We start from the raw sequence: 72,089 nt of genomic DNA, 5'->3' as shown, positions 1-72,089 counted from the left end.
ACCCAAAGCTTTCCTGCTAACGCTATGTCATGCAGTATAGCGTGCTTGTTCACTTAAATGCAGTTTAACTTTGCTTTAACGGTGTTGAAACCGCCCGGTGATCACTTCGTTACAGCCGCAGCTTCGTTATGGTCCGTGTTGAACGAGCTTTCAAAATGTTGACCCAGCTTTCAAAGAAAATTGTCACTCCTTCGTTACATAAATTATTTCATTATAAACTGTTTCGTTACAATGAAATTCGAGTGTAATACCTTGAGGCATACACCCCGGGAATGATTACTCTTGGTGGTCGTTTCGAGTCGGGGCTACAGCCGGATACAAAACGAAGCTGCATATGACCCTCAAAGGAGGCCGTTCGACCAATGGCGTCGCATATTATCCTAACCAGCGATAATTCCTCATTCAACTGCCATTCCCGGCAATTTCACTCTAGCAGGTCAAATGGAATCGGTCAAGTGGAAGAATCGAGCGATGATATCGGCTGGAGGGGAACCATTGAGGAAAAGTTTCTGTTTCGTACTTGAGTTGTATCCGCCTAGAGCAGGAAATTTCTTTGGGTGCTTTAAATGACACGAAAAATATCCTTTCTATTCAAACTCGGGGCGGTGGTTTGCCCACTTACGCTTTCGGCGACTGAACACTGCGCTACGGGATCGAATATTTTCCGCTGCGGCTACTTTTTCATGGGCTGCAATAGAAAAATTCAAGTAAGCTGTGAATGACAGTGCGCGTTAAATATTCAAAGAGGTCGAAGCAATCTGGGGCCCTCCACTAGAAGCGCCACTTATAGTGCCCGCATAAGTCCCTTGCGGTATCGTTCATTAAGCACGCATGAGGAATGTGTATGAACGGAAGGCGAGGAAACATCCATAACATCGCCATTTGCATGCCAGAACAGATCAGTTCCGATGCTAAGACTAGGGATATCTTGCCATTACCCAATATTTGCCAAAATTCACATTAACTTCTCACTGATGTGGGCGTGGTATATTGCACAGCTGGACGGAAATGCGAAAGGTGCACGTAGACTGCGGCCCACGTGGTACCGGACACATTCAGGTTAATTTAAGGGGGGGGGGGGGAGGATGGGAATTAAAAACAGTGAAAATAAAGTAGGCTGCAGAAATCTTAGAATGAAAGATATGTTAATAAATGTTTCCTCAAAGAATTAACAGATGTAGTTACAAAGAAGCATAAAATTTCAATACAATCAATACAATTAATTTCTGCCCATGCTCTCATTTTTAGGCATTTGATCATATTTAGTGAAGCAGCGCAACGGCAAAGGGCAAAAGGGAAGAAAGAGACGAACACAGCGCTGTGTTCGTCCATTTGTTCCCTTTGGCCCTGTGCCGTTGCGCTGCTTCACTAAATATGTCAGAACAACTCGCCCACCAGTTCATGTCGATCATATTCCCTGGAATAGCTCTTCACTCACTGCTGAATCTGGTAGTGCTGAAAAGAAAATTATTTTACTGAGTTGCATGCGTCTGTGTGTGCGTGTGAGTGTTTGTGAGTGCGCGCTTGTGTATGTGCGTGTGTGTGTGAGTGCGTGCGTGCGTGAGTGCTTGCATGTGCGTGTATGTGGGTTTGTGTTTATGAGAAACATTCTTAAATATTTAAACCATTTTTGCCGCCGTTCTCAACCGGTTCACCAGCCAGCTTTCGATGGCTGGCAGAGCGGCGGCAACAGCGAATGGGCTCCTGGAATGGGGACAAAAAAAAACATGACTTGCAACTCGAACTGTAGGCTTTAAAAAAAACTTCATTTTCGGCATTTTTTCATTGGTTTTACTAAGACAATTCCCAAAGTTGAAAAAAAATAAGAAATACACCTGAGAACCTGTAATTAGCCTGCACTGAAATGCAGCAGCCGCTGCAGGGATGCGTACCCTACGCTCTGCAGCCGACCTCCATAGGCACTACTTCATCGGGGCGGAGTGCACAAGGAACAGGGTTCTTGCATTCTGCCCTGCATCAAACTTCCTGCTGTGCGGCTCGGGTCCTATCCTTGGCCATAAAATCACCAGGCAAACGACATGGTAATGAGCTACCGCAGTAGGACTCCCATGAGTAGCTTATTCCAAAGTTTAAATTTTAAGTATGCTTTTGAGCGCATTTTGTCTGTTGGTGTATAGAGTGGGGACAAGTAAATATTGTGCTAAGGAAAAGGAGACACTGGGTACAACAGAACTTCTAAGACATGCAAAAAGTTCAACTTCCGCGTATTCAGTGCTCGACGACCTGACTGGGAGCGCTAACGGTATAATATTACTTTTTCAGACTTCAGTGCCCTTCCAAACTACCGTGCTGGAGTGCCTGAAGAAGCTGGGCAACGTTTGGAGCGTCGTTTCTCCTGTAAGGCTTTTCAATTTCATGTTCGTAGAAGCACGGCTGAACTGGTGGTCTTTATGTTCACTGTCTAACGAACGTCCGCCCTAAAGATATTACGCCATAGCTTTAATTGGCTTACGCCCATATATGCGGAATTCGTCCTTCTCGGCTTTACATTCATAGATCCCTCGGAGGGCTCATACCACTCCTAGCGCAGTGGAGCGGCTTTAAGCGATGACAGGGGCTCCTATCGGTAGGAGTTATGCGGCCCAGGTTGCTCTTGCCGAGCGACCAGTCATTAATTTGACGCCCATCTGTTCTAATGGGCAGTTTGCTTACTAATCGATGGTAAGGTCGATCCCAGTGCCGACAAGGCCGACACCGGGTTTTCTGTGTAACAGGACCTTTAACGCAGTCACGTTAACGTGCCTCTGTATAACGAAATGCTCATATAATGCAATGCTAATATACTTACACATGAAATTCCCATTTGAGACATAAATCACAGTTCATTTAGAATATTCGTGTTACTCCCGACACCTACACGCGCCTGGCAAATTTTCAAAGCTGAGAGCAACAGAACAGGGGGCAGGCTCGGGCAAAACCTGATGCACTGAACGGTGCGCGAGTGCAATGCATGCGACAGTGGCGGTAAAAGACATGCAGGTTTTTCTTGAGTAAAAGAAGAAGCACGCGCGGTTGCTGTGGTCACTGGCTATAAATTCAGCATGCACTACACTAAATGAGGATCGACGAGAGATTCACATTACGGCTCCAACCTCATGCCCGTGACGGATGAGGCGCAGTTCCGTCTCCTCACGACCTGATCCAATATACCCATGTGAGCCTGGAGCTACATGGGATCCTTCCATTTACACTGATGACTCCGCGTTTCCGCAGCGAAGCAAGCGGACGCTGACCTAGGCACCAGGACGATCCTGAACCCAACAGAACTCTGCCGGCTTGTGGAGTTTTGCCTAAGCAGCCCAGCTCTTTCCTTCAAAGGAGAATTTTATACGCAGACCAGCGGCACTACCACGGGCGCCGCGATCTCGGTGATTGCAGCCAGCATGACGATGGAGGCCATCGAAGAGGAGGCACTCATGTCGTTTTAAGAAAAACCAAAAGTTTTCATTCGTTACATTGACGACGGCTTCTGTATTCTGAAAACATCGGAGGTCGAAAATTTCCAGGCACACATCAACCCAGTCGAACCTTCTATTCAGTTCACAATGGAACGAGAAGCGAACAGCACATTGCCATTCCTGGACGTGTTCATTAGAAGAAAAGGGGCAGATCTAAAATTCGGTGTCTATAGAAAGCCAACCGATACCGCCCGCTACCTCAATATTAATTCGAACCACCCTACTAGCCACACGAAATCCATCCTCTCCTCTCTTCTGGGAAGATCAAAGGCAATCTGCTCCTCCGAAACAAAGAAAAAAACAGAAGAGGCCACCGTTGTCGTCGTTCTACAGAAGAATGGCTACACACGTGGCTTCATCCAACGCGTTGGTCACCGTCAGGCTTGGACGACAGGGGGAAAAGCCAACATTGAAGCAACGAAACGCGCACGCGTGGTGCTTCCATACGTAGGGAAACCAGCGAGGCACTTGCACGCATTCTGGGAAATATGAAATCTACGTTGCTCACAACCCTGTTCCGACAATAAGCCGCTCCTTACCACGACCGAATGACCGCATCCCCAGAGAAAAATAACCGGGCGTCGTTTACAAAATCCGGTGATCCATGTGCCCAGCTTCATACATGGGCGAAACAAAAACCCTCCACCAAAAAATAAGGCAACACAAAAATGACATGCCGCTAATGATTTCGGAATGGAAACCTCTAGCCGAACACTGCGAGTGCGCTGACCACCCAATAGCCTTCCAGAAGGCGAGCGTCTTGGCCGTGGAGCCAAACCTGTTCAAGAGGCAATATGCGAAGTCATGGCACATCCGGCACACAAAGTCGGCGATGAATATGACTCCAGGAACGCTCTCCTCTGTGTACGTTAGCGGACTGCGCCACGTGCTAACAAAAGGAGATCAAAGGCAGCAGCCCCGCTCCTGCTGGCACAGTTTAGTCGCCCCTGAAGAAGGGACCGAGTTGGTCCCGAAACGTTGGGCAAAATTGAAACATTGGGGTGCGTCAGTTTTCTCTCAACTATCTCAAGCACCCAACCAGACGGACTTGCGTCGAAGATGTTTTCGTTGAAATTCACAGCATGCTTCAAGATAAAAGAACGGATTTTAGCTCCATCGTCCAGCCATCGAAACCGCTGCATGACAGACACTCGGTCTGCAGGCCAGACAGAGAATATATCATAACTTTTCAATTCTTTATGAATTCTCGACTTTTCCTGTCAGAACGCAATATCTAGTGTCCCTTTTTGTCGGCTTATTCTATTGCGAAGTGTCTCGCAAAATTATTTTGCTCTAGCAAGTGCCATACTGCTGCTTTTGAAATGTCTCCAGCCGTTTTAATTTTTATTCTTGCATTCAGGGCACTTTTTGCTTGCCTTCTCTGAATCTGTACGTGTATTTTCCCAAACCTCCTAGACATACATCGTGACTTTTCTTTTCCTTCACGAAGGGATTACTAGAGCGGCACAACGTCAGCGTAAACGAGAGCATGGATGCAATTCAGGTAAGATGTGCTTCTTTTCTAAGGTCCAGGACAGCCTTTTTTGGGTGGCCAAAACCGAGGCAGGAAAACTTGTACTGGCCTAACTTTCACAGCCTTCGTTTTTAAGGGGAGTTTCAGCAAGGATCTGTAAGGACAACTCCCTCCAATCGCTATTCTGAGTAAACATTGATTGTATGGTTCCTTCTGGCTATGCTGACGTTTGTCCGTCTGCAAAAGAGTCACTAATGGGCGAGGAAACTAAGTTAAAAATCATACCGTCATTTAATTCAATCTGGTGACGTCGTTGCCGAAAACTCCTGTTTTCCACATTTTCGAAGTCAATGGCGGTGTAGCGTAGCCTTTCTTATCTGCGGGTAGAAGGTTTGGTTTCGACGCAGCTGTTTTAGTTGACTTGCGTAATTGGTCAGGGATGGCGACTCTTATTTTTATGTTTTTTCTCATTAGCTCGCTTATAAAAGTTCCTTTAGCAGCAAGAGTCATCTCTTCGCGATTAAAACGCTATACCCTATCGATACAAGCCCGCCTTTGTATGTGCGCGTTCAACCAATGACGGTTGAATAAACAAGGCGGCAGCCTATAACTCCGCACTTCAGTCGGATGAAGCTCAAGAACCAAGAGGAAAATGCCCCTCAAAGATTGTATTTAACCGATGGCGCTGAGCTATTATCATGACGTCTCGTCCGACCTCATTGCACCTAAGAGTAGGCCTCTTGTGAGCCCTCTCTAAGTGCGTCCGCACTAGGAATTAGTTCCTAAATGCTGTTATTTCCAGCAATAAGAAATGATATCAGGGGGCACTTTGATTGTCTAAAGTGCGTAAAGGCGGAGGCGTTTTCCGCACCACTTGGACAGACTCTGTGGCACTGGTGACATCACCACTGGATGACCTCAAACATAAGTAACGACTAATTGGTAAGCAATGACAAATTACTAAATGGCTAATTACTGATTAATACTAATTAACTAGTAATTAATGACGCTTAAGCTACGCCTTTAAAAGTGGAACGCGACAGCGTGTTGTAGCACTGCCATGGTGTCCACAGTGCAACGCGACAGCGTGTTGTAGCACTGCCATGGTGTCCACAGACTTCCAGAGAGGCATGGGAGACTGCCCTCCTCAACTGCTCCTCGCTTGAGTCCCAAAGGGCTCTGGTGAAACGGGCGAGAGACGGGGCCTCGTCGTGCGGTGTCCCGGACTAGGGACGCCGACCATGTAGCGGGGCCACTCTGTGGCTCCCAAACTCTTTTTTACAATATAAAAGTTTTCACCACCACCACCACAGAACTCCACCATCCATTCGGTGCGATGTCTTGCCTTTTGAACGCAACGCTTTTTGAGGAAAAGAAATGGCCTCAGTAATTTACTGTCATCTCGTTGAACACATGAACCGCACCGTACAAGAAAGGAGGAAGTGGGAGTGACAGAAGGAAGAGAAAGAGGGCCCTTAATGAAGAAAATGAAAATTGTATTTGAGGAAAGGAAATTACACAGTAACTGACTCACATTTCTCGGTGGCCACACGTCAAAAGCATGACACCTCTGCTGAGAAGCTTCTGCTGACAGCCTTCTGTCGACACCGATGAGGCATTAGAGGCTTTTGCCTTAAAATCTGAAGTCATCATGTGTGCGAACTGGAGTTCAACAGGTTAAATGACTTTTTGTCCATAGCACAAGTTCGTTGACGCAGCAAACGCAATGAACCGATGAACGAATGTTTTGACGTTTCCACAAAGTAACAAAGAGCAAATAGGAGAACGCTTTGCGCTCTCTGACGCTTTGCCAGAATAGAAAATGCATTTTATTTCTGATCGCACCGACCTTCTGGCTTCTGGTCATGATCCAAACAAAACGGAATACATGTCGCTGTGAGCAGTTGATTTTTGATTTTTTTATTCCATTTTTATGAACAATTTGTCACTTGTTTAAGCTGCTTTACTCAGCGGTGGCTTTTTTTGTGCCTGCATTTGCTATTTTCTTGACTTCTTTTATTTTCTACCATCGAGCTTCTGTACACTTCATGTGAGCATTGCGTTCTTGGCTGCCAGAAACCTACTGCAACTGTTGAATAAACAAATGAATAAAAGAAACAGTAATATTAACTGTCAGGAATGTATTACGCGCAGTGATTGTCATCTCATAATGGTCGGAAAACCGAAACGGATGAGAGACTGCGCCTAACAGCGCCTTTTTAGTTATTCGACATGGAAATCGCAAAAGAAGGTCTTTGAGGACAGGAAATGACGCAGTATCTGTCTCACATTTCGGTAGATATCCGAACCGCGCATTAACAGAAGGGATAAGCATTGATTGAAAGAAGAAAAGGAGAAAGAGATGATGTAGTGGAGGTCTCCGAAATCATTTCGACAACCTGCGGATTTTTAATGTGCATGACACCGCACAGCAAACGGGCGCCTTTTGTGTTTCGCCCCCATCTAAACGCAGCTGCCGTGGTCGAGTTCGAACTCGGGTACTCCGCCTCTATAGATGAGCGCCTTAACCACAATGCCACCGCTGCAAGTTCTACACAATATCGACGAAATTTCTCACTACTGCTGCATGCTTGGTCCAGCCACTCGCATAAAGGTTTAATCCCCGACATCGCTCAGTTGCAGCTTCGACAATCTCGTCGCCTTTGACCGGCGTCATTTTCGCTGTCTCTAGTAACCACACGCTGTGCTGGTTTAACAATTTAGCGTGCAACACTTTATTGGAGGCTACTGAGGCAACCAGCATAGTCCGTATGAACAGACGTAAAGACCGCACTATTTTTTTATATCTTGACGGGCTGCGGCCTTTGTACGAAAGCGGCTTAGTTGCACTCATTTTTTGCCAATATAGAGCAGCCCATAATATGCTTACCCCATTTGCGTGACGACCAGGACGATAGTCAGAATGGGCATCTGCACCCCTAATGGAGATTTGGGTTTTATGAAGTGATGACCGGTTGGAGCCACACAGAGTAAAGTAGGCTGGTAATCTCTTAACTGGGAGACTAATCGCCACCGCAAGTTATTGCGAATGGGAATTAGGGTGAACATATGTGCGCACAGCAATGCTATTTTCCATTTGACCGCAATGACGGTTTGGCTCTTGGTTAGAAACATTGCATATTTCAAACGGCACATATTTAATGAAGGCGGTGCTAGGCCCCACCGTAACAAGTTACCGCACAAGTAAAGCTTGTTATGCTAAGTTTCTTCTAGAATTTCTGTATTTTTCCTCACAGCACAAAGTAAAGAAAAGGGCGAACTAGTAATCTTATATTAAACCAGCCGTCTCTGCGATTACCTCTAGCATGTCTAATGTATTTCCTGTCATTAAATCTCAAAAAAAGACTCGTTCAAGCTGCCTTTGTAGGTGTTTCTTGTACTTTTGGAACGAGGAAGGCCCCAGGGTATCACTGATGAGCCTGAGCTGGATAACTCGTCTGCTGCACCTGCGTCACATGTGGGCCACCTGTGACCGATCTTAAACTTGTGAAAGTGCTTCACCTTTTCTACAGCGTTCTTGCACAATATATCTCATGAATGTTGTATGGAGTGGTATTGCTCTCAGCATCGCATTGGTCGGCCGAGCTCTGTAATGATCAAAGTAATGCGGGAATAAGTTCATCAAAAACTGTCATTGGGGCTTTGTAAACCAAACATGCTTCAAAGACAAAAATACAGCTTATGATCTAGAAAGTTCATTCATAGCAAGCAACTAACACAAAATGAGTATTATAATAATACACATGCAAACGGTGCAGAGATGCTATCATCGCAAACATATGTGCCCGGTTCTGTTTAGCTCAATGTTTTGTAGACTGCGCAGCTATTCTTACGAGGCGTGAAAGAAATCTTCGACATTCTTGTTCCTTACATGCTTTAACTTGTTAATTAACCTTTGCAAGAAGGTGTATTCCGGATGTATTAAAAATAGTGAAGGTATGTCTAGCCTACAAAAGAGGAAGTAATAATGAGCCAGTAAATTATCGGCCAATATTCGTCCTGGGGGTCATGAATACATTTATGAAGATATATCTATTTACGTGGAAATATTAATTGATCAAAATAACATTATTACGGTCACACAGCATTCCTTCAGGGCTACTCAATCGAGACCTTCAGCAGTAATGGAATTACCCAAAGACACCTAGACGTATTCACATGGCAAGGCAAAGATTTATCCATAGTTTTATTGCTAAACTTTAAAAAAGTATTTATTAGCTTAATACATTCAATTCTTTTCTAGTTAATAACGTAGCCGCAAGCAATAAACCTGCCTAAACGAGTTTTCTTCCCTGCGGAAGTGAAAGGGCACGTGGGTGGATTTCGTGACCACACTGAGTGAACACGGGAGGAGACGGGGAGCCACAGGGCGCTGAGGTGAAGTTTCGACAGGGTAATTTGTATTCGTCTGGGAAGACAACTCCTCTTGTCGCAACATTGGCTTAGCACCTTCGCCACCCCCACTTCTTCCACCCTTGCTCTCTTTGTGTCAGCTGCCCCGCTAATAGATATAGCAACAGTAATTCCCCAGGGGCCTCTATCAGGTCCTATTTTGTTTTCCCTTTTAGTTAATGACCTTCTCTTGTTCTTGCATTCCTTGAAAGGGACAATGTACGCTGACGACACAGCACTTATTTTCAGAGTGAATAACATGCAACAGATAAATCACAGCGTAAAAGTGCGTACGAGTGTCATCTTCCTTCGGTAGTAATAGTCAAGCAATAAATTTCTCTAGAACTAAATATATGTTGTACCGTTCGCCTAATACTGAATTTTTGAGATATACTTCAACGAATTTGAATTAGAGCAGGATTATTCGATGAGGTGCTTAGGAGCGCGGTGTAAGAATATATCGAGGTGCTGACACTTAGTCCGAAAGCTGAACGATACCTTTTTCACCGCTCCTCGTGCTTCTTTTGAAGGCGGACAGATGGTGCCACGCGATGTAGGCTTCCCCAGACGCCGGCCTGTGGCGGCCGGACTGCAGGTGTTGCGGAAGCGTTCGGTACCACGGCGTGTATATGTTGGAACATTTTGTAAGTGCAGCAAGGCGCAGAAGGATTTAAAGTGCTGACGAAATTAAGTTATTTCGGGTTACCTCGTGTCCTGCTTGCTGAGAATGCATGAATGGGCGGAACAGCAGCGAGTGCAGAATGTCACCTTGTCCGCACTGATCTCCGGACAGTTCGGACAGCGCGGTGTGTCACGCCATGCGACGCTGCAGACAGTTACGTGGATGAGGAGCGTGCAGTTCGCACTTTGCGAAGGCACTCTGCTTGTTCCGTGTTGTGTGACGGCTGAGACTGAGGTAGTGCGATTTTCGGTGGCGTTCCTGTATTGTTCAGATATATGCTCTTTGTGCTTGTGCTGCGGCGTCTTCCGCTGACGTTGGATTTGGTTTGGCCACCGGATTAAGAGCTCCCGGATGTTAAATTGCTCGGAAAGAGCAACCGGGGCCTAACAAACTCCACTAGTGGCAGCACATAGCATCCCAGGACGGTGGCTTACCGCTTAACCACTGCGACGCTGCGCCAATAGTGGTACGAAGACTCCCAGCGACCTATAAATGCAAAGTTGTGAACGCCCAGTTCCGAATATATGGCCATTAACCCGTTAACGCCATCGGGTCCTACCCTTTAAAGCCGAGCTTCGGTGTCCCCTCCAATTCTTGTGCAGTAGCACTAAGGCCTCCACTCAGCGATTTCGCTGATCTTCGTCTGAAGCCTGCTTCACCTTGAAAACGGAGTTTCGAACTCGAACCGAAGCCGTACCGAAAACTATAGAGCTAGGGCACCTAATCGGCATTTCGGCTAACGACGCTAAATCAGCCGTCACTTTTTCTATCTTTTACGGCTGTGCTGCTTCTTACTTGAGAGGCTAATAGCATACCGTAAGTATATAATGGTTTAGGTTTATTTAATTACTTAAAATCCGTGTCTAGTTACCTATGCAGCGCACGAATATTTGGCGCCGCACGGGGCAGAAATTGAAACCGAGTGACCAGAAAAAGCCATGACGAACTATGGCCGTCGTGAATCCCTAGCGCCGAAAGACTTATTCAGGACAGTGATTAAACTTCAGTGGACACACGCGTGAGCTGATGTGTGAAGCCCGTTTGATTCATATCCCCTATAAATACTTCTGCGCAATAATATACAGGCACCACAGTTTCACATCTTGATAACACATTATCAACAGCAACCTAAAAGAGATTTTATAGGCTATCCTGTGATGTATTATTTCCATTCTTAACTGTGACAGTAGCCATAGTACGCGTCGGTTCCTCCTGGTTATTAATATTTAAGATTAAAGATGGCGGTTTAAATAATGTGTAAAATTGTGTGACAGTTCCTGTTTTTTTTTGTTTTCAGAAGTGTCTAGGTAACCGGCTGCCAAAGGACATTCGCTACGTATTGAAGACTATCAGGTACCTGAAAGACTTCATATCTGGGTGAAGATCGACTACGATTGGTCGGCTGTATGTCATGAGTTTCAATAAAAAGTGAAACGTGCCCTCTTATAAGGAAACCTTCCTTTCCACGCTTTCAGCACCGTACAAAATTCTTGTGGCAACTACATAGTTAAGGTAAAACATCTGTTAGAACAATTATATTCCGTTAAGGGCAAATGAGCACTATATCGCTGCTGACCGAATCTCAAGAGAGGGCAAGCGTAGCAAAGGGCGCCAGAAACTTAGGTGGGCGGAAGAGCTTAAAAATTCAGAGGGGCACTTTGCTGACCTAAAGTGCGGTGAGGCGAAAGCCTTAAGCGCGGTGTTGCTGCTTGAGTCACTGATGTGTGGTTGAGATGTTAGGCTTCGCCTCTAAGATTGGAACGCGACAGTGTGTTGCAACGCTGCCAGGGTGTCCACAGAACGCCATCGCCCGTTGTGCTCTACACCTTGCTCCTCGGTAAATTCGTTTTTCAGGAAAAGAAATGTCTCTGCCTCGGATATCTTGGCGGAATCGTGAACCTCGCCTTAACGGGAAGGGAGGATGAAGGGAGTGAAAGAAGGGAGGAGGGGAGGCATTCGGTTTGCTGCCTTCGGGCTGCTGCCGTGTATCTGTTTTTTCAGCCAGCGTCCGTTCTGACGGACGCGGTTGTTCCGACGCGCGTCTTTACTCTCTCTTTTACTCTTTCCACTCATCTTTCAACTCTGTTCTATCTGCACGTGGCAGCGGTGGTGGCTCGGCTTGAACCAGTTGGCAGGCCGGTGATCTTTTCCTTTTCATCCTTCTCTCAGTCGGAACCAACCAACCAGTGAAGGAAGGCACCGTATTCACGAGACGCACCTTTGTTGATGCTAAACCATCGAGCGGGCATGGTGGACTGGTTAGCGTGCACGTCTCGCACTCCGGAGACCCTGGTTCGACTCCGCAACTCGATGAATTTCCTACTCGGTTTTATTTATTTAACTTGTCTAACTAGAAAGGTTAATTAGGCTAATTGCATAACTCTTAACGCGACAGCGTTAAGGGCCCCGTGTCGCAGAAAAGCCGGCGTTGGCGGCGTTGGCCGTTAGCAAAAAATCCCAGAAGCATTACAAAATAAAACAGAGCAGGAAATTGGTCGAGTTTGGGAATCGATCCAGGGCCTCAGATTTGCAAGACGAGCATTCTAACCACTCCGCCATGCCAGCGCGATGATTTGGAATGAGCAAAGACGCGTCTAGTGAATAGGGTGTCTTCGTTCACTACAATCATCCCCCCTACCTTAGGCGCGGTTCAGGTGTCCACCAAGATATGCGAGGCAGATATATTTCCTTTCCACAAAAACCAATGTACCGACGAGCGAGGCATAGAGCCGAACGGGCGATGGCGTTCTGCGGACTTCCCGGTAGCGTTGCAAGATGCGGCCGCGTTCCTCTCTTAATGGCGAAGCTGTACAGTTTTCCTAATTTTATTAATCAATTAGTCATTAATTATCATGCAATCATCATAGAATGCCTTAAAACGCGTTCCGATATCATTCCAATGCCATCAATTAAGTATCGATTAAGTAATGATTGGCATATCCCCATATAAGGCACGTAACCGAAACGCGGACACATCGGCCGACACGGCTGCTAACGAGAGTATGAGGCATTAAAGGCTTTCGCCTTCAACAGTTCTCGGGGATACGGTGGCTCCAGCTGGCAAAGGACCGAGTTAATCGGAGAGACATGGGAGAGGCCTTTGCCCAGCAGTGGGCGTAGCCAGGCTGATGATGATGACGATGATGACAAGTCCGGACGTATGCACCAGGAAGCTGAATGCTTATCTTGTCACCCTCTAATCCACCTGGCTTAAATGAATGCGACATGGCATCTTCTCTCTTCGCCATTTTTGACTTACTCAACATCGCTACCGAAAAGCAACGCGACGCTTGGTTACGCACGATCATACACTCGCTGCTGCCTGCACCGATTCCTCAATGTGGCTTTTTGTGCTTGAAGATCGCATTCTGTACTGGCTCAAGTGACCACCCTGACGGGCGTGACCTGCTGATTTTCGTGCATCAGCGCCTGCGCTCAGCTGCCTTGTCCGAACTTCAGGACCTGTCAGCCGCCGTACATCTCGGTGTGTCTCGGACATACGACGGCGTCCGCTGCCGTTTCTTTTGGCCAGAATTATACCATGCCGTCCTTCGCTATATTGCCGCCTGCGACACATGTCAACGCCGCGAAAAACCAGCTGCCTGCAGGTCACCTCGAGCCTGTTTACATACCTCCCATTTCTTTCAGTCGCACCGGTCTCGACCTCCAAGGCCCTTTTCTGCTGAATTGATCTGTCAGCAAGTGGATTGCTGTCTTCGCCGACTGTACCACAAGATACGCCACCACGCGTCCGTTGCCGACTAGTTGCGCTGCAGATGTTGCGGAATTTCTTTTGCACATCGTCCTTCGCTATGCTGCACCACGACAACTCCTAACCCGCCGCGGCCGCTATGTCGTAGATGACTGCCTTCGGTTTTCTTCTGCTCAGCACACACTATCAACAGTCTACCATCCTCCAACTAATGTCCCTAACGGACACCTGAAATAACACACACAGATATGCTGTCTATATACGGCTCTCCCGATCATCGCGATTGGGACGGTGTTTTGCCTTATATCACATTCGCTTCTAATTCGTCTCGCAATGACAGATCAGGCTCTTGTCCTTTCTGTCTTTTGTACGGCCGGCATCCTCACTTGCCTTTGTGCTCATTGTTACCGCCCACCATCGCTACTCCCACAGAATACGCACAGGATGCCATTACACACGCCGCGATGGCACGCGAAGTTGCTCACGCCCGTCTTTTCGCATCTCAATTGAAGCAGAAAGTTAGTACCACCGACATCGGGCCGTCCAATTCTCGATCTCCTGTGTTATGGCCCTCACCGCGCAGAACTGTCTGAGAGGCTGCTGCACCTGTACACCGGCACTTATCGAATCCTCCGCCAGGGGACCGGCGTTCCGTACGAAATTAGTCCTGATGATAATGATGATATTGACCGATGTCGGCGGCCCCCTACTCCCCGCCTCTAACACGCAGGCCTAGGGGCGTGGGCCGGGACCTCCGCTACTCAAAAATGTCGACGACACATTGGTTCTTCGCGGCTTCAGACGCCAGGCGGACAACTCATAGCTGGTCGGCGGGGCACTCGCTCTGCCTCAAAGCCTCCCAGGTTTCTCTACTTCCAATATTTTCCCCAGCGCCCGGGGATCCGGGGCATGCCAAATTATATGATCGAGGGTCACTCTCGTTCCGCAGGTCTTGATAATATCGCCTTTCCAATAGTCTACCTGAGCGTTAAATAATCAGACGGGGTTTGTAAAATATTCGGCCTGTTATCGTCGCCAAGCGACCGCCTCTTTCCTTTTTAAGCTTGAATCCGGTGGTGGCATCAGACCTCTTCCTAACTTACAGTTCCTGCGGATTTTTGCATGTTTGCAAACGTTCGTCCATCCCCTGGCAGTCGGGCGGCTCTACAGTTACCCGGAAGTAGAGATCTAGGGGTAAGGGGCGGGCCATGTCGTTACTAGGGGCGGTTGTGCGTTCGGGCACCCAAATTAAGCTAATTTTGTGATCAATTTGGGCTGCGTACAGGATGCGAGCTGATTATGGCGACATCTTGCTCTTTCCGATGTTCTACATTGCAGTTTTGCTATCGGTAAGAATCAATCTAGCCTTGGTTCCGGCGCAAGCGAGAGGTATTGCGACCTCCTCAGCCGTATCTACGTTTCTACTCCTAATGGAGGCAACAGCGACTGGTACACATCGGCCGTCGGGCCCAAAATATGTCGCAGCGGCCCCACTCATCGCTACACTTAGCGACGAGCGGAAAATCAAATTTGAAATTAGTCCTGCCTCTTCAGTGACTTCATCCGCCCGCCTGTGATTTATGTCGTTCATGCGGCTGAGCTTAAAATAAACCACGCCCCTGACACGTCTTCTCCTTGGGACAAGGACAAGGAGAAGATGGACAAGGACGATTGGGACAAGTTGGGACAAGGACAAGAAGGAACGTAAAAAAACAGTACGGGCGCCTGTCCTGTTGCTTTACGTTTCTTCATGTCCTCGTCCCATTTGCTGTCTTCTGTTTTGAACTTGGCTAGGATACAAATCACCCAAGACAAAGTACTTCTATAGCGACTAGCTATGGTGCTGGTGTGTGGTGGACGAGGAGGGCGAAGTGTATCTGGGGGCTGGCCTTAATATATGACTCCTTTTTTGTAAAAATATACCGCTTTTGTAAATACATATTTCTAACCGTTACAATTTGTATGATTGTTATACAGCAAGAAGCAAACAATCTACCACATGTGTGTTATCGCGGGAGGCGCCTTCAGGATCACCAGTTCCCGTTGTTTTGACCTCGTGTGGAGCCTCCCATCCACCATATCCCGATGTTCTGCTTCGCTCTGAAGCTCGCCCTGAACCGCTACGAGAAATATCTTATCAAATTAATAAGGCAAAAACCTGTTTAATGAATAAAGGTGTCCGCTGCCAGGACATGGCCAGCGGATTATGGCTCCCCTCGAGTTTTGTTCATATTTTTTGTGCGGTCAACAGCAGCCATCCATCTTTTTACTCTGTTCGGTTTGACGCAGTGTAAAGGGTTCCGTTTGGGAATCATACTCCCTGTGGTCTGTTCGTGCCGTTGCAACACGAGAGAAGGACATCAGCAGCGACTACTCATCTAAATAGTGGCCTCTGACGGTCGCGTATTACAAGAATAAAGAATAACGGCTTGTGAAACAATCTCTGGAAATTAGCCAAACATGTCGCTAACACATTCATTAATCAATACCTGGTCCCATTATTAGTGGCGAAATTCTTTTTGAGACAACGTGACAGGACCCTGGGCGCATAGACCAATGCAGTAAAAAGATTAGCGGGAGTCTTCAAACGTTTGATGGATATTATGAGGCAACGTAATCGTTTTTTCTTCGCCAACCGTGACGCAGATCGCAGGAGGCAATAGTGCAGCGAGGTACAAATTAAGAAAACGAAAAATGGTTTTACGTGTGCTACAAGCCAGGATGCGTGACAGTAAGGAGTTCACGAATTTCTTCAGGACCGCCAAACTGAGCCGTTTTGCAACTTAGGCCCATGAAATGGGTATTATGGTGACAGCCAGGTTCATCGACGAGTTAAAGTAGTCGTAAGGAGGCAGTCGGCTTAGCAGATTGGAGGCCTTGCATAGACGTGTTTCAAGAGAGGTCGCGGCTTATTTCGAAACAGCTTATTTAGGAACTATTTACCACTGCAGATGCATTTCGACCTGGCGCGGTCCAAGTGCTACTTGTATCTGCAATGTGGTCGGCCGCGACTTCATGGCAGCAGTCCGACGCGATTCTATGCAGGGCCACCTTTGACGAGAATTCGCCGCTTCGCTCTTCAGTTTCGGAGGAAAGCACCGAAGAGACTGCAAGGCTAGCGCCTTAAGTTCATGTGCGCACGTGTGCACATTTGTACCTCACGGTGGAAACAGTTGGCAGCGCTTCAAAATATACGCGCGTCACGTTTCTATAAACGTATTTGTTTAAACAATGGATAACCTGACTTTCTGTGCCTACTGCAAGGACCAGGAAGTAGAGACAGTTAGAGGAGAGTAAATAGATCCTTAAAAAAATACCAATGAAGAATGGATTCTATTTAAATATTTCCACTTCTAGCAGTATGAGAGAGAGAGAGAGAATATTGAAGATCTTGGAACGACTGGTCTACTTTAACGCTGAACAAAGCGGCATGGCAGATCGATGGATAAACGGACGGATGGATGCATACTTGTTAGGAGCGTCCGCTTTGAGCCCAGGTGGGGCAGGCGCCGTAGGACATATATTTTTTCTTTACATCTATCCAATCAATCTGTCGAATTCAGTGGTATAATGGTACTACGTAAACTCGGCCTCTCTGAGATATAAACATTCTATTTGCTATAATTTCGAAGCATATTTTACACACGACTACGGGTGCTTACGTAACGGCACTACTTTCAAGCCATTAATTTTCTAGTCGCGTTTTAGGTTTATGGGGTTTAACGTCCCAAAGCGACTAAGGCTATGAGAGACGCCGCGTTCTAGTCGCGTTTTAGTAGCGCCTACCACTTATTCATTCACAATAGGGTTGTTATGCCTAAATCCTAGGGCCTCAGGAGTGCTCCTGCCTCTGCATCAGAAACATCAGAAAGAATACTGCCGTATTGTAGTAAAATACAGTAGTAAACAAAAGATATATTTTCTATTTTTTCGTATGAATTTGAGGTATCACAGATATAATCTGCCTATTTGCGGTTTCAATGATGCCATTTTCTCCTGAAAGTAGTGGTTCGGCCGTAACTGTTGACCTTCAGTTCATTTTTCACTTTTTTCTTTTCGCAGGCGCTTCTCCATGCGCTCATGTTACGGGTGTTTTAAATTATTCTTATCTTGCTGTCACTTTCAGGCGCCAAATTCAGCGTTTGCATTTATCACTGCATATATTTACAAAAGAGGGCAGAGGTGAGGTTAACATAGCGCCACCGAGAGTGCTCGACTTTCAGTTCGCCGCGACCAGAGCTATGAGATGATAACCTTAAGATTTCACTGGATTTCAGGTATGGGCAGTGAATATAGACGGCCATTCACAGTTAGCGCTGCTTAACCACGGACATTTCCATGCGACGTACCTTCAAATCAGGGCTACCAATATTTGACACACTTTTACTTCCAACAGTACTTCCTTTTTGAGCTTACTGGCTGAGTTTTGGTCGGCTGAGAGAGCCTGAATAATATTTTTTATACGCACACTGCCGCTGCATTAGCTTCACCTTTAGAGAGTTTAATAGAGTTGATCTGTAGAGAATTACGAAGCTACAAAAGAAGACAACCGAACATAATTTTGACGGTAATGACCGCGGGGCCAGTGAAAGCAAACTACTGTCTGAAATGTTAGCTCGATATATTCAAGGCCATAAAGTGAAAAGTCCAATAGGTATCTTCTATATTTCATATCTGCTACGATCACTAAAACTCCTGCTAATGCAGCGGCGTGCAATACAGCAATTCAGCCCCTGAGGAGGTAATTGCCAAGCTGACAACTTGACAACTATTACTAACTCATCAAGGTAGTGATTAAGCTGGGTGATTCAATTAATCAGAGATTTTCCACAACTTTCTTAACGCCATTCATTTTCGTCCCCGCTCCAACAAAGATATTATACTATAGGTATTATAGGTACTATAGTGGCTTCCTGTTATTACGGAAGTACTCGAAAACTTCAGAGTTCAGATATCATTTTAATACTAGCTTAACTTCACGCGTTTCATAATATTCCAGTGGACCACTGGCAGCACCACGGGGCGCTGGCTTCGTGAAGTAATGAACCTCAACTCCTGGATATGTTTTGATACGGCTGTCGCATTGCAGAAAATGTTCACTATCTCAGGCCCGGTGTTCGTTTCGGAATTAACGAAACACCTTGCGTTCAGCGCATGATAGCCTTATGCCTTGTGTGCGCCATAAAACTCAGCAAAACACAAACAGGTAACGCATCGACGGTCAAGAGTTTCATTGCTTCGATTATCTACGACACCTACCTCACTCACTGACGAATAATTAAAGCTTGTAACTTTTTTGATGTTATTATAGATATAAGTTAGCGTTATGTAATGAGCTTCATGTTAAAGACCGCTTGGCGCTAACCGTACTATTCTTGAACGTTCAGGAAATAATTTGCCTGGAAATAATTACCTTGTAAATGAAACAACTGCAATAATAGTTTTGGAATTCAGTAAAAGTAAACAAGATGTTCGATCGGTTGGCTTTTGTTTTTCTAGATCCATGGCATGACGCAAAGGCAGCGGCTTTTGCTACAAACTCCTTATTGGCTGCAAAAATGAAGCTCCCCTTCCGAACATACGACTGTTAAACATAAAGGTGAAACTACGTTCTTGAGCATCGCATCTTGGGATTCGTAAATCATTGTTGCGGAGCTCTTAAATATTGTGTTTATGTAATGAGGCTTCGGTTGAAAGGGGGTCACAAAGCAAAACCAGTATGACAAATGCATCACCATCAGCCTGACTACGCCTACTGCAGGGCAAAGGCTTCTCCTATGCCTCGCGACTTAGCCATCTCCTTTGCTAGCTGCGACCACCGTATCCCTGTAAACTTCTTAATATCAGCCGCCCCCTGCTACGCTTGCCTGCTCTTGGTATCCACTCCGTTACCCTTAAGGACTACCAGTTATCTTGCCTTCGCATTACATGCCCTGCCCAAGCCCATCTCTTCCTCTCGATTTCTACTATGATATCATTAAGTCGCGTTCTCTCCTCCACTCTGCTTGGCTCTGGTGTCTTAAACTTACTCCTATCACTTTTCTTTCAATGCTTGCTGCGCTGTCCTTAACTTAAGCTGAACCCTTTTTGTTAGCCTCCACGTTTCTGCCTCGCAGATGCATACCGGTAAGATACAGGTGTTGTATATATGTCTCTGGATTTATATTGGTGCACTGACATTTATGATCTGAGAGAACAAGCCATATGCGCTCCACCCCATTCCTATTCTTCTAGTTATTTCCCTCTAAAGATCCCGATCAGGGGCCACTACCGGACGTATTCCCTTACCACTTCCAGCACCTCGCTACGAATTGCGAACTCCTGTTCCCATGCGAAACTGTTGGGCATTCTTCGGTTTTTTGCATGTTGATTTTAAGACCTACAATTCTTCTTTATCTGTCTGTCTAACACATTGATCGCCTTCTGCACCTAATCTCATGATTGACTCAGCAAGGCAATGTCATCAGCGAATCGCAAATTACTTAATTATTATCTGTCATCTCTTATCACCTACTGTTCCCAATCCAGGCGTCGAAACCCCTCCTGCAAACAGGCGGTGAATAGCATTGGCAAGATCGTGTCTCCCTTCCTGATGCCGTTCTTCAATGCAGTTCAATTGCTGTCTTTATGAAAGACTATGGTAGCTGCTCAGTCGTTGCAGATGTATTCCACTATTTTCCCCTAAGACTCTTCTACACCCTGATTCCGCAATGACTGCATATGCATGCCGAAGTTGCCCTTGTGTCAAATGCTTTATCCTATTCATTGAACAATATACACAGAGGTTGGTTATATTCTGAGCACGTCTCTATCACCTGACTGATGGTGGAATATTGTTTATTGTACAGTACCCTTTACGAAAGCCTGCATGAACATTTGGTTGATTTAAGTCTAAGGACGTCCTGAATGTATTTGCGATTACCTCAGTAAATACCTTGCAGGCACAAATGCACGGAAGTGAAAAAAGCGGGCAGAAATTTATGCAGCTCAAAACAAGCTTGGTGCTTAGCGTTTGAAATATATTGGCCTCAAAATCTCTCCATTCATAACAAAAAGTAATGCGACACAGAAGAAAGTGAACAAGGTGTGAGGGAAGGGGGGGCTCAACCCACGCAGCGCAGGTAACCGGCCTAATATAGGAAACCTAATATAGGTGAAAACCTGATGTATGCGATAAGAGACAAAGAGGGCAATGTCATTAGCAATATGGAAAAGATAGTCAATGTAGCCGAAAAGTTTCACGCAAATTACACAGTAGCGAATGTAATGAGAACGTTACTGAGACAGGCAGTCGAGCACAGCAGTGGGACATCCCGCCAGTAACGAAGGAGGAAGTAATGGAAGCCTTAGGAGCAATGCAAAGGGGGAAGGAAAGCAGCTGCTGAGGATCAGATAACAGCGGATTTGTTGAAGGACGAAGGAGAGGTTCTGCTCTAAAAACTTGCCACCCTGTATACGCAATGCCTTGTGACGTCGAACGTACCAAGAGCTGGGAAGAACACTAACATTATCTTAATTCATGAGAAAGGAGACGCGTCAACGGCTTGAATAATGACAGGTCGATTAGCTTACTGTCAGTTGCCTACAAGGTATTTACTAAGGTAATCGCTAATAGAGTCAGGACAACCCTAAACTACACCGCCTGTTTACAGGATGCGTTCCTGGGCCTGGATGGGGAACAATTGGGGATCAGAGTTAAAAGAGAATACCTAAGTAATTTGCGATTCGCTGATGACATTGCCTTGCTAAGTCACTCAGGAGATGGGATGCAAAGGATGGTCAGTGAGTTAGGCAGGCAGAGCACAACGGTAGGTCTTAAAATTAACATGGAGAAAACCAAAGTAATGCTGAACATTTGCCACGACCGGCGCCAACCTGGGCTACGTGCACGCAGTGTCCGACCGGTAGCGATACTCGCGCATGCTACCTGTGCGAGAGGGAAATAACCAGAGGATCATGAGAGGGAAATAACCAGAGGAATAAGAATGGGGTGGAGCGTATATGGCAGGTTCTTTCAGACCATGAACGGAAGTTTGCCATTATCCCTAAAGAGAAAAGCCTAAAACAGCTGTATCTTAACGGTAGTCACCTATGGGGCAGAAACGTGGAGGCTAACAAAAAGGGTTCAGATTAAGGTAAGGACAACGCAGCGAGCCATGAAAAGAAAAATGGTAGTTGTAACGTTAAGAGATTGGAAGAGGGCGGAGTGGATCAGGGAACAAACATGGGTTAATGACATCCTAGTCGAAATCAAGAGGAAGAAATGGGCTTGCGCAGGGCATGTTATGCGAAGGCAAGATAACCGCTGGTCCTTAAGGGTAACGGAGTGGATTCCAAGAGAAGGTAAGCGTAGCATGAGGCGGCAGAAAGTTATGTGGGCGGATGAGGTTAAGAAGTTTGCGGGGATACGGTGTCCGCAACTGGCAAAGGACAGGGTTAATTGCAGAGACATGGTAGAGGTATATGCCCTGCCGTGGGCATAGTCAGGCTGATGATGATGAAGATGATGACTGACAAGGAGCGGTGTCGCAAAGGACCAACGTAAAGCCATCTATTTGAAATATATGGCCTATTTCCTGAGCTGCTTTTGAGTGCGCTAGCCAACGTTTACACAAAAGGACCTGCACACAAAAGCAAGTACAGATGTCTAAACATTATATAGCAGATTGAGGCTAGCCGATTATGTTGTCAAGAATTAAGTCTTCCCGCCCTCTCTATACCGAACCGGTAATTGAAGCTTCATGAGTCTTAAATATGTGCATGCAGACTTCGTGGCGCGGAGCAAATTTTTTTCTAGTAATTCTTTAAAAGAAGGCTAATTAGTGTAGTTGTTTGAGATTAACAAAGTAGCTTGCGAAAACGTATCTCGCGCGCAGCGTTGGCTAAGTTATGGAGGACATATTTTTTTTGTCGTGGTTCGCAGCACAGGTAGCTATTTTTGCGGAAATACTAAATACTGGGCAATAATAATCAGGCGCCAGAGTTTCATAACCTGAAAAAGAAAGATGTGCTATCGAACACATAATTAACACCATCCTAAAAGAGGTGATGGAAGGAGTGGTAGATATTCTATAGCCCATCGTGCCATGTATAAGTTCCCATCTTACTTGAGACAGTAGCCATGGTACGCGCAGGTTTCTGCTGGTTATTGCTATTTAGGACTAAAGCTCAATAAAATGTCGATTTAATTAATGTGTCAAAAAATGTGTGGGCTTTCTTTGTTTACAGCGGTGAGTAGGTAACTGAGTGCCCATGGATATTCGCTAAGTATTGAAGATTATCCGGTACCTGAATGACTTCATATCTGGGTGAAGATCGACTACGACTGGGCGGCTGTATGTCATGCATCGCAATAAAATATGAGACGTGCCGTCTCATAAGGAAACCTTCATTTTCCACTTTTTCAACCCCGTACAGAATTCTTGGGACAAGCGCAGAGTTAAGGTAAAGCATCTCTACGACCAATTATATTCTCTTAGGGGCAAATGAGCAATACATCGCTGCAGACTAAACCGCAAAAATAAGCGCCATATTAATTCCGAGTTACTTGTACACCCGTCCTTCAGCATTACCCCAAAATTTTTTGAGCACGGAAGCCTCATTACCACTAAAGCTCCAAAGCCTGTTCCGAGGTGCCACACAGAGTTAGCCTGGTGAGTTCAAACTGATCAAACTGAAGCAACGCTAGCTTTCCGTATGATATCAAATGTAGCTCTTTGAAATTTTAAACCGACTTGTGTAGGCGTTCCTGGGACCGAATTACGGGTCGCCCTCAATCCAAAACAGTCTCAAAAACAGTCTCATTTGCCCCGTTCCTATTGGACGGCACTGAATAGGGGCCAAACTAATCTTTTGCGTCACTGGGTGACGTCATAAAAGTTCCAGAATTGTTGACGTTGCTCGCCTAATTATGCGAGCAACGCATAATTATGGGAGCAAAAATGGCGACTGTTTACATCGCCATATACGCGGGTGCACAAGGAACGGTGTAAGATGGTGCATGAAGTCCGTTTTGACGTGCGGGACGAGTTGTTTCAAAGTTTTAACGTAAGAAGGCCTAAAGACTGCACAATGGCTGTGCGACGAACTCGCCGTTGAACTGGGAGGTGTCCGGGTGAGTGCGCTGTCAGTGGAGGAGCGAGTGCTGTGCGCGCTGCGCTTCTTCGCTGCCAGTGGGTTTCAGTGCACCGTAGGAAATGAAGCAAACATCGGCGTAGTCCAACCGACTGTGAGCAAGTGTTTGCAGAGCGTTGCGGAGAGCACTGTCAAAGTTAAGTCGCAAAAGGTGCGCGCTTTCCGGCGAGGCCCTCCAAGACAAGGTAGCGGCAAAGGAGGGCTCCCTTCGCTTAAACTTTCGCCACCGCAGTATCCCCGGCGGCGTCTTCCGAGCATCATCCGAACAGAACAGCAGCAACCCCAACAAGAACATCACATGCTTAGCCCGAAGCGGGCCGCATCAGTTAGTTACGAGGCAGAAGAGTGATTGCTGTCACAGTGACCGGGCGTGCCGGCTCTCATTTTCCAGCACTGGGATTGCAAGCTCCGAGAAGCAGCACCGGTCTGGTCCCGTATGTCTGCAGTTGCTGCGGTGTGATGATTCATGGTCGCCTGGTATTTTCTAAAGAAAAATAAAGAGAACTACGCATCGCCCTTAGAGCACATTTGCCATCAATAGCAAATACCGACCGAGACCACAGGCTAGGCGGCTTCACAGTAGCGAGTCGCGGAGGTCGCGCGACCGGTTTAATTCAATTTTTTACGCTCCCTCCCCGCTTTACGAGCACGGTGGAAGAAACAGTATATTCTTCCACCGTGTTTACGAGTGCTTCGGAAACCGTAACTGACCGAAATCGGTCACGCGACGTTTGCAACTCGCCAGTACGAACTCGCCTTAAAGTTGCCTACGTCGATTTTGGAGCCGAGCGCTCCTTGCAAATTGATCTCGGCATACCCGTAACAATCACTGCCTACAAACAGGTTTTTCCGCGCACTTAAAGGTGCAGTGAAGAGGAATCTGAACTCGTCTTTTTGCCTCGGGAACTCGATCTACACGTTCCGAGCATCCTTAGAAACTTCGATTTATTACCCTGTGTGGCCCATTTCCCTAATTAAATCGAATTAACATCCGGCTCCCGCTTTTTTTTTAATTCTCCCCGTACGCTGGGCGGAGTCGACGAACGCGTGGAGTACCTTTCACCCAGTCCCGTGGCGGCTTGCCGCTCTGCCATCGGCGGAGTAATACGTAGTAATCCGTGGAAGCAAATAGTCCGCGCGTATTTTTATTGCTGCGGGCTTATTCTGCGGCTATATTATCTGCGAATGAAACTATTTATTCGCGGAAACCTAAAAAACAAACAAAGCGAAAGCAAAGCTTCCACGGAGCTGGCTGAGAGGCACTCCACGCGTTGGCCGACTCCGCCCACCGTCCGGGGAGAATTAAAAAAAAAGGCGGGAGCCGGACGTTAATCCGATTTAATAAGGGAAATATGCCACACAGGGCAATAAGTCGAATTTTCTAAGAATGCTGGGAACGCGTAGATCGAGTTCCTGCGGCAAAAAGACGAGTTCAGAGTCCTCTTCAGTGCACCTTTAAGACGTCCGCACAGTACCTTGATTCTAAGCAATATGTAAAAAGAAGCAGGATGGCTGTCGAATCAGCTGATTTTTTTCTGGCTGCCATGTTCACGATGAATAAATATGTGGGTGGATGGATAAGGCTGAATCCTTTGAATCGGGCTGCAGCTCACGCCACCTGGACGACACATTTTCAGCGTCAGCGTACCCTCGCGGCAGCAAAAGTGACTGAATAGCAAACTTAACGGCAAAACTGAAGACGCTTCTCGTTTAGTTGATGTTGTTGACTTTGAAGCATAGTTTTTTAGCAAAATAAAATATTGTTGATTTTATTCACGGCGTGTTTACAGCAAAACGTTATCCTACTGTCCCTTATCGTGCAAATAAATGCTTCCGGGGCGGAGCCCTGATACTAGCCACCGCAACCTTGCTGCTAATTGACTCCGCGGTAAGCGTCTCACAGTGTAGTCATTTTGACGTAAGTCCATCAAAATTGAGAGCGATATAGAGAGCGACTCGTAATCTGGCCCCAGCAATAGAGACGATCAATTACATACAGAAAATACAAAAGTAAGCACCTTGTTCTTAAGTAGGGAGAGAAAGGAATTTTAATGAGGAAAAGGTGGAGAGGTCGGCCGGTGGTAACATAGCCCTGGCCTGCTACTCCGCACCGGGGAAAGGGAAGGGGAGGAAAAGGAAAGTGCAAATGAAGGTTGATGATGCCATAATACAATCAGTTCCACGGGTGATGTCGACACACACACGCACGCACCCACGCGCGCGCACGCACCTTCACACACACACACACACACACACACACACACACACACACACACACACACACACACACACACACACACACACGCACGCACGCACGCACAAAACACACGCACACACAACACTGGCTGGCACTCGCATCGCGGTGAGTAGACGCACAGAAAACTGGTGTCTGCAACACAAACACCCACACATGTCATTAACCATGTAGGTAGTGCACAGGCGGTCAAAGACGGGTATCCAGGCCTGTTTCACACAAAAAGTTGAGCAAGGCCTTTTTCATACGCCACCAATCAGAACGTCTCGTCCTGGCGCCCAGAACAGTTTCCTCAGAGAGGGGGCGAGAGTCCAGTTGCTTCACGGTCGCCTCCAATGTTCTTTCAGCAGTATAGTTCAGGCACTCGCAAAGAAGGTGTCCAATAGTCTCTGGAGTGTGGCACTGTACGCAATTTGAATTACTTTTGATGCCCATCTTGTGAAGATAGTGTTTGGTGTAGGCAACGCCAAACCGTAACCGGTGGAGTAAAGTCCCATGACGTCGCACCACCATAGACGGCAGATGAAATCGTGAGCCAGCGTCAAGCTTAGAGACGCACTTCTGTTGATGGTTAGAATCATTCCAGTGCGACTGCATTGCGGCTTGCATTAAATGCGCCAACAAGGCTCCAGTGTCTGATCTTAAGTAATTAGTAAAAACATCTTCACGCCATATCTCATGTGACCGTCACTTCATTATCCTGGCCTAAATGGGATTCTTTCTTGGTCCACTTTTTCAAGGGACTTTCAAAAGCAGCGCAATAAAGACACACATACGCCGAAAGGGAAATGAAATGTCCGAGCGTTGCACAATTAGTATGGTGGTGAATCCGAAGGCGAATCTGATGGCAGGTATACGCTGCAGACCAGTACTGTTCATCTAATGCTCTCATTACTGACGGCACTGTATATTCCACCAATGCACTCAATAAGGGCTTTTTACACATCACTGAAGGACTTGCAAACTGCATCTCTCTTTTAGAATGCAATGGTCTTCTTTGTGAGTGACATGTAGCTCCTTTTTTTTGTTTCTACATGGATGCGATCACGTTCAGAATTAGTCCTTGCACGCCGTGGTGCACCCGTCGCTTTGCGACAAAGCCTTAATGCTCATGTAGCATCAGTGATGTCCTCACTGTCACCTGTTAAAGCAATTCTGACTAAGGTAGGCATATGTCACGGGAGACATGGCCCTAACGCATACTCTGGCCCGCACATTCGCGCTGAGACACACGACTGGAATAGCCTTTGCCAAAGAAGATTATACATGGCGTCTCAGGGAATCCCATCGCTAATTTAAAAATAAAATAAGCTTTTTGAGGGAGGAAGCACGCTTCTGCGGTCTAGCAATACCAATGCTGGTGGACATCAGAAAACAAGCGAATAAATAATTTAAGTAGAAAGATGGTCAATTTCTTCTGAGAGGTAACTTTTTACCTATACAGTTAAAAACTTCGTTGCAGTCCAAGATTTTCTGTGAGCCGTTAGTAATATCCATAGTAGTTTTTAGAATTTCGAAAACATAATTGTCCTAGGCGCTGTTGCACAACATACCTGTGACCATCTCGGGAGAAACGATTCGCGCTTTCGAAAAGCGCACGTCGTTGGTGAGCGCTTAACAGCTCTTCCAGCAGACGTCGTTTGAATGTCGCACGTTCCACGTGACGGTCTCCTTCCCGCCCGCGCTGGGGATCTGACCGCTGCTCCAGCCCACAAGAGAGAGAGGAGGTCTCGATACACAAATGCAGGATGCATAAAAAGATGTCGTTGGGACAACCAAGTGTCGCTATTTATTCGGTTCAACGTTCGCGTCATGTTCCGCTTCCTTGCGGTCGCGCGGTGCGCAGAAGGGATATGATTATTTCCTCGAGCGTAGAGGACACCAAGCTCGGGTTTGGTCACGCAAAGATAGTGCCGCGGTTCTCCCTAGCGGCAAGCCGTATGACTAGTGGCACTTCGCCGTTGCAGCCTGTTTGGCCGCAGCAACAGCGCTCTTCCAGTCCGGCCGTGGAGCAGTAGGGGCCGTCGTCCTAATAGCTTCGTGTGGTCGTTCAACAGGCGTGCTGGTCCGTAATGAAGATGCAGCACATAGTGGAAAGAAGACGAACAACGCTAAAAGGTGCCCTGAGTGTATTTGAATGCTGTGAGTGTATTTACAGCCCTCGTTAAATTTTACAGTGCAGGCGAGTATCCTCCTGGGTCACGCAGTGTGGCCCGTTATGCATCCCCGGTGTTCAAATATTTGGAATGTGAGAGGAACATTCATCCTCACATATGGCAAAGCTATAGGACTTCCATGGATGCTGCAAGAGTCCTGTTAGACTCCATAAAAGGAAACCCGTTTGGGCTCTTGGTTGTACCTTAATGGAGAAGGTGCGCTTCTAAAGTCAACGCAAACAATCATAGAAAAATCGCCTTTCAGCTACATCGGGTTCTAGTCCCACACATTTCTTTGCTCCCTGTGTTGCACTCTCCGCGCATGCATGCTGGCACCCTTTAATCACTAATTTATTTGTGCTGCGATGTCGCTCTTAATATATCATCGCATGACCAGCGCGTGCTGCGTATGTCAGTATCCGGAGCGCAGATACTGACAATCCCTTAAAATTAGCGCGTTCTGACGAGGATTAGTATGCTAGCGTAGGTTGGCAGCTCATTGTATTCGCTGCACTCGGTTTCACGTGCGTTTCAGCTGGTTTAAACACTCGGTCGTGATATCATTGCTTATTTTGCTCCACTGCGAAATGTTGAAGCCTGTACAGTCGAGCAGGCAATAGATGTATTTTCTTCGTAGCGTATAAAGGCTGTTAGTGGCCTAGCAGACGGCGCATGCATTCCACTGTGCCCATAGCGCGTCTCAACGCACTGCACTCTCATAGAAAGCATCGTACCACTTTTATTATTTTGGTTGCATTTCGTACGAAAACCTGCCACCAAGCCGGGCAGAGTCGACGTCGCGTTGCATTGCAATGATGCCGCACAACCAGCGATGTTGCAGTACGAATAAATTAGTAGATTGAACGCTATAACACAGCGACTGCCGTTAAGCAAGAGAACAGTGGGAGAAAGTTGGAACCGGAAGTAGCGGTAGCATGTGACTTTCCCATGATCTTTTGTGCCGGGTTTGGAAACGCACCTCACCCATTACAACTATCCTCGTCTTTATAGCGCTACATTTCAACGCTGCACGAGGTGGCATCGTGATGGTGGCAGCAGCGGTCCCACCGAAGCAGAATGGGAGCTTGAAATCCACTAAAATCCTTAAAGGCCTTTAGCGGACCAGGTTTCCTGGCAGCGAAGACTACGTTTCTGCTTAGTGCTAACTTGCTTCCCCGAGTGTGCAGGTAACATTTGTGAATCAAAGGTAAAGCGTGCTTCATATTATATGGTTCATAGGAAAAGCACGAGCAAAAAGTTTTCTTCAGTGACGCATCTCATGAAACACACCACAGGGACGCTGCTGTTTTTACCTGTGTCACTAAAGAGAAAATCTCTGCTCTCATGCTGTTCACGTTCGCCATGTGCCAGGAACAACCAACCCGCGAAGTTTTAACATGCTTATTTACACAACCTACAACTGCGGTAGAGTGAACCGTTTCGTTTCTCAGTTCTGAGAGTACGTCAGAAAGTGACAGAACTACATCGGGGCACACGCCGTATACGACGTAATAGCAATCCCGCCACATATATTTCGCGACGAATCGTACGTTAATGTGCGACATATTGTCTCGCTCCTGCCTTTTTATGGACTACAGCAATTGGATTTACTCATAATGATTACTTGGATGCTTTTACTTTAATAAACGTTTTTTAACCTAAGGCAAGACCTCACACCTAACACAATTTTTTCTGGCGGGTGATTGTGGGTGGAGGCAGGTCGAGGGTTCTCGGTAGGTTTGCGGGCTGCCCCTATCCAGGAAAGGTGGGGTGAGAGGTTTGTTGGTGCTTCTGGAGGGCAGCTCGGTTTCCCACTGTGATTTTAATTAGATTTCTCCGTCCCTTTGTCATTCCACAGCTGCGTAGGATTCTAGACGGTGGAGGTCTTGTGGAGGCTGGAGGTAGGTGGGTGATTGGTCAGTGGATGACACTTCTGGAGGGTTGGCGGCGAATAACGATTCTAGATGGTGAAGGTGGACGGTAGATCAACAATGATGGTGGGGCGTTTGTGGGCAGCGTCCTACCTAGGTGACTGCGGTGAAGAGGTGGCTAGTGAGTGGTGCTTCAGAAGGGTTCTCCAATGTGATCAGGCAAAATGGGTTGGCCGACAATGGGTCGGCTGGGTTTGTCGGGTTCGACAAAGCACCGTGATTCCACGTCCGAAGCTAGAAATTGACGCTCAGCACCACGCGTCAGTGCCGGCGCGGAGCGAAGAGGACGACCATCCATGTAAATTTATATCGTGCAGAGTTGTCAGACACGTAAATTTATCCGGAGTTGCGAATACGAGCGAAAGATAAATGTCGGCACGCAGCCAGTAAGTATGCGTCCCCATATACTCATGTCCAACCAATCCAGACGGCAGCGCTGATTCCCGTCTTAAAGTCCAGATGAAACCCCACTGGAGCATCGTATCGTTACCGTGGCAAATGTATCGAGCAGAAAAAAGTCCATCCCCGAGCAGGATTCGAAACCTCGCCAGCGAGAAAAGAGCAGCTTCGCCTCCCGCTACCTCAGACAATTACGCCGCTGCCGCAATCTCTCGCGTAGCGTACATGTGCAAGATTCATTAATTTTGAAACATCAGTTCCACTTCCGTCCCGTGGTGCACGGCATTAGCTGGAACGGAAACTAACTGAAGTTTTCTACCGCTGACGCAAATGCATAACGAGAAATGTTGCGCACCTGCTCCGGGACACCGCCCGCTTGTCTGCAACAGGAAAAGAAATGCTGCTGCAACAGGAAAAGAAAAACAAGCCCCTTAGTCGCGATATCTAGTGCCACTCGACTGGAGCGATACAAAGGGCCGTTATTATTGCCGCTATTCCGAAACTACCCACGTTCATATATTTCTTACGTTCGTCAGCGTTCAAAACTGCTGCCGTGGCCAAACCTGCTTTGCCCTCCCCCACTTCATACCTGGAGACATGAGCACGCTGTTCGTACCGCCACCAATCCGAAACTACGGGCGCGCCCCACTGATCTCCACTAGGTGGCTGGATGCCGCATTCCCGCTTTCCGAGACGAGCGCGAGTGCAGCCATCGGAAGTTGGACGGCTTGTCCCGGAAGTTGGGTGTCTGCTGTGTATTTCAATGCAAAAAGTCGGGTCTTTCGCCCTTTCGTTCTCAGTCTTTTGCATTGTTCTCGTGTAATGTCTGCTGTTATATGAAAGGAACAAGCAAGCTGAACGCGAGAAATGTGAGCATTGTGTGCAGAACCCTGTAATTTCTGCGAAAGCGAAGAAAACAGGCATGCAGGTCTCACGCTGCCTCGGCAAAGTGCATTAAACACTATGTTCTTGCCTGGTTCTTGTCTTCCGAGAGTAAAGGAGAAGTAGTGGAATGACGATGAGGCTAGGGCATCTTAAAACCGAATTTTCGTGCAGCAAAGAAAAGGCGCAGCGCGAGAGGAACGACTGACTAGAAAGACGAATGCTGCAGTGCGCGTGAGAAGCGCTGTTAGAAGTCAACTGCACCAAGCACCACGAATACAAGCCCATTCAGGCTTAACTTGCTCCAATGCAAAACAGTACTTGACACGCTCCGTCAAAAAAGCAGTACCATACCTTTTGGAGGCGCTAATGTGAACCAACCGAACACCGTCGACACCTCACAAGATAGTAGCCTAGCCCTCGCTCTGGTTCGGTCTAAACTTAATTCGGTAAAATGGTCGCTGCCTGGTGAATGTTTCCACCTATTCTTTCTTATATTTATCCCCCATTGATAGCATAACTTGGGCTTGGGCATGGGAACAAGCATCACAGTAAAGAGCAGAGTTTGCGAAGCTAGGCAAACGAGATGACACCGAGCCGAGTAGACGAGGCTCCATACTTGCTGCGTGTAGCGACGTCCTGTCGTCTGCTAGTGCCGTCCCATTGCGATGCAATGGACCCTTATTTTTGAAACGTCTTTCCCGAAGACTTCGCTGGTCTCCTCGCTCAGTTGACGGTGCAACAGGTAGGCATTGTCATGTAAAAAGACGAGAACGACGAAAATGGTTTTACAGCATGGTTTTTATGAAGGATGATGGCACGTTGCCAGGCCATTATGACTTCTCTACCCGTCCTCCCATTTCAGATATTGTGATAACCGAAGAAGGTGTTCTGAACCTGTTGCTCAGTATTAACACAAAAAAAAGCCCCGGACCAGAGGGTATGCCTAATGAATTTTTAGTCAGATATGCTGAGTGGGTGTCTAAGTTCCTTACGAAAATATTTATTTCCTCTGTTAGCAATGGTTACTTCCCTTCCGCATGGAAACTAGCCAGAATAGTGCCAATCCATAAAACCGGCAACACTTCAGACTTTAGCAATTACAGACCAATTTCTCTCACAAGTACGTGTTCTAAGCTACTAGAACATATAATGACCAAACACTTATCGAACTATTTAGAAACGTATAACTTGTTATCACCACTGCAGCATGGTTTCCGTAAAGGTTTGTCTACGATTACGCAGTTAGTTGAGCTAGTTCATGATATTTCACAAACGATTAATTCCCGCGGACAGATGGACATAATTTACCTAGATTTCGCCAAAGCTTTTGATAAAGTTTCCCACCCTAAACTTCTACTTAAAATCAATATTATGTTTAAAAATCCCAAGCTAACGACATGGTTTACTTCGTATTTAGAGTGCCGCCACCAGTACGTTGAAATAGACGGACATACATCCAGCTTATTACCGGTCTTATCTGGTGTACCACAGGGCAGTGTCCTTGGACCGCTTTTATTTCTTATTTTTATTAATGACTTGCCAAGCCTTGTTTCTGTCCCTATAAGATTATTCGCCGACGATTGTGTCATTTACAATAGAATAAATTCTCCCAGTGATCAAATGAACATACAACATAGCCTAGACAATATTACTAAATGGTGCGATGACTGGCAAATGACCATTAATCCCTCGAAATCTGTTTGTATGTCTACCACTAGGAAAAAAACTACCTTAGAATTTCCTTACCATATTCTTGATAATGTGCTCGGAAGGGTAGATGAACACAAGTATTTGAGACTAATATTTACTAGCGACTTTAGATGGAATAGGCACGTAGAGGAAACATGCAATAAGGCTAAAGTGCTGTGGAGTCTGAGGCGCAACTTACATAGTACAACTCCTGAAATTAAAAACTTGGCTTATAGAACACTGGTCAGACCTATAATTGAATACGCTAAAATTGTCTGGGATCCTCACACGCAAAAAAACTGTAACAAACTAGAAAGGATTCAGAGGTTAGCCTCTCGATTCATATTTAATAAATATCGCCGAGTTCACTCCCCCTCAGAGCTGTGTCACCTTGCAGACCTTCCCAAGTTAGAATTAAGGACCAAATTCGACAGGCTCAAGTTTCTATTCCTTATTATCAGTAACGCAATTAAAATCAATAGGACCGATTATTTCGACATTCGTTCTAATGAATAATCTAGACATCGCCATAGCATGTATATTCCGCCTCCAGTAACTCGTAACGATGCATTTAAATATAGTTTCTTCCCCGGAGCAATAAACGAATGGAACATGCTTCCCGATTCCGTAGTTCAATCTTCTTCGCTCAGTGCATTTTTGGTTAATTTAGACTCTTTTATTTATTCCGGGAGCGCGGTGTGCTAACATGACTGAGTTAAGTCCGTGTATTGTGTTTCGTGTCTTTATATAGTGTTTTACTGTGTACATGCTCTTGAGTGTGCGTGATTATGTTTTTTGTTGCTCTCTTCTACAATGTAATAGGGCACTGTATATACTTCTCTCATCCTCTTTAATGACTTGTTACGTGTACAATGCGCTTGATGACAGATTTGTTGGTATTTTTGCTGTCTATTTCTTTTCCTACCACTCCTATAATGACCCTTCAATAGGGTTAACAGTATCAATAAACAAACAAACAAACAAGAATAAATGCTAAGTGGGAAAACAAAACTGGAACTGAAAAACCGTGCTGAGGTCCGATTTCGTGCACTGCCAAAGGCTAACTTCCGGGACAAGGCCACTTACTTCCGGTGGCTTCACTTTCGGGCGCCCGATGCGGCATCCAGCTCCCCTAGTGAAGATCAGTGGCGCGCTCAGCCGCGTACGATGTTTTCCCCGCTGGCGGATTGGAGCGCTCAGACCTCTTTCCGGCGCTCGTGCGTGATACTGATAGTACTGCAGAGATCGACACGTTGACAGTGCCGTTTCTTTTTCTTTTTGCGGCTAAAGGAGAACGCACTAGTTTGTTTGTTTTGCTTTTTTGCTACTTTGCTACTTTTTTTGCTACTTTGGATTCGGTTATACCGTGACACCTTCTTGATGTCGCCTTCGAGAGCGCAGCTTAGTCACTTAGGAACAAGGGTGTGCGAATACTCAAAATTGACGTATAGTCTCCTATTTCATTCACTGAATAAATCAAATTTGTAATCTATATACGCAAGCTTCGACACTAATTGAATATCTTGCCACGTGTCCGAATAAATAGCGCAGAGATCGAATAACTATTAAGGGAGTAATTACTCTTTAGCATCCACCCAATCGGAGCCTAAATGCTACTATGGAAAGCTATGACGGTTTTTCAGAATCTTCGCAGGTGAAGAAAAATTCCTCCTGGTTTCGAGTTCGACGGCGGGACCATTGCTACACCGGAGCAGCTACTCTATCACATGTCATGGCGAGAATGAATTGATCCACAATTCTAATTGTGAATGGTGTCGGTTGAACGTTTAGGGGGATAAAGCTAGCTATAGTTGTTTTCGACGAGTGTTTCAAAAGCAGGGCCTACTTCGACGTGCACAGCACACGCTCCCCGACTGGCCTGCATGGGATGGGGCGTCAGAGCCGCCACACGATTTATCCCTGGCGCCTCGTCCATTATAATCATACACTGCCTCCAAGATTGGGCGATGCTGCAGAGCGGAGGCAGCTTTGGCAAACAAGTAAATCCTAACTTGACGCCCGAACCCAAATCTATAAGGCTTAGTCTAGAATACTGCACGGGCTCGGCCGGGCCAGGCCGGGAAATGCATTGTTTTTCAGGACGAGGAACTGGCCCGGACTTAAAGTTACGGGCCCGGGCCGGGCTCGGTCGCGTACATAAAGGGCCTGTTTGCGGTTTTTTACTCAGTACTTTGAATAAACAGCGCGAACGAAAACGAGCACAAAAGACAAGGAAGCGGACGAAACAGCGCTCGTGCTCGTCTTCGTTCGCGCTGTTTTTTCAAGATGCTTAACCAACTAGCCCGCCAAAACGTGTTACTCAGTATTGCAAGAGTGAAATATAGATGTGCTTTACGCAGCGACACGAATGAAACAGGAGCACGCTGTAGGCTGAGGGAAAAAGGTCACTCAACGCTCATTCACTTAACTTTTGGTGTCTGCTGTAGTGGATGTTTCTCAAGCGAAAATAATTCAAAACAATATTGTGTTTTGTGCACTTTCTCGTCAGCTTGCGGGAGCGTGTCCGAAATGAAAGACTCCCGCCGGCAATTTTTTTTACAGTGATTCATTCGTTGAGGCGTTATTACTTAAAGGTTAATCACGCCATTTGTGGACCGAGTTTAATCAGCGTAAGTCGCACTGTAATATCCAGTGAAATTCGGGTGCGCACATCCAGCCCTCTTGAACGATGCAAGAGAAGTTGAATGGCATTTGTCAGTGATGGAACAACAGTAGGTTAAGTCAGCTCTCGCAGGCGCTGAAGCATCCAGCAGTGGGCTGCTCTACTGCGTCGTTCTTAGTGTAGCGTTGTAGTAACACCTACCAACGCACGAGTATGTTCTTGTACTGATCGAAAGAACGGTGCTGGCTTGCGCTGTTTCAGCTGTCAGCAAGCACACGCCGTCGATTCCCCAAAAGTCGCTGCGCATCTGCTCAGTTTTGTGTCATTAAATTTAAAACCGTACAATGACAGCTGGAGGAGGACCTATATATATATTTTTTAAGCTGTAGCTAAACTCTGTAAATTAGGGCACAGTGCCTCAGCGCCGCCTCTAGCACTTAGCGCTTTCTCAGGGTTGTTTTTTTTTTATTTGTCGAATTCTGAGCACAAATACCAAATATTCATATAAATGTTCGATTCGAATTTCATTTTATCCTATCAGTATTGGATTTGTATTCGATTCGCTTTCGAAAAAAAAAATACTATTGCGCATGAATGCTTAGGAATAATAGTGGCATGGAGAATACTGCGACCCAAAGGATACGGCGGATAATCTGATTAAAGTTGCGATATCTAAAGGGCGTACTGCGGAAAGCAGGCTCTTGATTGGGGAAAAAAATTTACGTTGCAAGTAGCCGTCCAACCTTAAAAGCGAGCCAAAGATAGTTGTGAAAAAGTTCGGAAATAAAATACGCTTTGACTATCTGCTTTCGCTTGACTGGATATTATCATTCTGTGATGGACAATGAAAATTCTGTAATCCGTGATGACACCCAAAGTACTCTTTATTCCTCTTTTTGATCAAGACGTGAGTAATAAACTGATAAAATATCTACATATTTGTGGTTCGGAAATCATATCAACTAAATAACAAGCCCGAAGCAAGCGGACTATGTTTCGCCTCGCTGGCGGTCCGACGCATCACTCCTCATGTTACTCCACGGACGGCAGAGCATAGAGAAGTATGCTTTTCTATGGGCGGCCACGACGCGATTGGCAGAAAGGCACTCTGGGCGTGCCTTTTTTCATGTCAACCATGTTGGTTTACGCCTCCAACTTTCCGCTGTTAGTTAAAAAAAAAGGCGGAATCCGGTACGTTTTATTACATTTGATGAGGAAAGCGGCCACATAGCTAGGACAATAAGTGGAGGTTTCTAAGAATGCTTGGACCGTGTAGATCAAGTTCCCGCGATGGAAAGAGGAACCTAGAATTCACTAAAATGCGCCTTTAAGAAATGGTGCGACGTTTTCTTCACTCCGGAATTTTGCGCTTCAGTGCCTTCATGAATCTTTGCGACAGGTGAAAGAACGGACGCAAAAATTTGGTACTGGAAGTGATAAATATATACTTTATAAAACTCGTAGCATGTCAATCTTAACGAGCTGTTACTGCGGCAACAAAACCCTAGATTGAAAGCGCATTTGCCTTCCCATTCCAGGTGTTGAAGCACAGGGCATACATTTTTATGTCTTCTCCTTTCACTGTTTGCCGCCTCGGTGGCTCAGCGGTTATAGTGCTCGGCTGCTGACCCGGAAGACGCGGGTTCGATCCCGGCCACGGCGGTTGAATTTCTTTGGAGGAGAAATTCTAGAGGCCCGTGTACTGTGCGAAGCCAGTGCACGTTAAAGAACCCCAGGTGGTCGAAATTTCCGGAGCCCTCCACTACGGCGTCTCTTAGCCGCTTTGGGACGTTAAACCCCATAAACCAACCAACCAACCAACCAACCAACCGACCGACCGACCGACCGACCGACCGACCGACCGACCGACCGACCGACCGACCGACCGACCGACCGACCGACCGACCGGCCGACCGGCCGACCGACCGACCGACCGACCGACCGACCGACCGACCGACCGACCGACCGACCGACCGACCGACCGACCGACCAACCTTTCACTGTTTGTTGGTAATTCTCTAAACCTTTTAAATCTGCTTTGTTTGTAACGTTGCACATTATATGTATCTTCTTCAAAAACACTTCCCCTTTATGCAAAAGCCTGCAAAGGGTACTAAAAACTCAAAACTTATGATGATCATGAATAAAAATTTGCACCATGGATCATCGTGTCCGCGCACTAAAATGCGGACGAGGAGAGCGTGCAGAACACAAACACAATGGAGGCAAAGCGCAAAAGGCGACCGTGTGCTGTTGGATGTCAGTGCACTGTAACGATCCACAGGTGGACGTAATTGTTCCGAAAGCGTCCACCACGCACCCCTTTCTATCTTTCTACTTTCACTCCCTCTTTCCTCCCTTCCCTTACGGCACAGTTCGGGTGTCCAACGAGATATGCGACAATTACTGCGTTATTTAATGTCCGGAAAAAAAGTAATTTTCAATTTCCAACTGAATTTTATTCACAAAATGGGCCTTTATGTACACAGGGCTGCGCCACTGGTGACGTAAAATTTCAACCGGAATAACATCGGTCATATTTTTCTATTTTCCATAGTACTCATTCTCTTGTATGCTTTGTGCCGATTTTCATTTATTATCGCTTCTTATTTTAAAGCTGTCTTCCAAGCCAGAAAGCTGGCTTTAAAACTCACTGCACTGATTTCTTGGTGGGGAATATCTGAAGTGCGACGTGGATTCCCCGCCAAATAAAAAGTAGAGGACAACGACTTTCGCCACTTCCAAACCAGTTCCAATAATGCGTGTTATGTTTTACCATTGTTTATTTCAAAACGCAAGTGGTCAGTCATCATTGGCGCCTCACCGCTGTCTATATTGTTCCAGGAAGAAACAAACCATTACTTGATTGGTCCTCCTGTCAGGGCTTTTTTATAAGAATGGGAAAAAGTGAATTCCTTGGAGGCTTTCCTAACCAGCCCACTCTTATTTAATTCTGCCATGGATCCGCAATCTGCTCTGCGATCTTTACTTTATTCAGCACCATTACTCGAAGCTGGAGCGCGGGTTAGCCTGAACTTGAAATATTAGTAAGTAGAACTGAACCTCATCTTCGTTATGTTTAAGACCGCCTTCCATTTGTACACTCGCTTCTGCGGGGAAAACCACCCAAGGGCATGCGCAACAACAGCAACGCGTTCCACGCTATTGAACTTAAACGCAGATACCAATCTTATACGGCACACGCACCTCCTATGAAGAAAGCCAATTTTTTTTTGAAACAGAGACAACACAGCAAAAAGATGAAAAGCAAACCAGGAGATGCGCTCGAGTTGAAAAATAAAATAACCTAGTGCGTGTGGGCTACACTGGTTCCGAATCTAAAATCGAAGCCCTTGTGCCACGTACGCAGTCAGCAGGCTCGCTCCATTTGTTCTGGCATCTTAGTTGTACGGAGTATATTTCACTGCCACCGTGCTCCAACGCATTTTTAAAGAGCCCGCCGGCAATGGTTGGCTAACAAAACCCCCAGCGCCTTGCCGTCCTCCGCACTCCCTCTCCGACGGCCACAGCCGCGGCTATGTCAGGTGGGCGGCTGCCAACTCTCGCCTGTGCCCCGAGGGACAAAAAAAGTATCCTGTCGACGCGGGCGTCGTCCACGCCAGCAAAGAACGCGGCTGGCATGCGGTGCACTGCAGCGACAACCGCGTGCGTGGCAACACATGTTCCGCGAACGCTGCACCGATATGGGAGCATTCATTCACCCCAGAATCGTGACATGCCCAGCAGTTCTGGACAGAAACAATTTTGAGCGAGAAACCGTTTATGAACGCAAGTTTGTTATATAATGGAAGATTTCAGTTTAAGAATGAATATATTCGCGAATCACTTGATGGCAGTCTTGTATTTGTTTTTCCTATTTACGTTTTTGCAACCGTCAAAAGCGCTCCCCATGTGTTTTTTATGGCACACTTTACCGTTCGATGCAATCGATGGAAACACTTTTAAAGAAAGATTGTACTATATATAAAAAGAACGGACTATTGTATACCTTCAATATTAACATAACAGTGCGTTACAATTTTCGAAGTTAGAAAAATTTTATCCGAGTATGTTGGACACGGCCATCTCGCGCAACTTGAGGCAGCCGCTGCGCCCAACAAGCAACACGCCGTCGCACAGACGGCCAAAGCAGAGAAGGCATGCCTGCAGCGTCGCTTAGCGGATGCGCTGCCAGCTCACTCATTGGCGGCGTCGCGCAACACGCAAGGTTTGACGGTGTTTTGCAAGTCGGAAATATCCCTTCGCCGCTGCGCGAGTCAGGGCGCGTCTGTGTTTTTCTGTAAGGCACAGCTGCGCTAGGGACAACCATTGAGTGCAGAAACATCTGCGCGACGCCGTGAACGGAAGGGTGAGTGTGTCTTCCTCCTGTCATATTTAAGTTTGTGTGCAGGTCCGGCGGTCAATGAAAGCTTGTTTTTTTCCGAAAGCATTCACACGTCTGCCTACCGCCAAAGAAAATGCCTACTACGAAAACACGAAGACTAAACAAAAAAGGATGTAGAATTGGTTATCTTAATGCTGCGGTCCACAAGCGACGAGATCAAGGCAGAATGTTACTCCACATTTCGGAACAGTAGTTTGTGCGCTCTCTCTGTTAATTCCAGCATTGTTATTAAAATAACAGCGCAGCGCTCGTGTTACCACTATCTTTCCAAGTCCTTCCATAGTGTTGCGGTATGGTTTTGAAGCCGTGTTATACCGACCAACACAAAATGTCGTATTAGTCGCTTATGTCATCCTCAAATGTGGCCACGTGTACTTGAGTCAAGTGAACAACAGCTGCGAGCGCACGTTACGAAAGCTCCGGCAGCCTTTAAGGACCTGATGACATTTTGGTGCATGGCAACGGAATTTTAACGCATGGATGCGCAGCCGAGGATTAGTAAGTATCACTTTTGCACAAGTACGGTGTGTAAATAGCTAGATAAATACCTCAAACATATTAACCGTGAACATCCATTTTTACCTCGCTATCAAGCCTTCACGTAGTGCACGTTGCACAGAGATTTCGATTTTAGATTCTGGAGCCTATGTAGCGTAAAACACATTTGAAAATTTTCTTTTGCGAAATAAGCGTATCTCCGATCGATCTCGCTTTTCTTTTTTAGTCTTTGTTTTTTTACTGTTTTAAAATCGTTTATCCTGTCGTACGCCGCAGATTACAGTTGAACCCGGCTATATGGAATTCAAAGAAGACAGCCAAATGGTTGGATATACCGATAACTCTATATACAAAAAAATGACAGTAAGTCAGCTTATTTGTAACATGTAAGAGTACATTGCGCCCGCGCTGGGGAAGAACTTGTTGCAGCGATTTGCCGCCCACCAGCATGCTAGCAGCGCAGGGCTCATTGCTAGGACTGACCTGCTCCGCACTAAAGCCGCAGTGTACAGTGCACAGGAACTGCAGCCACTGCTTGTCATACATGTCTAGCGCTCTTACCAGTACACCTCAAATAGACGAGTCGCTCGGTCATAATAAGTTACAGATATTTAAGCAAAGCCTTCGGCAGCGAAACAGACCACGCGAGAGTACACCGCTAGGCTTCAGTTAGGTTGCCTTGACGTCATGACAGCGATGTGACGAGGAAAATGAGCAAAGAAGACCGAAGGCTACACTCAAGAATTCCCCACGCACACCTCTTAATGCGGTTTCACTGTGCCAGCGCTGTCAGCAGGAGCACAAGAAAGCGCAGCCGACCTGTCTCGTGCGCGAAAAATGATCAAAGAGCGCCATTAGGAGAACTGCCACTTGCAAGGGCGCGGCGCACAGTTCGATATATCGAAGTAGCCGCAAAATTGGAGTTCAATATACGGCACTACTTTCCTGCACTTTCTGTTACACAGGATTTTCAAGACAAAAAACTGTGCATTCGATACAGCCAACAATGTGAATTATACATGTTCGATATATCCTGGTAGTTAAACCTGGTTTCAGTTCTACGGTAGAATACGGCGCTGTTATTTTCGCGATCCTCGTACGGGTTTCTTTGCAGCAGCAAGTGGATCAGTGGCTGGCTCTATAAATCGAAACAAAAATAAACTTAGAAGTATTTCAGGTTCAAGCTCACTAGCGCCTAGCATCATTATATGGTGCTGAATAAACTTCAAATTCGCAGAATACTTCGCGGATACAGGTTAGAAATACATAAAGAAAAGCTCGTTAGGAAATCATCCAAGGAGGGCAACTCTGACGTCCATTTAAAAAGGCCCTGAGAGGTTTGTCCCTGCATAAACATGGATATAGCGGTGAGGTCTGAACGCTAAGTGACGGCGCTGAAAACGTCATATTTAGTACTTTAATTTGTTCCAGGAAACCATACGCATTTCAAGTCAACAGTGTAGAAACGCAACGAGCGTTTTTGGCAGCTGTTCTAAAGTGGCGAAAGTCTGTGTCTGCTACCTGGTTTTCGCTTGGAATCCACGTCGCAGTGAAAATATTCGCTCTAAAAAACATAACAAGTATAACAGTGAGTTTTAAACCTTCCTCGTATGAAAGACAAGGTGAAAATAAACAGGAAGAGCAGATGAAAATGAGCACAAACAGTACAAGCCATAGCGTACAATAGAAACACTTTCGGGCACTTATGTTAAGGTTTGGTTTATGGGGTTTAACGTCCCAAAGCGACTAAGGCTATGAGAGACGCCGTAGTGGAGGGCTCCGGAAATTTCGACCACCTGGGGTTCTTTAACGTGCACTGACATCGCACAGTACATGGGCCTCGAATTTCTCCTCCAAAGAAATTCAGCCGCCGCGGCCGGGATCGAACCCGCGTCTTTCGGGCCAGCAGCCGAGCACCATAGCCACAGAGCCACCGCGGCGGCGCACTTATGTTAACCTTAGGTGTATGCCACAAAAGAGTTGAAGGGTACCTACGGTCGCTTGTCTGTACTATGGCGCAACCTTTTGCAGATATAGGCACAAGTGTAGCCATACTGCTTCTGTACACATCATCGTCCCTTTTAACTGGTCACACTAAATAATGACCCTAGTTAATAAAGTGTTTCTGCAAGCTGTCAGCCGTCCGTACAAGGCCTACATTTATCCGATTTAAAGTTTCTCTGTGATGTAGAGGTAGCGTGCTGTTTCCCAACCAAAAGACAAGGGCTCGATTCCGCTTGACCACCATTTTCAATTTCCTAGAAACTGCTTTTATACATCCACTGCCCTATCACCCAATCAGGATTTTCCAGTCCCGCCCACAGCGGGCCCGAACCGGAGCTCTAAGCTATTGCGTTGAAAAAGAAACACATGACCAATGTGAACCCGATTAAAATTGTTAACATCATCATCGTTGCTTCTGAACCCTTAAAAATCCTTTGCAGGGTTGCATAAAGGGTATATGGTCTTGTTATTACTACTTCAAAAACGAGATGTTAAAAACAAAGCGGATTTCAGAGTTTCAAAAATTGCGAACAATCATAGGAAGAGAAGAAGAAGGATTTGGCCGCGTACAGCAGCACTTGGAAGGGGAAGGCGAATGTAGTACATACCCAAGCAACACAGGTTGTCGGCCCAATATCGAAAATGAATTCTTTCACTCTGGTCCTTAGTTCGATCCTCGTTTGCCAATACTTTTCCAATATACGGCTGATTAACTTTGCTGCCGGGTAGATTGCAATGTTCATAGTGACATAGTAACAGCTTTTTGAAACATGGGAGATTGCGTGTAACGCCGATTGAATCTGCGAACTCATTCTATCCCTAAAATTTGGCAAGTGAAAATTATTTATCAAATGCTGTAGCTCATCCATGCCTGCTTTGTATACCGTGCCATTGAATGAGCGACGAGATGTACTCTCGCGCTCAACTTAAACTGTGTGTTTGTATGTTATGTTTTATGCTAAATAAATGCACTTTTTCTTTTTTCATTAAAAAAAGATATAGCAAAGACTCTGCTCATGAAGCAGTGCTGGGAAATTGTGCTTTTAGTGACGATAATGTTGACGAATGCTTTTGCATGCTAGGGGCTCTGTTTTAAAGCTTGCAAAATTGCTATAATGCAGAAATTTCAGATGGTTCACTACTGAGGCGTTAAACGTCATAGTGAACGCCAGAGCACATGCCAAATCCGGAAGAAAGCAAGGAAGAACGGACGTGGAAGAAACAATTTTACAAAGCTTGTTTCATAGATATGAATTCAAAGAGCGACTGGAGGGTACGCTGTGGTAGCAGCATAATTTGTACGCGTGCTGAAAGCCGCGGCATTGAGCCCGAACATGAGAACAGCGACGCGCTTAAGCAGAGCGGCTGTTTAATCGAATTCGGGCAGCCCTGGCGGAAGAACCATGCCAGGGCAGAATGGTGTGTCTAACTGTCATGGCTTCAAATTTCATGTGTGACACACCTTTCGCATCCAGTGCCACATTAGTGTGTGCTTTCTCACTGGCCTAAAACATTCATAAAGGCTCTAAGCGCAATCTTCATTAGTGAAAAAAATTGTCTCGAAATTCTTTAGGGGCCACCGCTTGAATAAGACGTACATTTTTCTCCCCTATCAAGAGCGAGATTTCTGAAGTAAAGCGTTTAGATATTGAAACTTTCATCAAATTATTCGCCTTTTCCGCCCTGTCGCAGTATACTCCACGCGACGGTTTCAGCTAATCCAAAATGCCAGGGTTGCTGAAAAAAGCTACGCTTTTTTAGCTGCGAAGAAGTCAGCAAGTAGTACTGTCTGCCGGCCGCTCGTGGTAGTAAAATGAACCAACGCCGGAAAGGGGTCACTATGCTCCTTTCCGCTGCAGGGGGAACGCGCCGACCGTTGAGCGCGCCAGTAGTTTCGGGTTGATTGCGTCAAGAGGAGCTTGCCCATGTCAGCAGTTTTGAAGTGGGGGCGGGTACAGTGGTTTAGCCGCGACGGCAGTTTCTGGAAGGTGACGATCTGAGGAGCATGATAGATAAGAACGTGGGTAGTTTCGGAATGGTGGCGAAAAATGACGGCCCGAACGCATGAATTCTTCGGTCATAGGGTCCTGACTGCGCAGATAGTATCGGAATGACGGCGATAGCAACACGAAAATGGTTTATGCAGTAGAATGTGAAAAGGAGCCTAAAATTTTTTTCCAACGTAAACAAGAAGCTGGGCTAAATCACTTCAAGCAGACGAAAAGTGACTTTTTTTAAGTGCGAAAGAACGGCCCAGTTGCAGAAGAAATCTTTAATAACGAGCTAATTTCCTTTCCGATTTACACACCCACAGAACCGCTCAACTCATTTCCATTGACTGCAGTTAGTTATTTTTTCTTTCCGGAGGTTCTATCTAGCTTCATGCTTTAAAATGTGCTAATTAGGCCTCGACAACATGCAGTCACGGCTGAAAGCAGTAGCCGTGGCGCAACAAAATGCTCAACGTCAAGTGCCAGCTGTAGCATTTCACTTAGTTTTACCAAATTTCTTTAAATGCAGTGATGCGGCGATTCACTGATTTTGTTCCCAAACAATGTTTCTTGTGGCCACTCTTCTTAGGTGTCAGGCATCTTCATATAAAGCCCGCAAAACGAGTAGGCATAGAAATGCGACAAGCATAAAGCGGAAAAGAGGGATGTGGCGGGCTAGTTGATAATGCACATCTGTAGGCAACCAGACAGAACGAAAAATGACACACTTGCACAGCGGCCCGTGAGCGTGCCCCTCTTCGTTGTCTTGTTACCTGCGCTGCTCCTAGAGATATGCATAAAACGAACGGCTAAGTGTCACCTATACTAGAAACTCAACTGCGAATGGCACGGCCATTCAGCCGTGTGAGCAACCTGATGCTAGGAGCTGAGGGAAGCGTTCATGCCTGCGTCCCTCAAGCGTATAACAACCTTCGCAGTATGGCGAACCCGGCGTGCAAATGCGAGACGCTAGCGGGGTTATTATGGCTTCGCTAGCGACTAAAATTAAAATATGCGTTTGAGCCAGTAGAGCCATGCTTGAAACATAAGAGGGAAGCGCAAACATGACACGAAACACACAAGTAACACTGAAGAAGGGACGGGCGATTCACGTCGTCAACAATGCTGACACTGTGTCTTGTTACGTGTTTTTATGGCTGTGCATCTGCTCTTTCCTTACACCCAGTGAACTTAAGCAAAGCGGAATCGTGCTCTGATGATGGATGTCCTCAGGCTTATTGGCACATACCCATCGTGCTCTCGTTCACACCCCTTCCTTTCCTACTTATCTCTGGGCGCCACGGCGATGCCGAAATGGCGGAACATTTGATATCAAGTTACCGGCGGATGCCGACGCGCCAGTTGCAGCAACTCTGCATAATCCCCACTTGACGGCACTCTTCCGGAAATCACTTCCTTTCCTTCCGCTGAAAGCGCCGGAGTTTCACCATTCAGCGGTCGCATTTCTAACCCACTAATTTCTGATTTTTCACAGAACATTTTATTTTATTTAGCAAGCAATGCCGACCTGTATTACAAATTTTGGGTAGGATTAGGGTGCAGAGATCATACAAAGCCTAAACAACAAAAAAAAATCCTTTGAAATGACACAAACGCGTACAAATTAATCTTCCTTTGCCTTCTACTCTATTGGCGTCCACTCTCTACCATCATGTCTATTGTTGGAGGAGAGACGGCCCGCGCAGTTCGACCAAAGGGAATGGCTGTCTGGCTTAGGTGGGCACTGCGTATCACTGCTGAGGGGAGCGGCCCTACGTTATCGCAGCAAAATGGCCTAGAAGTAATCAGCGTTTCCTTCTAGTTGCAGAGAAGCGCACGGAGTCGGGCTCAAGTTTGCTACGTTCCTGCTTCTGAGGCTGCGCGCAGGCATCTATCGCCCGCTCGTATTCACCAGACTAGAAGGCGCTAGCCGCCGGGGCACAACGTGGTTCCCGGCCTTCACCACATCGAGAGACGTGGTTTAGAATCTTTGGCATGTCGGGTTATCCGCACTCGGACCTGTGCGATGTCTACCTCTGCAGCACCCCCATTCTGCAGGGGGATTCGGTGGGCAGTGCTCTGAACGCCCTCTCGCTCTTCGCCTCGACGTCCCGGTCGGTGTGCGGTGAGTCGTGGGAGAAGCACTGGCTGCTGGTCTTCGACTACGGCGAGGACGAGGTGCTTATCTGCGACGCCGACATGGACCACGCAGGGGACCTGACGGGCCGCCGATACTGGAAGAAGAGAGCAGCCTTTGAAGAGACCTACACCTACAAGGTGAGCGGTGCCGGGGCCAGACAAACCTCTAAACAACGAGGCAAGTCATTTTATCGGGATTCACTAAAGAAACCGGCGGACTCCTACATTTTCTATGTTGTTTTCGTATGGTTTAGGTTTGTGGAGTTTAACGTCCCAAAACTTTTCTGGCTATGAGGGTGACCATAGTAAAGGGCTGCGGATCATTTCGACCACCTGGCGTTCTTTAACTTGCACTGACATCCGACAGTACATGGACCTCTAGAATTTCGGCTCCATCGAAATACGACCGCCGAGGCTGGGATCGTGCCCGCATCTTTCGGGTCAGCTGGCAGCCGAGCACCATAACCACAGAGCCACCGCGAAGCGGTTTATTCGAGAATTAACCAATCCATGCTGTACCTGGCGGCGCAGACAAAAAAGGGAAGAGTGGAGGCTCAAAAGCAGACGCCCCTCCCCAGCCTAACGGAAACACGTTAGCAAAACGCCCATAGAGCCGCAAAAACCGAAAAAAGCGAACAAGAAACCAAATTAGCACCGTTCTGCAGTTCGTGCCAACGTAGTGACTCACGCTTTTATAAATCTTTTTCGTTCTGTAACGATCGGCGTCGGAGGATTGGCCGTATTGTGTTACGTTGCGAATCTGGAAACAGGCACACCGATAGTAATATTTCCGCCAGTTATAGTGGTACGACTTCGTCCTTTCTAGTATCTCTTATCTCCTCCCAAAGTTACTAAGGTGGGAAATTCCTGCGCAGCTGTTTTCCTTCTCTTCGCCTTTGTTATCATAATGTTGGCACTCATAATAAACTGAAACAGCAGAGGTCAGAGCGCACTTCAAGATCGTGCTATTAAGTTAAACCTATCGCTAAACACTTGCAGGGCAGCAGTCTATGATTGCCGGCTTTTTTCGCCGCATCTTTTCTCAACGGGCCAGTGGCACAGGGCTCTATATTGGACCACGCGCGTTAAGTCGACAAGGGTCAGTTGCGCGATCGTGCGCCTATTCGGCGCCGCTCGCCGGACTGTAATATTTATGCACTTAAAACATGAACCCCGTCTTTGTATTTCGTGGACTGCAAGGAAGCGACGACTGACCAACGCGACAAGTGCCGTTATTCCGAATGAGGTCCGCGAAGGCCGCAGGGCTAGGAGCCATGGTCACACATACAGCGGCTGATAAGCAGAGACGCGAAGGTTGAAGTAAGCGTTGCTCGCTCGCAAGGAGGGTGCCATGTCGGCATGGAGGAGCTACTTCAAGATTTGATGTGCGTCCACATGCGTCAGCCACACGCTGTGGAGACTTAACAATCATGCCCAGCCCCACTTCCTCTTAAAACCTGCTAAGTACTGACTAATAAGCAACACAGACTCAGCAACTAGTTAGCTGAGAAGGCCGTCAGGAATTCCTTTGAGTAGATTTGCACACTGTCATAACAAGGCACCGATGTTACAGCGTCCCCGTGATAGCGACATACTGTAGATTATGATGCTCCTGCATCTGACATACTTCTCTTGATATTGCTTCTTGCGCTAGTCTCACTTTTTTAGTTTACTCCTGCCCAAGACTTAGTAGTCAAAAGCAGTAAGTGTGGCAATGTCCGAGTTGTGCATAATAACAAAGCGCTATGAACAGAGGAAGGCAAGAATTTGAGTCATGCGGCGTAACTCACAAGCATGTCTTACGGCTTGCTCCGCAGTGGAGCTTGCATCAAATGCGAAGCTTTACCACACGCACCGACAAGGTTGTTGACATAGGTACTCGCTGCCATGTACCCGCATAATCTTTGCACCGCCAGTGGAGGTGCGCTTCGTGCCTTATGCCTTCACTTCCAGTTGAAGTATACATAAATATTACTTGTTAATTTTCAATTTTTACAGCAGTGTTCTCCTGCCTCAAACATAAGATCATTACAATGAGCTTGGGCCGAGAAGGAATTTTGTTGTTTTTCCACGAGTAAGCGTGCTTACATAGACACTATGAATTGAATATTTTTTATTATAAACCACACAAAAATGACCCATAAGTTCTCACTTCAAATCGCTGTGCCAAACACATCATCGCCCTCTCCTCGTTCTCAGCAGGGAGCGAACAGTACCATTCAGAGTCAGTGATGTCATTCGCGTCAAACACCAGAGTAGATAATTAATTGACACTAGTGTTCACGATAAATGAGAAGTGGAATTTTTTGTTGAAAAATGGCACTGCCATCTTACGGCACTCGCCTATCTCAACCATTCCAATGCCCCGCCGCAGTGGCTCAGTGGTTACGGCGGTCGGCTGCGGACACAAAAGACGCGGGTTCAATCCCGGCCGCGGCGGCCGAATTTTGATGGAGGCGAAATTCTAGAGGCCCGTGTACTGTGCGATGTAAGTGCACGTTAAAGAACCGCAGGTGGTCGAAATTTCCGGAGCCCTTCACTAGGGCGTTCATCATAGCCTGAGTTGCTTCGGTACGTTAAACCCCAACAAACCAAACCAACCAACTATTCCAACCACTACAAAGAAATCACACACATTAACTTGCAAAACATTTTCGCCCATATTAAACCGAAGTGCAGAAAATGCATACCAACCTCCACTAGCGCAATTGAATATCCAGGCACAGTCAAACCTCAAGTGAATGAATTAGAGAGAACAAGCAAGCCAAACTCATCAGTTACATAAAGCATGCTGGGAATTTCAAACTGACATGCAAGAGACAATTCCTGGGAATCGAAGCAAGGCTACAAAATTAGTTTTTTTTCATTGTGTTTGCGACTACTGACCTGCATGTTATTTTGTATTGGACCGGTGACTAGCCTCATTGGCTCGGTCCAAATATATGTGTATGCATTTTGTTTCAGTCATTCAATAAAAACTCCTTGATTCCTCTTGGTTCTTCAGAACTTACAAAAAAATGTTGTTCCTGTGGATCCCTGAAGAGCTAGAGAGTACAAACAGCGACTAGTTTGAATGCGATAAGCTAAATATCTAAATGAGATATGAAATGTCGATGGCCATAAAGTCATATGGGCTTTCATAAAGCTGCATTAATCCTTCTTGGCAGCATCAGTCATTCTTAAGTTATGCAACCAAAGCAAAGCCTGCAGATACAATGTGTGGTGGACGTTAGGCTCCTGAAAATGTTTAACTGATCAAGAGGCACTCATTTTAGTGGCGTTTCACTGTATACTTTAAAGATTTAACTGTTATGTGGAGTGTGGCCCTAATTTACAATTTCTGTGGATGCACACTACACTATACTAAGCTGAAGGATGGTGAGTGACGATTTAATAGTTCATGAACTACCGGTGTGAAAGCCAGTGTCAACTAGGAATGCGCAACACCTTACCTTCTGGAGGAACTGTGACATGACTTGCGCCGTGCACATTTCATCGATAAGTCATTAAGTGCTTGAAATGCAGCGGCCACATGATGCACGCTATTAAGGATGAGGTAGCAGCATCCCACCGCTGCCACCAGTTTGTTAAATACGAGGTAGCATGGTCGTGTGCCGGAGAGGGAATGAGGGACGTCTGATACGAGGCTGCTGGGAAAAGACAATTAGAGGGGACTTTATACAGGAATTTAAATATTTACAAGTGAGCTGCAGGAACGCTGCATGACGACAGCTCATCAGAAGACCATGATGACAAAAAAGCTCCTCGGCCGTGCCGCTGCCGGGGTTTTTAAGAGTTCCCTTCCCTAGAATCCCTAGATGGGGGCCGGGCCTGCAGGGGAAGGAAGTTCTCACTGGCACCAATCACAGACACACACGCACTCACTCACTCCCGAGAGATCACACCGCCGTCACGCGCTGGGAGAGGGGGAACGATGCCACCGCACAGACGCCGGAATGTCCTGGAGCGGCGTTCCCGCGCACTTCGAACGCGCGTTCACACTCGGTGTAGGGGAAACGCTCGCTCGACCGGGCAGACGGACGCGGCTTCCGTGGCAATCCAGACGCTCACCCAACGCGCGTCTCGGGGTTTGTCGGCGTTTCGCCGCTGCCATGTCGTTGTCTTCCCCACGACGAAGGCGAGACGTAACAGACTGCCCCGCCGGGGGAAGGAGATCCCGATGGACAGGGGACAGCATCCGCTGTCCGAAGGGATGTCGCTTGAGGCTGGTCTCAACCGGAGTCGGTTCTCTCTCGGCGGTTCTGGAGCTCAGCGCACCTCGAAGTCTTCCTTTGCATGTGCAGGTTCCCAAAGGGCACTGCAAAGTGACTCGTGCTCCGCTAGCGTTAGAGCCACGCCGAAAACCTAACCGCTCAGTCCGCAAGCACGACACAATCCCCACTAAGCAATGCCAGGCTCTTTCCCTCTTACAATTAGTCCCTGGGAGTGGTCCAGCAGCACTCAGAAAACTCCCACAGATCGGCACATTACACCACAAAGCGCATCTCAATTTAAAACAATAAACAAAACCAATAGGTTCAAAATCCTATATCAGGAAAAAAACCACCAGCAAACTGCATGCAACTATGATGCTGACTCTTGCGCTAGGGACGTCGACGTAAGCCATCGGCGTTACCGTTGAGACTCCCCTTTTTGTTAAGTATTCCGATTCGTAATGACCACAACAATTAAGAACGCACTTGTTTCCCCTTCATTGTGCATGGGAGGATACTGCCGTGACGTTGCATAACCATGCAAAGCTTAGCTCAACATCGAAGCCAACGTCACAGTAATTTTTTCTAATGCCATAAAATCAAGCGACTCCAGGCGCTTTTGCTAGTGGCCTATAATGGCCCGTCTTTCTAGCACTTCGCGTGTCAGCGGACGCTGCTACACATGGGCACCACTAGTGCATGTTTCAAAACAATTTCAATAGAAGCGCTTTCAATGCAAACAACGCGTCGGAAACCTATTCCTGCTCAAAACTTTTTTTTCTGCAAAACTTTTTGTCTGCAGGAATGGTTTAAAAAAAGAAAAAGCAAACAACAGAGACATCCTCGGAATCCGCTGCTAACGAGCCGTGCCGCGGCTCAAAGGGGTCGCTATTATTCAACCGCGCCCTGCGCGGTCGCACACCAACAGTGGCTTTAGCAGCCGACAATTCACAAAAATCGAAGGGCTTAACTCCGCTTTGACATCTGCGAGCCCCAGACGCCACGCGACATTGATTTGTTCCGCACACCGGCTGCGCGTCTCCAACACCTGAGCCGCGTCTGAACAGTTGAAAGCGAGGGGTTGACGGTCGCGCATGAAGGAAACGCCTACGAGAACTCCTTTCTTGATTCCGCAATGTCCTTCGTCTGAAGCGCGTTCTGAGACGTTCTTTCGTGCGGTAGCTGTGCGTGCTCCTCTGTGGCCCGCTGCGAGTTTTACGCGTCCTGCTACCGCAGCGTCCCCACAATGGATCAGGTGGCTTTCGCGCTGTCTGTAAACGCCTAGTCAGCTTGGCCCTTTTTCGGCGCCTGTCGCGTCTGGAGTACCGCGGTGGCAGTATCCGACGATTACGTTGTTGACCGGCCTTAACCCCTACAATGTTTTGGGCCCGTCCCTCGTCCTTTTTCCGCGGTCTACCCCTTGGCTTGGCTCTCTCTGAGCGCGGCCGCTTTCCTAAAACTGCCTTCGCAGAACGACCCTGCGCGCCTCCCTTTCTCGCGGTGTCCTCACCCTCCGCATCTTCTCGCTGACGCAGCACCGAGCCGTATTTCCCCCTTAAGTTCGAATTATCGGCTCGTGCTTTCGGTGAGTCACCGCAGGTCGCAGTAGCCAGCTGTCCCGACAGCACTTTACCTCCTGCTGAGCATAACTTGCTCTCCTGAGGCTTGCTAATCGATCCTACTACCCTAACGCTCTTGTCCGGAACATGAACTATGAGACGCTGTTCGGCTAACGTAGCGTTATTGTCCTGGGTACTACCTTCTCGATCGCAGCAATCAGCCTCCTTCCCGGAAAGTGCATGCTTCTCTGGGCTCAAAACCAACGCATTGCCCCTTTCCTTATTTTTAGCAGTGCCTACATTATCGCCCGAGCCCTCACGGCTGGCGGATCTGCACTCTTCCTCATTGCTAGCTTTAGTGCCTACATTATCCCCCGAGCCCTCACGGCTTGTGGATCTGCACTCTTCGCTAGCTTTTCGACCGAACTCATCGGTCGTCGCTGCCGAAGTGGTCTTTCTTTCCTGGACCAAACCTGTCCTATGCCGCCACTTCTGCACAGCACTCGTGTCATCCGGCGACTGAGCGGAGCTTCTAACTCGGTCCCTGACACTATCGCGGTGTAGCTTATCACCGTCAATTTGGCCTTCCAAATCTGCCTCCGCGGGAATACGAAAGTATCGGAGGAGCGCACTTTTAGTTATTGCACAGTTTTGGGCATCCTCGTCAGACAACCTCGCCCAGACATTACAAGATTCACATGGGAGGAATCCCATCAACACAACTGGCCAATAATCCTCGTCTAGCTGCTCCTCCATGCAAATTCTTTCAAAATTTTCTAGAAAAGCTCTGAAATTTTCGCCTTTTCTAAGAACACTTAAACGAGATCGCACACTCATTCCTCTTATCGTGTTAAGTTCACGCGTGAGTTCCCGCATCTCTCTTTCGTATTCCTGTTCCCGCAGCTGTCTTTCGCGTTCCATCTCTATGTCGAGACGCTTCATTTCCAATGCGTATTGACGCTCGCGTTCCTCTTTCTCTTGTTTTTCTTTACGTTCAAGTTCCTCTTTCTCTTGTTTTTCTTTAAGTTCAATTTCCTCTTTCTCTAGTTTTTCTTTACGTTCAAGTTCCTTTTGTTCTCTTTTTGCCAATTCCCTCTCCTCAATGGTCTCAAGGCATTCCGCAAGCCCGTCATCTTCAGCCTCTAACGCAAGAATAGCCTTCAGCAGTTCTGGTTTTCTGAGTTTGTCTGATAGCTCCAGACCCAACTCTTTCGCAAGCTCCAGTAACTTTGGTTTGCGCAACGTCTTCAAATCCATGGCTGCTCCGAGTGCTGCTTCTCTACTGCCCGCTATTGTCTTGCTGCAACTAACCCAGCAGCAACGACAACCCAATTACCAGCTCTGTTCCTGACACTAACAAAAGCCTGGCAAAACTCAGCAGAAGAAAGTCCCGCACTCACCAAACCTCGCAGCCAAGAATCCAGCGCAGTCGTTCCGCTGCAGGCAACCAGTCAACACACAGGGCTCGTTGCACTGCCCCCGACTCGCCGTTCTGCTGCTCAGCGTCCCGTTGTCCGCAACTCTCCTCTGGCGTCCGATGTTTCGCATCCCACGGCTGCCACCAGTTTGTTAAGGACGAGGTAGCAGCATCCCACCGCTGACACCAGTTTGTCACATACGAGGTAGCATGGTCGTGTGCCGGAGAGAGAATGAGGGACGTCTGAGACGAGGCTGCTGGAAAAAGACAATTAGAGAGGACTTTATACAGGAATTCACATATTTACAAGTGAGCTCTACAGGAACGCTGCATCACGACAGCTCATCAGAAGACCATGATGACAAAAAAGCTCCTCGGCCGTGCCGCTGCCGGGGTTTTTAAGAGTTTCCTTCCCTAGGGTCCCCAGAAGGGGACCGGGCCTGCAGGGGAAGGAAGTTCTCACTGGCACCAATCACAGACACACACGCACTCACTTACTCCCGAGAGATCACACCGCCGTCACGCGCTGGGAGAGGGGGAACGATGCCATCGCACAGACGCAGGAATGTCCTCGAGCGGAGTTCCCGCGCACTTCGAACGCGCGTTCACACTCGGTGTAGGGGAAACGCTCGCTCGACCGGGCAGACGGACGCGGCTTCCGTGGCAATCCAGGTGCTCACCCAACGCGCGTCTCGGGGTTTGTCGGCGTTTCGCCGCTGCCATATCGTTGTCTTCCCCACGACGAAGGCGAGACGTAACAACGCTCATACAGCTAAAACAGTCATAACAGCGATAGGCGAAATGGACTCTTTTATATGGTGTTCAGCCAGCTGCATCACCTGCCTGCCATTCAGGTTGTGCTTCATTTTTGCAAAAATTTTGCAGCTTCCTTGGTCACATGGTCTCTCTAAACTATCAATCGCACCCCACAGCACATGTGAGAAACGGACAATGCCATCAGGAGACCACCTTATGAAAGGGATTTGATGTGAAGAGATACCTGTCATGCACGCCTCAAGGCCTTGGTTTTATTTCTTGCAATTTTTGTATTAAACAGTGGTGGTTCAAGCAGCCATGGCTAAGTTGCAGATAGGTTTGCTTCTCAGGATTTGAGTAGGAGTAGGTAAATTCATGATGTGAAATTTGCATGAAGAGGATTTGCACAGACTGCAGATGTATAAGCAACACTTACAGTAAAGTGGCCCGTATGTGAACCAATCTAGAAAATGTCGCGTGTCGCAAGCTCGATTCGTCTCTTGCCGCTCTCTCGGTGCTGTACATTCCACACACATGCCTCAGGATGTATTCCGACATTCTGCATGAGCTCTTTAACTTGGTGCCTAGAAACCTCCAGCAAAATATTGGGCATGGAGAGAGGCCTTGCACTGTTGAACAAAAAACACCATCAGAGAAGTTAAAACTGTTAGCTGTAAATGAAGGAGCACTAGGGTTTGCAGAAAGAGCTTCAGAATAAAATTATTCATTAAGGAAGGCTCGGCAGAGAACGAGGGTGTGTAACCACTCTGCTTTCATGGCCAATAAAAATTAAAAGTGCATACAAATCCAATACCTGCACAGAGGGGTTGGCAAGCGAAATCAAAGAAAATGATTGTCTTCAATTTCATCACAAAAAATACGTGAAATTTCAGAGAAATAAAAGAACAGACTATGCCTTCGCAGGCCCACAATGAAGGCAACTGACTTTTGCCACTCTTAGCTTCCGTCCGCATGAGATTCGACGTATGTCATTCAAGTTACATGTGAACCCCTGTTTACTCGCGGTCTTCTGAGCAGAATGCCGGCGTAAGCGAGAGCACCTGAGGCCCTCGCTCGAGAACGAGTATATAGTGTTCCATAGCTGTGATGGATACGCAAAGGAAAAAGGGCTACGCAGCACGCGTTCTTTTGGCGAACAACGTTCGCGATGCCACGGTACACGCCCACGTATGTATTACACTACTTAGACTGTATTACCTCCTCCACCTATCCTTTCTGAGCTTTTCCTGCAGGGTTGCAATTTCGGCATTAGTGTTAGCACAGGCAAACTCGAGACACCGGGAGAAGCAGCCGACACGATCAATCCCGCAAAAATTGTGTTGGAATACACGGGACAAAATGCACTGTGAACACTCTATCCATGCTCTAGGCCGAATCTTTTCTAAAGAATATTTATCTTTGTGTGATCGCGTGGCAAACATTCACATTACGACTTATTTTGCTACCCCTTTTCGGCCCAGATAGCTTCGTGTTCTCAAACGCAACATGCCGTCGGATCGACGTGCCCACGGCTGATTGCTACCAAGAAGTTAGTGGTAACAATCTCGACACACAATAAGCACGAAAAAATGTTAAAATTAAGTTCTCAGCTTCAAAGACGCGACTCAGCCCCTCAAAACAGCGTGAATTTCGGCACAAGCAAGGAACACCCATACATTCATAAGTGACGAGCTATGCGTGGACCGCCATTCATGCCATCTTGCCAGACTACGCAGGGCCCCCTGAAGTTGGGTTTGCTGCAAATATGTTCTTTTAATGAGACACTGGAACTACCGGGTGATCGAATCAGTTTGATCTGGTTGGCGATTGACCATCTTGAGGCATCAGTAGCGCATAAAAAGGTACGAGACAGGCCGAAAGTCGGACACTACTGCTTGCTGTCAAGCAATATTTATTTCGTGGCTAGGTATGCTAATGCTCGGTTTTTGGTTTTACAGGGTTTAACGTGCCTTTGCGACAGAGGCTATGAGGAGCGGTGTAGTGGAGGGCGCCGGATAATTTCGACCACTTGTGGTTCTTTAACAGTTGACATCGCGCCGTCCACAAGCCTCTCGAATTTCGCCTCCATCTAAATGGGACTACGGTGGCCGGGATCGAATTGGCGTATTTCGGGTCAGCAGCTGAATATCCCAATAACCGCTTAGCGACCACGGCGAGATGTATGCAAATGTTTACTTCCAGATACAAAGGGAAGCTTGGCCCCGTACTCAGCATATATTCATCCAATTTCACATAATGTAAAGGAAACTAAGCATTGCGTTCGTGTCGGGGTGTTTTTTTCTGCATCTCATTAACTGTATTCCGCGTTCGCGAAGTCGCCCGTTTAAAACCAAAGGTCTAACTGCAGCACTGACGAAAAGAAAAGAGCCCAGCCGCGGTGGCTCATTGGTTACGGCGCTCGGCTGCTGACCCGAAAGACGCGGGTTCGATCCCGGCCGCGGTGGCCAAATTTCGATGGAGGCGAAATTCTAGAGGCCCGTGTACTGTGCGATGTCAGTGCACGTTAAAGAACCCCAGGTGGTCGAAATTTCCGGAGCCCTTCACTACGGCGTCCCTCATGGACTGAGTCGCTTTGGGACGTTAAACCCCAATAAACCAAAATAAAAGATGTAGACATTGCAATGTTGGCATCGTCTTTAACACACCGGTGTGTTGCGGAAAGTTCTTCTTCAAAAACCTGTACTGCAGGAACACGACGGGAACCACGCGTGCACTGCAGCCCTTGTCGCTTTGCTGTGCGGTAAATATCACGCAACTCCTTATCCTGAGTGACATTGTACTAATATGCCGACCAGTTTCATAATCATCAGCCCAATTACGTGCTCTGCAGGACAAAGACATTTCTTTACCTTTCACTATTGCAGTATCGCATGCGACCAGATCATATGCGAAATTTTCAAAACGTACGCAAGCGTGCGCGCAGGTTTGGTCTATGTCAAAATTGCACCATGTTATCCCACAAAATAATTACATTTTTTTGTCGACGCCACATCGGGCGACCTTATAGGAGTGATAAAAAAGGTCGTTCAATAACTTACACGCTGTATGAACAGAAGCAAAATGAATCTTGAGACAACAAGAAAAACAAAAAGGAAGGCAGCCATATTTTTGCTAGCAGCCGCGGTGGCTCAGTGGTTACGGTGCTCGGCTGCTGACCCGAAAGATGCGGGTTCGATCCTGGCCGCGGCGGTTGAATTTCTTTGGAGGAGAAATTCTAGAGGCCCGTGTACTGTGCGATGTCAGTGCACGTTAAAGAACCCCAGGTGGTCGAGATTTCCGGAGCCCTCCACTACGGCGTCTCTCAAAGCCTTAGTCGCTTTGGGACGTTAAACCCCATTAACCAAACCAAACCAGATTTTTGCTATTGCAAGTAGTTAGGATGGAGCGCAGGGTTAGCGCAGGGTTAGGGTGGAGCGCAAACGAGATAGAATTGAGCGCAGGAGAAGTGCTTATCGGAAGTCTCTGCGGTGTGAGTTGCCGACTTCTACCTATAGTTTCCAGTTTTGCGGCGTACGGTTGATCCCCGTCGATGCGCACACAATGCCAGTCGTCCAACTGCAACCGTTGAAGCTTGCTCACCTCACTTCGTCAGCCTATTTGCGCGGTCAATGCGCAATGTATCGCAAGACGGAAGTAGCGCACATAATCATCGTCTGGCCCACGGTTTGGCCTGTCACGTGCGTCATTGTTATCACCTCGTCCGACTCGGCTGCACTCAGCACAACGTTACCACTACAAGTAGAGGTGTGCGCTTTGTCGGTTTCGAACGGCGTTAGGGTGGTGGACGTTTCCAGTCGGCGGCGCCGGTGTCGTCGGCGCGGCGCTGGTCTGTGCCCCGGGTCTCCATTGGCAACGGTGCAAGGCCATTTTTCGTCGTCGGTGGTGACGCCGACAGCGTTAAAACCTAAACTACAAATTTGAAAAGCAATTTTCAGCGCATCCTTTTCGCTTAGATGACGCCTTGCCCAGCAACCAGGTTCTCTGTAGTGTGCTAAGCCGGTACTGCAAATAATTTCTTGCTTAAGTCTACTTTCTAACAGATAAGCATCCTGCATGACATGAATAAAGGCATTGTCTCATTTAGTAGTATTCGTACTGTCAAGAGAAACAAAATTCTGGACACACTTAAACTCCGCCTTAAGGGTTTGGAGTGATGGCGTTAATGAGTCCTTTCTGCAGCCAGCGGTTATCTTTGCATGCCATTGTTCTTTATAATTTATTTATCTTCATTCACTTTGTCTTTTATTTTTCGGTATTTCTTTTATTTCAAAGAACACGGATAAGTCCTCCCTCCCTCTGTCACATGGGCATTTCGAAGGCCCTCGAAGCAAACGCCCGCCTACCCAAAGGCCATTGAGCGCTGCGACGTTGGACCCTTTCAATGACCATCGTGTCAATAGGCTATCGAGTGAACGGAGCAGCGTGGGACTCTATCGCGATTTCGAAGGCCTTCGAGCGTTGCCCAAGGTTGCTAGCTATCCTTCGGTATTGATTTCTGTGTGGATTTCGACTTTCCTGTGGCCGGTCAGCATTACGTGTTCTGTTCGTTCTGAATAAAACCATCGAAGGGACATGCTCGCGCGATCTCTCATTGAAAAGCCCTCCTCCCGCTAACATCTTTTCGGTGCTTTTCGATATCAACATGTAGTGACACAGAGGCTGTTTTTAACTGGATAGCGTCAAAGCCCAGTTACCCTGAAAATCCAGCGTCGGCGTTGTGAGCGAAAATTAGGATGGTCGGGGTGGCCACCCGCCACAGAAGCAACCTAGGTGATCCGCCTCGGTCACGTGGCTATGTGGCTTAATTAAAACCTGCCCACCCGCTCGTGAGCAAAGTCGCTGCGCTGTCCATTCCATAGCTCGCTGCATTGCCCTCAACTTAAAGGTGCACTGAAGAGGATTCTGAACTTGTCTTTTGGCCGCGGGAACTTGATCTACACGTTCCTAGCATTCTTAGAAACTGCGACTTATTGCCCTCTGTGACCGATTTCCCTAATTAAATCGAATTAACGTCCGGCTCCCGCCTTTATTTTTTGAATTCTCCGCGTACGGTTGGCGGAGTCGACCAACGCGTGAAGTGCCTTTCAGCCAGCTCCGTGGAGGCTTTGCTTTCACTTTATTTTGTTTTTTAGGTTTCCGTGAATAAATAGTTTCATTTTCAGAGAATATAGCCGCAAAATAAGCGCGCAGAAATAAAAATACGCGCGGACTATTTGCTACTACGGACTACTACGTATTATTCCGCCGATGGCAGAGCGGCGAGCCGCCACGCGACTGGGTGAAAGGCCCTCCACGCGTTGGTCGACTCCGCCCATCGTACGCGGGAGAATTAAAAAAAAAAGGCGGGAGCCGGACGTTAATTCGATTTAATTACGGAAATCGGCCACACAGGGCAATAAATCGAGGCTTCTAGAAAGCTCGGAACGTGTAGATCGAGTTCCCGCGGCAAAAAGACAAGTTCAGATTCCTCTTCAGTGAACCTTTAAGCTTAACTCTCTAGCCGCCCCGTTAGCCGCCCCGTTTCTGACCTATAGGTGAGTAGCGGTAAGATACAGCTGTTTTAAATTTTTCTATTGCGGGATATCGGTAAACTGCCATACATGATCTGAGAGAACCTGCCATATGCGCTCCATCCCATTCTTATTATTCTAGTTATTTCCTTCTTATGATCCGGATCAGCTGTCACTACCTGCCCTAAGTCGACATATTCTCTTACTACTTCCAGCACCTCGCCACCAATTGCGAATTAGGAGAGAGCCGACTTGTGTGCTGCACAGACCAGAACCATGGAAATAAAACATGTGAATCTGCCTCCTAGGGATTACATGAAGTTAGTACATAGCAAACTAAGAGCCAAGTGGCAAGCTTCTTGGGAAAATGAAGGAAACAACAAGCTGCATACTATAAAGCCCATTTTAAAAGAATGGAAATCATGCCGTCATAAAGAGCGTTTTATCGAAGTAATTTTATGTCGTTTACGCATAGGTCACACACATATCACCCATAACTTCTTATTAACAAAAAAAGACAAACCTCTGTGTGAAATGTGTGGTGAGGAGCCCACAGTAAATCACATTTTAATTTCTTGTTCGCATCTCGAAGAACTTAGAAAAAAAATTTTTTCGGTATTTTACAATGAACACATTTCATTTCATCCCGCATTGCTTTTAGGCGAGCAAACACTTGTCGAGTTTTCACTTGTTTGTAAGTTTCTAAATAAAGCCAATGTTTTAAATCTATTATTATGTAACCTCTATACACTTAACATGAAATCATCTAACCTTGTGTTTGGCGCATGATAGCCATAGTTGCTTATGCGCCATAAAACGCCATATAACTAACTAACTAAAGAACCTGCCATATGCGCTGCACTCCATTCTGATTCTTCTACTTATTTCACTCTCATGATCCGGATCAGCGGTCACTACCTGCCCTAAGTAGACATATTCCCTGACTATTTCCAGCACCTCGCTACCAACTTCGAGCTGCAGTTCTCTTGCTAGACGTTTAAACACTACTTTGGTTTGCTGCAAGTTAATATTTAGGCCCACCGTTCTGCTCTGCGTGTCTAACTCTTTGATCATGGTTTGCAGTTCATTTTCTGAGTGGCGTAGCAAGGCAAGCTCATCAGTGAATAGCAGGTGGCTGTTAAATCAGACTTATTCCGATAGGTTGCTTGGGAAGAGCAACTTTGGTCGCACAAGACCCACCAGTGGAAGCACCTGCAATAGCAGGGCAGTGGTGCACGGCTTAGCCGCTGTACCATTGCGGAAGGAGTGCTGTGAGAACTAACAAGAACGTACAAAGGTAAAGTTGAGAATGACCAATATATATGGGCATCAACTCATTAATTCATCGTATCATATACTTAAGGTGGAGCTTAAGTGTCGCTATCAATTTTTCTTTACTAGGACTCCTATGGGTAGGCTGCCTTCCATTCACTTCCAGCTGTTAATTGTGGAGTCCTTTTTCGTTTTCACGCCAGGAGTTCTTATCTTGTGGCGGGAACTAGAAAGAGAGACAGAGACAAAACGCTTATGCACTACTCATTAGTGTCTTGGGAGTCTTCATGAGTGGAGTCCCTAGTCCAGGACTCCTGCAGCGGCGGCGGCAGCTCGGTCCCGACCGACCAGTTCAAGCTGATCTTCGGGTTCTCAGCTCGACAGCGCTACCTCCCAATGCTCCTCGTGGTATTGCGTACCACTAGAACTTCTGGGTTGTGTTGGCACTTCTCTGTGGTGTGGTATAGTGCGGCTGTCTCTCTCATCATGGGCATGCGGACCTCAATGTAGTGGATTGTACCTTATTTAAAATAAATAAGCATGGATAAGTGTTTAAAGCTTTCTCCAAATTATTCTGCTCTTTATTGAGTTGGCTATGTGGCGGGCACGCAAGAAAATTCGTTTTTTACCCAGTGTCCTCTCGCAATCTGGTTTTGCATTTTTCTTTCCAGAGGAACCTGGGAAAGCATCGTATTCCGGAGTCGCTCCTCGAGACGCTCATGAAGAAGATGTGCGACTCAGGTCGCTACCACCTGACAGCCAACAACTGTCAGAAGTGGGCACAAGACCTGCTCCGTCAGCTGGGTATAGAACCGCCTTCAGAGGAGCGCGATGCTGAGAGCGTCGTCAACGACGTCATCCAGCCGCTAGCCGTCGGGGGCCTCGTGGCCTTGGGCGTAGGGGTGCTGGGCGCGCTCATCTTCGCTGGCGGCGCTCGCAGGAACAATCGAGAGTAGTGGACGTCAAGACGCAATCCTCTGGTATAACGTGAAGCCATTTACAATAAACGCTCTGCAAACTCTGCGTCGGGCTGAACACTTTTCGTTAGCCTCCACGTTTCTTCCCCATAGGTGAGTACCGGCAAGATACAGCTGTTGTATGAGGGTAGGTGACTGGGCAAGTTGGCTGTTCATTTTGAAGTCTGCAGCGCTCAGAAACAGGCGGTGAATAGCATTGGCGAGATCTTGTCTCCCTGCCTTACATCCTTGCTTATTGGAATTTATTGATGACATTATGGAGGACTACGGCAGCTGTGCAGTCGTTATAGATATCTCCAGATATTTTCACTTAACACAGTTCTACACCCTTAATCCGCAACGCCTGCACGACGCTCAGGTGAGGTAAGGTGAGATAACATATCCTTAATTCATAAGAAAGGAGACAGGGACGTGAAAGATTAGATCTATCAGCTTACTGTCCGTTGCCTACAAAGAAATTTCTAAGGTAATCGCTAATAGGCCAATTTTCGACTTCAATCAACCAAATGATCAGGCAGGCTTTCGTAAAGGATACTCCAAATTAGACCATATTCACACTATCACTCAAGTAATAGAGAAATGCGCAGAATATAAAAAAACCTATACAGAGCCTTCATTGGTTACGAGAAGGCATTTGACTCAGTGCAGACTGGAAGGTACTACAACGAAAAGAAACGAATACCATTTCAAAACGCGCGCGCTGCTGCTACCCGCTCTGGCTAGCCAGCCGCATTGAATAAGGAAAAAATGCACAGCGCCAGTCTATCTCCGCGGTCCTCTCGTCGTCTTCTGTTTCGCCCCAGCTTCGAAAAACAAACCGTTGTTCACTCGCTTTGGCCGAAGAACACGAAACTAAACCGCGGCGTCGTGTTGACTCTTTCCCCCCATTGTCGGCGCATTCCACTGCTCCTCTTTGGCGGCACTTCTCACGTTTCTCCACAAGATATTCTAGCTGCGTCGTGACACTCTGCGAGTGTAACGCGACTATACCTGTAGCCTTCGTATTGAAAGTGCGACGCAGGCTTCCTGAACCATTCGTAGTTTTGGAAGGTGTAGTGAAAGAGCATGTCCAGTTGATCGCCGATGAGTGTGTTCCATTCAGAGAATGTACGATTAAGGATGATCAGAATCATCTGAACAACGCTGCGAAGAATGTTTTGAACTGGTGCGACCAATGGGGCGTGGTCTGAACACTAACAAAAGTGTGTATCTTCCGATGACGCGGAAAGACAAACTATATAAAGCTATATAAAACTATATAAAACTATATAAAACTATATAAATTAGGTTCGTTTCCTCTTGAACAGATATCTTACTACAGGTGCTTATCTGTAACAATAACAAGCAATCTATCGTGGAATTTGCATCTTATCAATATTTCTTCCTCTGAATATCGTAAATTGTGTTGCTTAACACATAGACTGAAAAATTCCCTCTCTAACATTAAGCTGCTTCGCTACCCTTCTATTATACGGCCTAAACTCGAATATGTATGCATACGGTGGAGCCCATATACTACTAAATCTGACATAAAAATCTGGAAAAATACAGAGAACAGCTGTTTGGTTTATCGTAAATAATTATGCAACGACTGACTCTCCGATCACTCTAACGAAAATTAACAACACTGAACGACTTGAGCTTCGAACGAAAAAAGAAAGAAAAAATTTCTTTCTCTTATGATATAACAAGCTCGGTCTGGACTCTTCATTGTACTTAGCGCCGTTATCTGCCAGACAATCTCGACGTTACCAACTGAGTTCTCTATCTTCCATGTGGGCTAAAACAGACAGACATTTTTGTTTCCCCCACTCACATCTGTCTGGAATCGGAGAACTCGACCATTTCTCCATGAGGCCTAACCAAGGAGTTCTATTATTTGTGCCTTTTTGTTCTTGCGCTCTTACTTCTTTCTTATTTCACTACTTTTTATGCCCACGCTGCTTGGACTTGGTGTTCACAGCAATTTGTAAATAAATGCATATAATAATGTGCCGCTACGGCCGCTGCAATGACTCAGTGGTTATGGTGCTTATCTGCTGACCAGAAAGTCAAGGGTTCGATCCCGGCCTCGGCGGTCCCATTTCGATGGAGGCGAGATGCTGGAGGACCGTGTACAGTGCGATTTCAGTGCACGTGAAAGAGCCCCACGTGGTCGAAATTTGCGGATCCTTTCACTACGGCGTCCCTCATAGCCTGAGTTGCTTTGGGAGTTTAAACTCGCATGTATCAAACCAAACGACCTCTCTTAGTGGCCAAAGACAGTTTAACTTTAAGCTTACCTGTCCGAATCAAGCAATACGCCGACAAATGCGTGATCCCCTTTTTTTCGCGACGTCGTCATTATGAGAAGGATGCGACTATCTCTGAGGTGATGCGTGTACCGCCTCTGCCAAAGGCAATCGAGCGGCCACGTCGACGGCCGGGACGGGCTCGCAGTCGAGCAGCGACTTTGAGGTCCTCGGCGCTGCCCGCTGCTCCTTGGCTGCGATTGCAACTGGTTACAGTAAGCTTGCGTCTTCGCCCAGCATGACAGCGCTCCGAAGGCGCGCTTAGGTTAAACTTCTCGCGTTTAACTCACTAATCAGGCCTAAGCTCGAATATGCATGCGTGGTGCGGGATCCTTATACTAATACCAATATTAAGAAAATTCAAAGAATCCAAAGAAAAGCCATAAGATTTATTTATTCTAAGTTTTCACCTTTTGATTCTACGTCTGGGCTAATAAAATCTAACCGTATCCAACCTCTTGAGGTAAGAAGAAAAAATATTCGACGAGAATTTCTTTCCTTGCTCATAAATAACAAACTGGCGCTTGATCCTGCACCCTATTTATCGTTTTTAGCTACACGCATCACACGTCACCATCACCCCGGTTCACTTACCCCGTACTTTGCTAGAACTGATACTTTTAAATCTTCCTTTTTCCCGCGTACTATCAGTGAGTGGAATTCTTTGACACGATAAAATGTAAGCGCATAGCCATCCTGCATGCCTTTTTATTTTTAGCTTTTCTTTTCATTTTACTTGTTGCCCGTGTATCTGTGTTATCTAATATGTATTTGTTCTGCTTGGATCTGTAAGATGATCTGCTGTATGAAATAAATAAAAAAACAGCTTGTTGCCAATGCTACCCGCTTGCTTATCACCCAAGGAAGGACAGCAAGGGCGAAGGGCAGTTAATGCTGGTTTGCACTCGCAGTCGCGGAACAAAAGTCAGCTTTGTAGGACGCCGCGCGGCCGTTCGGCTGCATGCAAGCACGCTCCGGCCGCCGACTCGACTAACTGGTTACTTTTGGGGAAGAGGGTACTCTACACATGTAGACAAAGCACATGCTTCTATCACCCACGCAGTCTTTCTACCTTTCGACCATAATTATTGTCTCTATCTCGTCAGCGTTGAAGAAGGAAACTAGCCGGCCTCGAAGTATCGGGTCGCTGTTTCTTTGTACTTTGCGCTGAACTTTTCATTTATATTTTTTTTAGCCCCGCCGCGGTGGCCCAGTGGTTACGGCACTCGCCTGCTGACCCGAAAGACGCGGGTTCGATCCTGGCCGCGGCGGCTGAATTTCGATGGAGGCGATATTCTAGAGGCCCGTGTGCTGTGCGATGTCAGTGCACGTTAAAGAATGCCAGGCGGTCGAAATTTCCTTAGACCTTCACTACGGCGTCCTTGATAGCCTGAGTTGCTTCGGAACGTTAAACCCCAATAAACCAAACCATTTATTTTTATTTTGCTGAACGTGTTTAAAAAGGCTTCGCATTTTGTGTTTTTTAAACATACTGCGCACATGCCCGAACTACACATATTTAAAAGCCCCAACCGCTAATACGTTCATTTTACTAGCGTGGCACGTGCCCCAGCACATGTTTCATGTGCACATATATCTGGCTATCACGTTCCCTGTGATGCTCATCAAATACGGAGTAACAAGAGACACTAAGATATCACGTTCGTTACGATTATCTTTGAGACCTTCTTCGAACGTCTTCTTCAAAGGCCTCGGTTAAATCACGATGGTTTCCCAATAATTTGTGGCGCTTTGATCCCAAATATATCACATCAATGATCCTACCATTAATTTGTAGCGTGAGTCGCGGAAGTACTGTTTGCATTCAGTTACTCTGCTTTTTTCTCAGTTTTTTTGTCGAGAAAATTTTATCGTAATGCACGTCCCTGCTCAGCGCCTGATTATGGACATGTAAGGCATCCGAAGCAAAGAAACTGATAGATATTGGCACCGAATCTGTAGCGGGCAACGGCGGCAACTACCCTCGTGGTGTCCTCTGATGGTGCACCCAGCACGCGAAACTAGACTTAGCACTGCTCGGTTGTGCACTGATTGTACATGTATCTTTCTGGGCTTCAAAGTGAATATGCTGGACAGTCCCTGCTTCAGTGTTGATTTTCGATAACAAGATTGGTGGGTGTGTGCGTGTGTGGTGAGTCACACGCGGAATGCCGAGAGTTAAATGTCTGGACCTTTGGACCGACAGCGAGCTTATCTGATACTATCTGAGGCGCAGATTTTTGAGTGTCTCCATTCTATACGGCGGGCACACAGCAGGCATTGTGCTCTTCCTCAACCCATTTTGCGTTGAACCGGCCAATTTAGGAAGAGTCTGCAAGTACATTACCCAGAGTACTGAACATAAGAAGCGGATTGCTCACATGTGATCACTCAGTGTCACGAAGGTTACTGCGCGGTTCACCATAAAGAAAAAGATGGCCTTCGGCGACGTCGACGAAATGGCTTTCTCGACGTCTTGCGACGTGTATCTCTGCAGCACGGCCATCCCGCGTGGCGTGTTTTGGTTCGCCGCGTCAATTGCCTGGTTTTTCAGCTCAGCGTTTTCATCAGGCTCGTCTCGCCACAACTTGTGCGCCGACGAAAAGTACCGACATTGGACGGTGGCGTTCGTTCGCCATGGTGACAACGTGATCGTGTTTCAGGCAAACAGAGGCGCAAGCGGCCATTTGGTGGCATCCATGTCCTATTCGAAGAGGCACCCATTCCTCATGGATAAAACCGAGAAGGTAAGTACGGCACCTGTAGACAGGAAGTTTGCGGTCGTCGCCGAACGTGCTCGCTTGTAAGTCTTAAACGCCGCGAGCAATCGAGGCAGCTCGTTTATTTGACAAAATTTATGCGCCTTGAATTAATGTAGAAACGACCTTTCCAGAGCGTCAACGGCGGCTGGGGCAAACGTTTTAGTTAAATGCCTCCCGGTGAAGCTATAAACTTCCTCTCCTGGAAGGCTAAAAACTATAGGAACTGAACAGAGTGCGAAACCTCGCAGAGTAGAGGCAGACAAATGTCTGTTATTATTGAAAAAGGGCGCCTTATGCTGAAATCGCCGCTTAGCATCTGTGTTCCTCGGTTTAAAATATTTCCCTTTTTTTTTCAGAGCTATGTAGTGTTTCTGTTCGAGCTGTGTGTGGATGCTGGTACTCCAGAAATATTTTAACAGGATGCATATATACTTGTTCTTAACCTCTTATATGATCTAGCGCACATCTGCTTTAAAAGCAGCTCCACGAGCATTTTCCTCTAGTTCGCAATGGGCCTTTCTCCCACTGAGAGTGCCCGCGCCAGCCCACGCCTGCCCAATCGTTGTTCTCCCTCGGTGCCTCGTAATATAAAAGCTTAGCGCGGGAACTCACGAAAGTATTCAGGTCGTTCCTTATCAGTCGACTACCCTTCTGCCCCGTTCATTTCCTGTAGACAAAGCGCGCAGAAGTGACGCCGAAAAACGCAAAAACTCTTTTATTGCGGCAGCACCATATAAGCATCCAATAAATAATTAATTATTTTCTATTTCACTTGGCGCGACGTGAGCGTGACAGGCAGCATGACGGCCCATCGTAGAAATCACAAGGTATAGCGTGTCACCATGTCAACGATAGCCTTCGCTACTGATCACACGCACCTGATCACCATTAGAACTGATATGCAGCCGATGGTGACGTCCAATTGTCAATGCGCCAGTGCTCCGGCGGCTTCCCATGAATGCTTAGAAGTTGCGCCTACGTTGCCCAACAACAGAGCCCATGCCAGAGAACTCGAATGGATACGAAATTAAAAAAAAAATGACAGTTCCATCCTTATAGAATACAGCCCGAGCTTTCTTAAGTAGGAACCCCGAAGAGCGCAGTAAATATTGGCCTACTGTGGAAATAATTTCTTGCCACATTACAGGAACTATTTCCAATGCTTCGCTGCTTACTTCATCCCTTTCAGAAGTGTGGAAGATTAAATTCCTTCCAGATAACTGCAGCGTAAAAAATTACTAGTACAAAGGAAGAAACGTGTCGTAGGTGTTTAGGCGTTTCTCTTTTCCTTTTTTCCTTTTGACGTCTGCGAATCGGTGGCGCCCTGCCTCTTGTGATTTTGTTTGTTTGTGACGAGAACTCAGCGGCGGGAAAACCGCAAGCCGAGAAGTTGGCCTTGAGGAATAGGTGCGTACAGACGTGAGTGAGGTCAGCCACAGAAGTGGTCGGCAAGCGAGCCAGGGTGGGGGTCTGACGCATAGTGCGCGGTGACGGCGGTCCCCAGGACGCGTGGCCGATGCTCCAATTCGTCCGTATCCGCGACACCCCATCTGCCCCGCAGCGAACATCTGCAGCCCGGCGCTACCTGCTACCAGACCTCGCCACCCCGCAGCTAAGCCACCGTCTCTCCTCACTCTATTAAACTCTACTAATTGCCTTGTCGCTCGATGTTACACGTCTTAATCTTTTGTACAGTACTTTTTTCTCGCATAGCGTTCTTGTGCAGTTATTACCCGCGTGTTCCTTCCTGATATTAACGCGTTTGGTGGGATCGTAGCTGTGTTCTTGTCGATTTTCTCGCCCCTGATAAACTGGCGGTATTTTTGTTAAGCTTGGTGTTGTAATATTTTGTTGTAGCTATTTATACATGTAAAAAGTGTTTGTTACTGAATCCTCTTTAGCAGCACATGCGGACACCAATCAGTCCTCTATATGCATCAGAAGTTGACCCGGACTGACTACGCTCTAAGAAGGTCCATTGTTGAAAATATTGATCCTAAAACAGCGCTTCTAGGTCAATTAACTGGATGTAAATTTGATGCTAAACTTAGCCAGGCGCGTTTTGCTATGTAGGCTTCTCTGAACCAGATATTGTCAGCTAATGCGCTGAGTCACAGACATCACTGACGCTTAGTCTGCTGCTTCTAAGCCGAATTTACTATGTCGTGGGTTCTTTACTCTAGTGATACGGCAAAGAGTAGCGAACTTGTACACCTGGGTCGCTATAATACTCACTTTGTGAGGGAATCTGCTGTGTGTCCGTCCTGAAAAAAATTTTTGTGCAGATGCACATTGACAGCAAACAAGACTGAATGGTACCCGAAGTGTTAACAGGTTTGAGCAGAATCTCAGGCCTGGCTTGTGTTCCCACGATAGTCGGCCACCGAGACAGTGAAGCCTAAAAGAAAATAGCTAGGGTTCAACGTTTGACTATAACCTTTTTCACTGCAGTGCACAGTGAAAAGATCTTTCTGACAGCCCGTTTCATTAGCCGATGGAATATTTTACGTGCCCGAACAGCTTTCGTGCAGCCGTTCTTCATATATCGCCAGGTCGTGGCCAATTATTTTTCGCAATGAGCTCAGGAAATGGCTAAGAATTAAAATGTTTAAAAGTAAAAGAAAAATAGCGCCAGCGCAAGAGTTCCTGCCAGATAAAGAATAGTTGAAAAAATTTCATATTCCCTCATTGCAGACACACCTGGGGAGGTACGAAATCCCCCATGAACGCACCCAGAACCTTCTCAACGAGATGTCTGATGTCGGCGGCCTGTACGACCAGGGTTCAAACGACTGCCGCACTTGGGCCATGGAGGTGCTGCGCCGCCTGGGAATACGAACGCCTCGCATCCGAGGCGCAGCCAGCTCTTAAGGTGGACCATGAAAAGTCGTATGCATTGGGAATTAGCAGTAACCAACTTACCAATGCCAATAAACAGGTTGTCTGCGAAAGCGGGTTTCTTTTTCTTTTTTGATAAAAGAAAATACCTGAGGTGTATGCTCGTGCCAGAAATCTCAGCCTTACTTCCTAAGCATACATGAATTGGGGAAAAGGACGTAAGAAAGATGTGCAGTTTAACTGCGGCCGTGCATTTCAGGAGAAATCTGGTTACCTCGCTCAGCTGAAATAACAGATAACGATGCATTATCGAAACAAGTTTGCTCTAAAAGAACCAATTAACCCAGATTTTTTTATGCTATCAACTTGGCGAAAAGCCGGCAGCTGTCTTTCATCTAAACGCAAGTAGTATAAGAAATAAGTTTCATGAAATAACTCGGTTCTTCTCTGATATACAGCATAACTTAGATTCGATCACTTATAGCAAGAAATGAGTTTCATCGCATGATGAGATTCACTTCCTCCTAGGATGTGCGTGCTTGTCTGCTTTTCGAGAGAAAAAATGGGGTGGTGGAATTCTTGTGTACGCACGTTGCAGCCATGAGTATAAGACAATACCCGATACAGTGGTGCGAATTAATTCATTCAGTGTTCAACTTGCTGTGTTATGACACGGTATCTACTCTTGGGTATCGGCCGCTTCTGGATGGGTGGCAGAGGTTTTTCAGTTTATAGAATGCCTGCTGGAATTTAGTGTTCAAATTAAAAAACAAGCCCTGTTATCATGGGTTTCAGTCCAATTGCGTCATCGAAAGACAACTTATTTATCACGGTTGCAGTTAAAAACAGTACGAGCGAGTTCATCGATCGACTCTCTCCTTGTGAATGGAGATATCGACAAAAGAACTAGGGCCAAACAAGGCATACAACGCTTTTCTTTCTCTTTTTATTATCTCGCAAAACAGGTTTCCCCTTACAACCCTAAAGCAAAACAGAAATATAAGAACTCCATGGATAAGTTATGATCTTTAATAAAAAATAAAGAGAACACTCAAGTATTTTTGAGTAGTAGAAACCAAACAGCATTAAGGTATTTAAGAAAAAGGGAAACAAATTAACTGCTTAAGAAAGCCAAATTCGATTATGATAAAAAAATTCACAGGTATTGTAGGAGAAAACAAGCTTGATATGGAGAACACTAAGGCAATAATGTCAAAACCGAAATCAGGATACCCCTGCCGTGGTGGCTCAGTAGTTACGGCGCTCGGCTGCTAACCCGAAAGATGCAGGTTTGATCCCGGCCGCGGCGGCCGAATTTCGATGAAGGCGAAATTCCAGAGGCCCGTGTGCTGTGCGATGTCAGTGCACGTTATAGAACCCCAGGTAGTCGAAATTTCCGTAGCCCTTCACTACGGCGTCCCTCACAGCCTGTGTTGCTTTAGGACGTTAAACCCCAATAAACCAAGCCAAACCGAAATCGGGACAAAAAGTCCTGTTTCCTGCTCGAAGGTTGACTGTTGAAAACGGCGCAGACATTTTCAACACGCTTTTCATAGAGCTTGGAGCCCCAAATTTTTTTCTGCAGAAACACTGTGTGGACAATA

The 72,089-nt window shown here is 46.8% G+C and overlaps 1 protein-coding gene across 3 annotated transcripts; it reads left to right on the top strand.

Annotated features, from left to right (window-relative positions):
• The first annotated feature begins 40,007 nt into the window (after window positions 1-40,007).
• On the top strand, window positions 40,008-70,542 carry LOC149361888 (uncharacterized). 3 transcript variants are annotated; one of them, XM_089572866.1, is made up of 4 exons: window positions 40,008-40,200; window positions 46,558-47,006; window positions 67,549-67,632; window positions 70,342-70,542. In XM_089572866.1, the coding sequence occupies exons 2-4, from the start codon at window positions 46,725-46,727 to the stop codon at window positions 70,516-70,518; spliced, it is 543 nt and encodes a 180-aa protein (XP_089428992.1). In that variant the 5' UTR covers window positions 40,008-40,200; window positions 46,558-46,724; the 3' UTR covers window positions 70,519-70,542. The 3 variants fall into 3 exon arrangements, with proteins under 3 accessions (XP_089428992.1, XP_089428990.1, XP_089428991.1); XM_089572864.1 differs by lacking the exons at window positions 67,549-67,632; window positions 70,342-70,542 and adding an exon at window positions 62,289-62,640 and having other exon boundaries at window positions 40,016-40,200; XM_089572865.1 differs by lacking the exons at window positions 67,549-67,632; window positions 70,342-70,542 and adding an exon at window positions 62,289-62,640 and having other exon boundaries at window positions 40,016-40,200; window positions 46,552-47,006.
• Window positions 70,543-72,089: the final 1,547 nt, after the last annotated feature.

This window comes from Amblyomma mixtum, chromosome 2, assembly GCF_055824585.1.
Source record: "Amblyomma mixtum isolate Tamu chromosome 2, ASM5582458v1, whole genome shotgun sequence".
NCBI lineage: Eukaryota > Metazoa > Arthropoda > Arachnida > Ixodida > Ixodidae > Amblyomma > Amblyomma mixtum.
Note: the sequence above shows the minus strand (reverse complement) of the source record. Positions and strands in the feature narration are given on the sequence as shown.

Coding starts and splice junctions, on each gene's coding strand:
- LOC149361888 (XM_089572864.1), top strand. CDS start 46,725: ATGTCGGGTTATCCGCACTCGGACCTGTGCGATGTCTACCTCTGCAGC. Junction 47,007..62,288: donor AAGAGACCTACACCTACAAG/GTGAGCGGTGCC, acceptor TTTTCTTTCCAG/AGGAACCTGGGAAAGCATCG.